At 43.1% G+C, this 72,089-nt stretch overlaps 1 protein-coding gene and 2 non-coding genes across 3 annotated transcripts in view; 2 read left to right on the top strand and 1 right to left on the bottom strand.

Annotated features, from left to right (window-relative positions):
- The window catches only part of LOC122804622 (glutaredoxin-related protein 5, mitochondrial-like), a 58,741-nt gene extending 57,577 nt beyond the window's left edge, over positions 1 to 1,164 (bottom strand). Inside the window, exon 1 of the mRNA XM_044074592.1 lies at positions 637 to 1,164. Within this exon, the coding sequence (XP_043930527.1) occupies positions 637 to 925 (289 nt within the window). The 5' untranslated portion in view covers positions 926 to 1,164. The remainder of the gene's footprint in view (positions 1 to 636) is intronic.
- Positions 1,165 to 19,375: 18,211 nt separating this feature from the next.
- On the top strand, positions 19,376 to 19,643 carry LOC122805119. The gene has a single exon (XR_006365324.1).
- Positions 19,644 to 31,175: 11,532 nt separating this feature from the next.
- On the top strand, positions 31,176 to 31,426 carry LOC122805120. The gene has a single exon (XR_006365325.1).
- Positions 31,427 to 72,089: the final 40,663 nt, after the last annotated feature.

The following is a 72,089-nucleotide window of genomic DNA, read 5'->3' as shown; positions in this document are numbered from 1 at the left end:
AATTGGCTAGGCTTAAAATGGCTCACAAGGGCAGTTAGCTTAGTACTACTAAACTATGAACTATAATGTTGAACTGTGAATGTGCTATTATTGGTGGTATACTATGGCGTTGGAACTACCTTGGGACTAACTTGTTTTACATTTCTTGAGCTACAGACGATGCATCCCGCAGTTTACTGAAGAACGACTTGTTAGCAGGCATGGGGGATTGTAAGCATGGTAGGGAGGCAGTGATCTCACAGGATGAACAACATGTGGTTTTGTAACATATGTTAATCAGATGTACGACCAGTCACTGTGGACACGCCCTAATCTGCGCAGAACCGCCTGCGAGGTACTACACTTGGAGATTACCAACATTCCTTCTAAAATAAACCTCACCCAATATCAAGACAAAATGGTGCCCAGAAACGCGGCAGGGTACGGAGGCCAGGAAGTGATGTACACTTCAGATGGAAATGTTAAAGGGAAAAATCGTGCAGTTTAGAAGAGGCACTGATCCTTATCTAAACAAAATGTGTAGTTCTTAATTACACTGTGGAAATCTATTTTAATCTCATTATTTATAACAGTAAGGACATATAGAAACCACGTTTTCTACAACAACCAAAAAAAAAGGATTCCCATTTTACTCACCTTGCCTTAAATCTTGATCCTCCAAAACGTTGTAAGCTACATAACCCTCTACCCCATGCATACGAAGAATCTGTACCACAGCATTACTAAAACCACACATAGGCTGGTCAGGGGTGCCTTTCATAAATACAACCATTTTATCTTTCTTCACCATAGACTCCAGATGATCTTGATAACCAGTTTCTGAAGCCAGCAACCGCCAAATTCGCAAAGGAACAGAAAACACGTTTTCAGACCTAAACAAAGCAGGACGAAGAATGCCCAAGGACAATCTATGCAAACTTGTCATTGCTTTTAGATGTCGTAACGTTTATTAATAACTTTACCCAAAATTGGTGTGGGGCGCCACTGTACTACAATCTACTTGCCGACTTACTTAATGCGTGAGGGACCACCTTGCCCTAGTCTAAATAAGCATTGGTCAGTCGCCGTGTCAATACTATCGATCTCTAAGGCAACTGTTAGACTACGTATTTTAAATGGGTGAAACAGAGCTACCGAAGGTCTGCAATTAATTTTAGTAATTTGATAGCGTTGATATTAAAAATTACTCAGCGAACAGCAAAGTCAGAAACAAAATTTGATTACGCCCTCATTCGTGAGTATTTAATGATTGGCGCATATTAAGGTCAAAGGTTAAATCCCACAGATAATGATTGGTTGACCCCAAGACTGCTGTTTCGCTGAAATATACACATTGCTACTTTATTTCTTTTGAATGTTGTTTTGCTGCATTTTATTACCAACTTGAACAGTTTGTAAGATGAGGCTGTTATAGTTGGTAAGTAATTGTGTAAGTTGTTCGTACTTTTTTTAAGGATTTATGAGTGTCTTTTTGCATCGCTCGCAAGCGTTCTTTATTTCGTGGGATGTTTCTTATTTTCAGTCTTTAAAAAAGTATGTTCCTCAGCACTTCACGTTAACCGGCTCAGTCTTTTTATTCCGTATTTTAACTGATAAATGTGATTAGCGTTGTCGCCTCACAGCAAGAGGTTCTCCTGTCCGATTCTCGGGTAAAGCGCTTTCTGTGTGAAGTCTGCATGTTCTCCCCGCCGTCGAGGACGTTTAAAGACCTGCAGGTAGGCGAGTGCATGCCTCGATGTGCCTGTTTTGAAGGTTGATCGTCGGGCTTTATTTAACTCTGTACCGTAAAATTCCACTGCCAGTCATTAGCGGACCAGAGTTCCGCTGTGGCGACCCCTAACTGGGAAAAATCGAAATACATTACTTATGTGATATGGTGCTGAATCGTATTAATTCATAACAACTTTGTAAGTTAATTATAATTTTTAACAATCCGGTGAGGTTCATCATTGTCTAATTGTCCCACATTATGGGAGGCATAGCCGTCAACTAATCAGGGGCATATTTCAATAGAAGTGGGGACAAACGAGAACAAATCGCGGGCACTGTTTAAGATAGCGAGACTATTAACTTGAGACATTGTAGAATAGAAGAATTAGTTACTGTACATTTTGTGAAATAGTACTCCTGATTACTGCCATATGTTTTGAGTAATTCACAGCCTTTTCTCCGAGTCACCAGTTTTGAGAGGGATTAAGAGGGTCAGAGATAAATTTTGGAGTCAAAATCGGAGACCATAAAGTTGTATGAATATTGGGAGGTAGTGTTTCTCATTTTGGAAATGCAAATTGAGAGACGCTTTTGATAAGAGTGTGCCGGAAAAAAATGCCGCAATCTTAGCAAGTTTGCTGTTTGATGGGTTTGCAGCGTGTATTAAGCCCCCACCCCCGTGCAGTAATTCCCTAGCATGTCTATATAGCAATGTAGGAGTACTGTACATTTAACAGAATTACGGTCATAGCCGGTTTTAGGCACCAGCGAACCCTCCCTGGGGGGCCCCAACCACAGCAAGTTATCTTATCCTGATATTTTGTCACATCTGTAAAACCAGCAAAAGCTAGTGCAGCAGTCTTGCATACTTAATAAACTATGAGGGTAATAACTCTTATTTATATCTCCCTTAAAATTCAAAGATATTTCTGGTTGTAGTAACGGTGTTTTGTCAAGTAACAGGCATCAGAATGCCATTAAATATTTTACTACTGACATAGTGCTCCTGGCTTAGTTAAACCCTGCTTTCGGACATTTGCTCCACTAAAACTAACAACATAGCCAGCTTTTAGTCCCTGCAAAACCATGGCTGTAGGGGGCCCCCTTAATCATCTTTGTCTGTGTGGGGGCCCCACAAAAGCTGCTGCTGATTGGGGAAAAATGAGGAATGAAAAATGCATTCATTTCCTAATTATCCTCTTTAACATGAACAGGGCTGTGATATGACCCTGTTAGGATGAAGATGATAATGAACATGAACAATATAAGCACTAGAGGGATCAGCAGCCCAGAGTGACTTACCTCAGTGCAAACTTTGGATTTTAAGAAGAGCTGATGCTTCCGATCATCAGGGATAGTTTCTCTTTCAGGTAGTTTTATAACTAATACCAGAGCACCTGATTCTATAACTCAATTTCTTTGCTTAAGAATTCAGTACAATCCCAAAAATAATAGAATAAATGCTCAGAATCATAAATATGTTTAAATATTTCTCTAATTCACTTATAAAGTTACTAGAATAACATATTTTGCATCAACATCTATTTTTGGACAATAAGTATAAAACTCAGATGTCTGGATTAATTGACTGTTTGTAATCCTGAATGATTTACCAGCAAATCAGACTTTTACGAAGGATAAAGCAAAAGTATGAACAAAATCAGGGAAGGTCTGTGAAAGTAGGGACAGTGACAAGTATGCATTACTCCTCAATGGGATAAATCTTACTGCTTCTGCTGTTTGATGACTGCTAAACAGCAGTGACTAATCTGGTGTGGCAGTACCAATGTTGCACAAGGCATTGCTGTTTGCTGAAATTAAGTACATAACTAGTACTGCTGTGGCTTATGCATGCATGTTGTGTGTGTGTGTGTGTGTGTGTGTGTGTGTGTGTGTGTAAAAAACATCAATGATTTTTATCTGTGCATGCACCCAATAATGCCAGGACACAGTCATTATTCTTCTGTGTATCAGTAAAAATGTACCTAACAAGTAATTATATTTAAAGTAAGACAGAACATATATCACAGAACATTCAGACACTTAGATATTCTTGGAGCCTGGTTGCCCCCACTCACCAGACTGTCTAAATGGATAATGGGGACTCCCTTTATCATCCTTGACTCTGTGGGGGCCCCCACCAAAGCTGTTGCTTGTTGGAGAAAAATGTATCAATTTTCTGAATACGCTGTTTAACCTGAATGGTGCTGAGATATGACCCTTTTAGGATAAAGCTAATAATAGCCTCTGTTTACAACCACACCCATTCTAAAACCAGCCCTGCTCAAATGTGTGTGTGTACATAAAGCTGCTACAGGTTATGCGGGGCTAGAGATTGTGTGGATATTACATCTTTAATTTTCATCACAGTCAAACCTTAGAGGTGTGCACATGAAGTCATTATAGCTTGTGTCTGAGCTGAGGGCAGTGTTTCTCACAGACCTCAGAGGTATACAAAGAAGGTTACTATAGCTTGTGTAAGAGAGTGTACTGTCCAGGAGCAACAAACTTGAATATTACTGAAATCATTCTCACAATCACATACTAGGCACATATACATGCGGCTACCTTTGACTGGGGTGAAGAACATGCTATGTATATGTATATCATCAGTCACTTGAAATATATGACAAAGGCAATTTAAATCTCTGCTTTTATCCCAGTCTAACACCAGAGGGATGCATAGGCAGTGACTTGTCTTTATTAGAGAGTTAGGGAGGTAGGCAGTATTTCCAGATAAGACTTAAATATTCTCACAACTACTGGCTTGTTAGTTTACTGTAAGCTACAATTTTGTCAGCTTTGAAAATTAAGCCTTGGGCACAAATTATGCCTTGAAAGAAAAAAATAAGACAAATTCTTTTTTTCTTCATAATTTTTATTTAGGCAACCATTGGAGTAAAATGTTTAAAAAATGCTCTAAAATGCATCCCAGACCATCTGTAAACCTGTGGCTTCTTGGGCCCTGACTTGAGTTATTTTCTAAATGGTTATTACTGGGCTGTCTTGTTCAGGAAAGGTGTGTTGAAGGATGCAAGGAAAACTAAAGCTGGACCACAACAGTGAATTTCTTTCCTTAATCATAATTTCTGTTCAAGCTATTATTGGACGAAAGGTTGTGTAAAATGCACTTCAGAGCATATAGAAAGTTATGGCTTCTTGAAAAAGCTTAGAGTAAGGCAAAATGTGAGATAAGGAAGAAAAAGGTAACATGGATGGTATGGGGAGCCCAAAAGGAGAAGGACTCAGAGGAGAGGACTGGGGTGTGTGTGTGTGTGGGGGGGGGGGGTTGAAATGTAGGCCCAGTCATCATTTCACTTTAAGTCCAGACCTGTACATAGACTTGTTGCAATGTATCACTGTTGCAACTAAGTGCCAGTAACTCTAACTGCCCCTTTGTTAGACAGCTCAACATAGTGATAGTGTGATACATAGGCCTGTTGTAATGTAAAAGCTTGTAGCTGCAGGTCTGTCTGTGGATACTGCTCCTAAAAGTTTGCAGCATGAAATAAAAGGTTGCTTAGGATGGATGGCATTGTTAGGATGATGCTTATACTGGAAGTGCCTAGGGGGCCCCCAACTTGACATTTGCTGGGGGCCCCCAAAATGCTAACACCGGCCCTGATTACGGTAAACTATTACATCCGTGTTTAATGCGTTGAAGCTGCATTGTTAGTGAGGGGCTCTGCCTAACATGGACTGGGATTCTGTTCTAGAGTGTAGGGAGCCTCTGGGTTATGAATCTGTCCCTTCAGCACGTCCTATTTATTTCTGTGTTGAGGTTCAAATCTCTTGCTCTCGTGGCTCTGATGGATTTGGATTTTCTGAGGTGGAGCATGTCCATTAATTCCGGATTGGACATGGCCTTGTACCTCAGGCATAGATCACATCTGAGTAGGCGGTATGCGACTGAATAGAGCTGGAGTTTCTTCAGCCGGGCAGCATATGACATATGTTTGAGACCCTTTATCCTCTTGGTGAGGAACTTTTGGGGTCTTTCTAACTGCTGCAGGTGTCTGGTAAGATACATCCCAAATGGGGCATTGTACTCAATTATGGGCCTGATGAGAGAAGAGTACAGGGGCACAATGACCTCTCTTGATCTAGATGTGAATCCCTTCATGATAAGGTGGGCAATATAGAAGGTCTTCCTAATCACCTTGGCAATGTGAGTGTCAAATGAGAGGTTACTGTCTACTTGGGTCCCTAGGTCCCCAATTACCTCTTCCGTACTTAATGGATTACCACCTATGTGGTAGTTTGTGGGTACCTTGTTTTTTCCCAAAGGGTATGACTATACATTTTTTGGCGTTCAGTTTAAGGCCATGGCTCTGGCACCAATTATCCGTTTCTATGAGGCCTTTCTGAAGGATGCTTGTGTTCGCTGGAGTATCAATTATGGCGCCCAGTTTGCAGTCATCTGCAAATTGTCAGCCACAATCCTCCTACGTTTGCTTGCACCTCGGAAAAATAAATGCCGAACAAGAGGGGTCCCAGGACTGAGCCCTGTGGGACACCGCTTGTGACTGGCTTAGAGTCTGATATGGCTCCAGCAATTCTGACCTTGTGGGTTCTGTCCTTGAGCCAGTTTGCAACCCATCTTGTGACGCATGGGTTTACATTTAAGCTGGTGAGTTTGTCAATGATGCCCGAGTGGGGTATTGTGTCGAAGGCTTTTACAAGGTCACGGTAGGCTGTGTAAACTGCCTTACCCTCATCAATGGTCTTAGTGACTGTTTCAAAAAAGTCGACTAGGTTCAAAAGGCAGGATCTGCCTTTGACAAAGCCAAATTGGGTAGGATTCAATGTCTGTCGGTCCCCAGTGTCTCAGACCAGGCTCGTCAAGCTTATGGGGCGGTAATTTCCAGGGTCCGTAGAACCCACTTCTTTGTGGAGTGGGACCACTGTTGCTGTACGCCACTCTTTGTGTACGTATCCTGTAGTAAGGCTAAGATTAAACAGCAGCCTTATGTGTGGGTTTAGCTCCTCTTGGAGTTCATGTAGCATGCAGCCCGGGACACCGTCCGGTCCCATTGATGCTGTGTTTTTAGCTTTGGGAGAGGGTGGCTCTCACCTGGGCATCTGAGCTGTTAGGGAGGCTACACTCTGCTGGGATAGATATTTCTCCTTTGGGGGGGGGGGCGGAGAAATTTGCACTGAACCTGTCTGCCAGAATGTTGGCAATATCTGTGGGTTCAGTGTATTTTGTGTCATTTTGGACTAATTCTGAGCATATCTGGGAGTTTCACCCAGGTTTCTAAAATAGCTAAAAAAAGGCCTTGTGATTGTCTCTTGCGAGTTTTCTCTCAGTTGGCCTTGGATGATTTTATGAGTGATCGAAGTTTTTTTTTGCTAGTACTGATCAGAGATGCCTTCCCTTTTGGGGAATTTGCTCTGTCATGTAGTAGCTTCCTCCTCCTGTTGCAAAGTTTGTTAATGGCTGGGGTCCACCAGGACGCCTGCCTTTGTGGGAATGGGTCTTGGTTTTATTAGGGATTGCATGATCCATGCATTCTTGAAGGTGTCCATAGAAGGCATTTATAAAGGATTCAGCGGTGTGGGTTGTGGTTTCCACTGGCCCAGGGGCCTTGAAAGATACCACTTCAGTCTTAAGAAGTGTGAAGTCGTTTTTTGAGAAATTCTTCACTGTGGTCTTCTGTGCAGGGGGTGGGGGTGGGATGTAGATTTCCAGTGAGATTAATTTATGGTCTGATCTCACCAATGAGGGGTATACTTCCGGTGTGGTGCATTTTGTCCCCATGTTTGTGATGATCAGGTCTAGTATATTATCTCCTCTTGTGGGAGTGGTGACTAGTTGTTCCATCGCATTTGAGTTTATGAATTCTAGGAACCTTTGGGCTAGGGTGTTGGGGCTTGAGTAATGTTCCCAGTCTGTTTGGGTAGTTGAAATCTCCCTATATGATGGTATTTGGAGAGACATTCATACTCTCCAGTGTCTTCAGGAAGGCTGAGTGGGGTTCCTGAGTTTGAGAGGGTGGTCTGTAGCATGCTACAAATTGTAGGGCAGTTTTGCCTATGGTTAGTTGCACCTGGATGGTCTCCGATGCTTCGTGCATTTCCACTAACCTGGAGGTGTGGGTATCTTTGATGAATATGGATACTCCCCCTCCTTTTGTGGTTCAGTCCAAGTTTTGGGGCCGGAAAGCATGATATGAGGTATAACCTGGTAGTGCTGGGTGCTCTCAGGAGCCTTGAACCAGGTTTCAGTCCTTGCACAGACATCTATGTTCTCCATACTGAGGAGGGCTTCGAGAGCGTGCATCTTGAGGTTTAGACTTCTGGCATTGAGCAGTTTTGTTTTCAATTGTGTTTTCTAGGGAGGTGGGTTTGTCTTTTGAGCCTTGCCTAAAAAAGGCACTATGGGGGTGGCAAGAGCCTTGGCCAATATCCGGAAGCCCAGGGGTGACGGGTGCAAGCCGTTCCCTGCAAAGCAGCATGGCTTGTCAAACATGTCATCCCAAGAGGACAGATATTGGATCACCTTAGAATGACACCAGTAACTAAGCCAATTGTTAAAGCTGATCATTTTGTCTCTGTACTGTGGCATCATTCTTGGTGAGGGTAAGCTGCTGCTCAGGGTCATACCGCCTTGGGCTACATAATCGGAGAGCTCCTCTGTCTCTTTTCATGTAGTCCAGGGAGGTACGTCTCAGGTCATTCACACTGGCATGGACAATGACTGAGTCATATTTGTACTTGCTTTGGAGGGACTTGAGTGCTTGTGTTATGTGGTGGATTCTAACGCCTGACAGGCAGCTTACTGTAACCTTTTCCTTGTTCAGTCTGGTGAGTGGGACGTCAGTGTGTCTGACTATGGAGTCACCTATTACAGGTGTATCTGGCAGCTTGTTTAGCCTTAAGGGCTGTGACTGTTTAGCACACTGACTTTGTGAACTATGTGTTGCATGTGCTATGTCTTGAGGTAGTGGTCGCTTGGGTGTCTTCTTTGGAGGCCTCTGTTTTGGTAGATTTATAATTAGAGCCTCCGAGTGTTTTTGTGTGCTTATGTGTTTGGTTTGCAGTTGTGATAGTTCTATGTGAGACTGGGATTGTGGTGTGCGTGGTTACCTTCTCCTGACTGGTTTTGCCAGTACTGAGTTGAGAGAGCTCAGCCTCCAGTTTGGCTATATAGTTGCATCTCTCACATATATTTGTATTTGTTGGGAGGAGGAGAGGGTTGTCTGTGTACATGAGGCAGTTGTAACATTGCCTCAAGATTCCCAGATTCACCAGCTGAACTGGAGAGGACGCCAGCAACTGACCCTTCGACATGCTAGAATAGTGTATAGGATTGCTGTGTAACTGAGTCAGAAAGGACCTATAGGGAAATGGGTACTCAAGAGGATTTAGGTGAATGAAGTACTCATTTTTGTGAGTGCTTTATCTGTGTAAAAATGCTTTAGGTGCAAGTGCTGGTGTTTTCAGATTGAAAATAGACTGTTTAGATTGCAAGTAGAGCAGTTCTAAGGGAAAAATTGAAGAGCAGACTTTGCGGACCCAAAATTACTTTAAACTTGATTAACCGGCGCTGCCCGATGCTGCTCTATGAGCAACTTCGCGCTAAAGCGGGCTTTATAGCAGCTGCCCGATGCTGCTCTATGAGCAACTTCGCGCTAAAGCGGGTTTTATAGCAGGGGGTTGTAAAGAGCTAGGAAATGTTCCAAAACGGCCAATAAACTGCAAGTTTCTGGGCTGGAACCACTCCTTTAGGGACAAATAGGCTGCTCAGTGCTCCCCACTCCCACTGGTGAACAAAGAAGCTTCCTCCTATCCAAATAAGGATATGGACAACACAGGAACTATGACACAGCCCATAGATCAGCAAAATCTGAAGACTGGACTATTCTAGTTCAGTAAAGGCGGGAAAACAAGGATTTTTTTGTTTCAAACAGACAAAAAGAACAGTAAATGCTTTTAATCAGCTAGCGCACTTGAGTGTGTTAGCCTAACAGTTAAATTAAGCAGAAAACAAACTTTTTAAAGTGCAAACAGTTCAGAAGCAAACAAATACAGTAGATCAACTTTGCAGAGCTAGTTTAGTAATATAAAAATGCTTTTAGGTGAAATACAGTCTAAATACAGCAGTCAAAAAAAGCAAGCCAGAAAAATACTTATAAATCAAAGGAAAGTCACTCTTTCACTCTCTGCTGCTTCTAGAACTCTGCAGTACACCACGAGGAGCTGTGCTGAGTCGTATACAAGTGCAAAAACATCTGTGCCGAAAGCAACCCAATGTTTTATTGTAGGCATTCACTAACAAAAAATAAATGTTTTCCATCACATTTCAGTCAACCGGGCAGAGTTCATGCCACAGTTTCTCTAAACAATACTGTTAACTGCTGAAACTGTTTGCAGTAACAGCACCATTGCACAACACTTGTTGGGAGGGGGGGGCTTGCCCCCCCTGAAAAAGGAGAAAGTAATTTTGCCACAGTAGCGGTAGCTGTCGCCTCATAGTAAGAAGTTATCCTGTTCGATTCTCAGCTAGAGCGTCTTCTGTGTGGAGACATGTGTGAATGGGTGTACCTTGGTTGAAGGTTGTGCGTCAGGGCCGGCAACTCTACATGTAAAAATCTACTGCCAATCGTTAGCGGACTGGAGTTCCACTGTGGCCACCCTAACCGGAAAAAGTCGAAAGACATAACATTAATTTTCATTGAAGTGGAGTTTGCTACTTAAATGTAAATCTGAGGTGATTTTTGTCCAAGAAAGCTATTGTAGCTTACGATTTTTCTTTCTAGGGTGTTTAATAGTGAAACGGAAAAAAAATCAGAGTATCTGGGCTCCTGTGATTATTAATATGGTTTTTGTTTTCTGTAGTTCAGTAGGGTATAGGCAGTTCTTTGGTTTCATTTTCCATAGTACATTTTTCCATAGTATGTTAGAGTATACCTAGTATTTCTTGTTTTTGACTCCAGATTATACACGCTGCCATTTAAGACCAGAATGTCTAAACCTACCCAAAAATTGCCGGATGATACTCCTTTACGCTGTTACCATTTGTTGTGCCTTGTAGTAAATCTTGTTGGATTCAAATGTTTATGTAATGCTAATTTTTGTTGCTGGATTTCGAGATGATAGAGTGGAACCCTGGGGGGTTGCCCAACTGTTCTACTCTGGAGGCAATCTGGGGACTATTGTCTTTGCACTCAGCAGCATGGTAGTTCATAACAACGGACTGCTGGGTGCTGCATATCATATCCCCTTCATGGTTTCTCCCAACACCACCTGGACATTCCACCCATGCAAAGGGAGGTGGCAGCAGCACAGGAAACTTTCAAGCTGCTAGGAAAACAAGCCATCAAAATTGTCCCCCCAGATCAGTCCAGATTGGGCTTCTACTCCAGGTTCATTTTGGTGCCAAAGAAAACTGGGGACTTGCCCATTCTGAACCTCTCTATCCTGAACCTGTCAGTGGCCAAAGGAAAGTTCCAGATGGTCACACTACAGCCCATGATGCCGTACCTGCAGGAGAGCAGTTGGATGTGCTCATTAGATCTCCAGGATGCTTACTATCACATAAAAATGCACAGATGCTCCAGGAGGTTCCTCCACTTCTGGCTAGGGGCCAAGCATTAATTTCCGAGCCCTACCCTTTGGTTTTACCACAGCCCCCCAGGGTGTTTACCAAAGTGATGGCGGTAGCAGCTTGCCTGAGGCTTCAGGGGATTGATGTCTATCTGTACCTGGACGATTGGCTCCTCACTGCTTCCACCAGTCTTCTACTTTCCCAAACCAGGGACTATTTTTGACACTTGCCCTGCATTTGGGTATCACAATCAAAACACCCAAATCCCTACTAAAGCCTGTACAGGTGATAAGACTACATTGCCCTGGTGCGTCTATCCTGGTACCAAATTGTTTCTGACCCCGGAGAGAGTTCAAAACCTCAGGATGCATGTCTCCCTAATTTACCATTCTCTAGAGGTGGAGATATGCTTTAGAGAGGAGAGGAATAAAGGTCAGCAGGGCTAAAACAGAATATATGTGTGTAAATGAGAGGGAGGGTAGAGGAATGCTGAGTATGCAGGGAGTAGTTGGTAAAGGTGGATGAGTAAGTACTTGGGATCAACAGTCCAGAGTAATAGTGAGTGTGGCAGAGAGTACAGGCAGGGTGGAATGGGTGGAGAAGAGTATCAGGAGTGATTTGTGACAGACTGGTACCAATAAGAGTGAAAGGGAAGGTCTACAAGAGGGTAGTGAGACCAGCTATGTTATATGGGTTGGCGACGGTAGCATTGTCGAAAAGGCAGGAGTCAGAGCTGGATGTGGCAGAGTTAAAGATGTTAAGATTTGCACTGGATGTGACTTGGATGGACAGGATTAGGAATCTGTATATTAGAGGGTCAGCTCAGGTTGGACAGTTTGGAGACCAAGCAAGATAGACGAGATTGCATTGGTTTGGACATGTGCTGAGGAGGGATGCTGGGTATATTGGGAAAAGGATGCTAAGGATGGAGCTGCCAGGTCAGAGGAAAAGAGGAAGGCCTAAGATGAGGTTTATGGGTGTGGTGTGGGAGGACATGCAGGCGGCTGGTGTGAAAGAGCATGATGCAGAGGACGGGAAGAAATGGAAACAGATGATCCGCTGTGGTGACCCCTAACGGGAACAGCCGAAAGAAGATGATGACTTCTTCCGACAGCAGGGTCTGCATTGAGGGCCCTATTCTCTAAGCTCTGGTTGGCCTGCCTTTTGAGCCTGCCGCTACTGTTTATCTAAAATTTCTATCGTGGAAAACTGCTTTTTCTGGTCGATATTACCTCTGCTAGAAGGATTTTGGAATGCAGGCCTTGTCCATAAAATTCTTGTACACGATTTTTTTTCATAAGAGTTTCCCTTCAAACCAATCCATCCTTTCTTCCTAAGGTGGCATCACCAGTCAATGTCAATTGGACTATAAATTTGCCTGTGTTCTCTATTTTCATTCTATGGATCCATTTTGGGCAAACCTATTTCCAAGGTCACTATAGCTAGATTTCTTCATGCATCCTGCAGGTTTACAAGGGCAAAGGTACGTCTCCTCCAGATCAGGTTAAAGCTCATTCCACTAGGTCCATGGCTACATCTGCTGCTTTCTGGTCTAGGATGACTTTGGATGACACTTGCTCTGCAGCTACTTGGTCTTCATCTCATATGTTTATGTCCCATTATAAATTGGATTTGACCTCCTAGAAGGAGAGCATCCTTTGGCTCTGCAGTGCTCTGGAAACGCCTTCCATGAGGGCCAGCCAGGGGTTTAGTAGCTGGGGACTCTGTCCCACAAGTTGATGATCAAATGAAGTAAACTCTTTCAGATAAAGAAGTTGTGTATTCACCATAACATTCCGTTTGAGTAGTTGTATTTCATTTGTCTTCAGCAGTCCCTCCCTCCTTCCCCCAGACCTTTTGGTGCATGTTCAGCCTACAGGCTGTAAGTCTAGACAAGTGTGTTGCCAGGTTATAAGTGCAAGTTCAGCAAACTCGATCTGGGGATGGAAGGCAAGGGAGGTATATTATAGGTAAGGAGAAGAGTCTGGAGCTCAGAGCTGATGCTGGTAACTTTTGCCAGCTTGGATCCAATACGGATCCATATTCCCACAGGTTGAAGACAAATGAAGTACAACTACTCAGAACATTCTGGCGAGTACATAACTTATCGCCAATAGGTACTTGCAGGGGAAAGTACCATCTTTTACTGAGATCCTTGACAAAAAAGGTAGTGGTCAGGCTAGATTGTGAAAGCCTCTTTCAAATGTTGACTGCTGAATCTTACACAAGTGCATAGATCGTGTAAGCACATACACAAGTGCATAGATCGTGCCATTCCCAACAGAAGCAAGACTCTAGCTTCCAGAAAAGGAAGCCAATCTGGTGGTCCCCTGCCATACAACAGAAGGAAGAAGCTGTTTGAAAAAAGAGTAAAATCCCAAGATTGGAGGAACTCCCTTGATGGCCTCCGCAAGAAGCGGAGATGCCTCATAAAATCCTCCAAAGCCAGTTATGAAAATAAAATTGCCACTGATTCCAAGACTACCACAAAGCATTCTACAGCTATGTCAATCTCAATTGCAACACTCAGATCTGCTCTGAGCTACAGCACAATGGCACTAAATAAATATAGCAAACAAACCAACTGATATTGCCAACATCCTGGCAGATAGGTTCGGTGCTAACTTTACCCCCCCCCCCTCACCCTCCAAAGGGCCCATCTTATTACCAAAGAATGCAAAGCCCCTGTAATTGTGGATGAACAAGTAAAGACCACCATGAAATGTATTATCTTGGTGCTTATAACCTCCAAACCCTGGACCTCACTCAGTTTGGGTTTGTAAAAGGTAGATCATGTCTACTAAACCAGATTGACTACTTTGAAGCAGTCACCAGAGTCGTAGATGAGGGCAAGGTAGTGCACACAGCCTCTCCTGACATCGCCAAGGCTTTCTATACCATCCCCCCACTCTGCAGTTATAGATAAACTCACTAAACTGGGCATAAATCCCTGTCACAAGATGGGTGGCCAACTGGCTCACTGACAGAACCCACACAGTAAAAGTAGCCAACTCAAGTCCAACTTCAGACCAGTGATGACTGGAGTACCACAGGTTTCGGTCCTCTCCTCTTCAACATCTACTTCTCTGAAGTGCAGGCCAGCACAGAAGGTTTTTGGCTAACAAAGTTTGTAGACTGCAAACTGGGAGCCATAATAGAATCACCTAATGATGTAGATAGCATATGTCTCTTTGAGGCCCTTTTGCAGAATGTCTGGTCAGTCATGGCCTCCAGCTCAATGCCAAGAAGTTCATAGTCATCCCCTTTGGGGAAAAACTTGGTACCCATGAACTACAATATGGGTGGGTAGCTCACTAAAAGTGTGAGGAGACCTCGGGACACAGGTGGACAGTATAACCACATCACCACAGTAGTCAGGAAATCCTTCTACATGACGCACCTCATCACAAAAGGGTTCTCCTCTAGAAAAAAGGTAATTGTTCCCCTCTACTAATCTCTCATCAGACCCATTAGAGTGCAGTGTCTCATTTGGCATGTATGTTGCAAGACACCTACAACAATTGGAAAGGCCACAAATACCTCACTGAGGCTTGCCGGCCTCAAACAGATGCCCTGCACAGACAATCTCAAACTCCTTACTCTACTCTGTCGCATATCACCTACTCACAGGTGATCTCTGCCTAACATACAAAGCTATGTCCAACCCAGAGCTGTTGGACATGCTACACTTAAAATAAATCCCATCTCTTCGAACCACACTCTTCAGGGACTTAAACATGGTAATCCTGTCCCAGAGACTTCCCATACTTTGGAACAAGCTATCCATTCATGTCAAGCAAACTCCTCATTGGCCCTCTTTTAGAAAGACAGCTGGATGGGAAATAGAAAATTCACCCTGGTGATCACGTCTGCAGTGCTGCTTGACAGGGGCACAGGAACATCTTCTTGGGTGGCGAAAGCCAGGGAATCTCTTTGGCTAGGCTTGTATAGGCCCCAGGGTCGATAGCGTATTACCCACCTATGAACCTATAATAGTACCCACCTATGAACTTATAATAGTATCTTCAGTCATAGCTTTTTTTTTTTTGTTTTTTTTAGGTACATGGGTGTTCACTAGGCTAATGACCACAAGGGTTTTTAGCCATGCACCCCGAATCTCTGGCAAGTTCAGAGACCCTTAATTGTAAGCAGGGGTTTGGGAGATGAACCATTTACTGGTTACATGTGTCCATTGGAGACGTAGGTTTGTGCCAGTGTGAGATTCAATGACTGCTCCTACTTTGCAGTCATCTGGAAGTAGTCTCCTCTGCAGAATTAGTCAGCCAGAGTCCACTAACATTGGCCTTTACTTCTGAAAGATAAATGCCAAAAAGGAGCAGTCCAAGTGCTGATCCTTCAGGGACTGCACTTGTGACTGGCCTCTTTGTAGAGGTGGACCCCCCCCCCCCATTTTGTTACTTCCTGGATCCTGTCTGAAAGCCATTTGGCTAGTCACTGGGTGACATACAGGTTTGTACCTAACCTCTTGAGTTTAACCATGCCCAGTTGGGGTAGTGTCATATTCCTTGGCCAGGTCAAGGTAGGCATTGTGAACAATGGGGGGGGGAGTGGGAGATGAGGGGGGATGGAGCAGATTTCATTTTTTGCTCTAACAGATGTATTTGCACATGTGAAACTGGCAGTAGCATTTTTCTTGGGACTGAAATTATTTAATTGCATTTGGTTTTGAGAGTAGAGCCCTGTTCTCCATGGATATTCTTCAGACTCCCCCTGGGAGCGGTTTGGTAAAGTTTTATATATTGAAATCATTGACATCTGCCATCAGATGACATCCAGGCAAGTAAACACAACCTTCTGTTAAACTGTGGTGCAGTATATAGGACGCAGCAGACAGTACCTGAACACCTTTCTTTGAGTTGCATGTTTGAGGTGGTAACTATTTAAATTGGTACTAGAAAAAAAAAACAGGAGCCACTTAGAGATGTAAAAGATGACTAAATATACAATTTAGTAACATACAACACAAGAATGCCGCTTTAAATGTGTGTGTTACTGGTTTTTAATGGTGAATGATTTTGGTTCTTGTACATGGGTGTTCTGTCTTTGTTTGTAGAGGGAGTTCTGTAGCCAGCTAATATGGTAAACTCCTATCTCCATATCTTGAATAACATGCAAAATCTGGTACAGTTGATCAGTATGAGTATGCGCTTATTGGGTGCGTGTTGTAAATGAGTTGGTTGCTGTGTCATGCAAAGTATTAATAGTTTACAGGATGTTAGTATTGCTTGATTTTGGTCTGTCATCGTAGCTGTAATCTGGAGCCTTCATTTTTAGGTTCCAGTGTGTGGTAGCATGGGGACCTTTTGTCCAGGATAGCTCATGTAGCCCCATTTGGCTGTGGGGGGGGGGGGGCAGTGTACATCTCTTGTATGGTCTCCATTTGTGTGGAGACATTCCTGGAAGAATTATCACCTTTGTTGCTGACTTTGTGGTGCCAGCAAATCCTTGGTGGTGATGGCAGTATATGGATTGACTCTGATTTTTTTTTAACTTGGGATTTTGTTGCATTATTGATGTGCCTAGCAGTGTTGCACTCTAAACATATGTTCACCCATCAGCTTTGTCTCCCTTGGCACAATTAGAGGAGAAATGAGGAGTTGCGATCTGCTGCACACAGTGGAGGGGATTTCATGATGGGGCCTCCAATGTAGCCAAACTCCTCCCCTCCTAGAATAGGCTACACCATCCTACCCCTTGTCTCCACAAAGCCCCCTGTTTCAGTAATTGTAATTTGGATCCAAGCTGTAAATGGGGATTTATTTTTCTATGCCATTCCCAAGACCACAGGGCTGCTGTCTTTGCTTTGGTTTAAATCATTTCAGTTTATGCAGAAATTCAGATGTTTTTTTTTCCTTGAGGCATATTGGCTGAGATGTTTTTTTTAATCCGTCTATCCAGCCTTTTAGATTTGTCATTTCATTGTGTGTCTGTGTGTCAAAAATGCAGGTAGCACCTCTTGTTTACCTAGCATCTTCATTAGGTACTCCACTCCCATTGAGCATGAACAAACTTAGACTGCCAACCAGTGCAATATCTATGGAAGCCACCTGTTATGAACTTTGTGGAATGTCATAGGTAATGCATGATTAACTGTTTATCTGTACAGCTGTTAAAACTTTCTAATAGTCCCTCCCCCCATCTTTGCTGAAAGAAGACTGTGGACACAAGCTTGCCCTGGAATTTGCTGCCTTGATTGCTTCATTGTTTTACAAGGGCTCTCTGAAATGGTTTTTAACTTTGCTGTTAATCGCAATCTACATGATCAGCTTTTACTTTTGGCTTGACCTAGATCCATTGCTCCCTTCATTTGATGTGTGCCGAAGGGCTGTTGCTCTGGTTTGTCACTTGGGTGATGTCTGTAGGAAGCAGTAAGCATAGCACCTGCAGAAAGCAGGCCTACTGAGCATTAGCGGAGTTCTGATGAGCTGCCATGGGGTGGGAGAGGAGCTCTGCACTCCACCAGTTCTGGCAGCCTGACATACTCCCTCCCTCCTGAATGCCATTGGGGTAAGATCCAGTGGGTAGTGTATGGAAAAGTTTTCTATTTACATGGAAAGTGCTTGCACAAATGCTGTTCCTTTGGTGCTCGTAGCAGCTGAAGTAGTCTGCATTTGTCCATGTTAAATTACAGAATTGTGTTTTTTTTTTTTTTGTTTGTTTTTTTTTTTTTTTTGAGGTTTGATTTTTTTTTTTTGCTATTTTTTTTTTTAACCGAGTAAGCATGCTGGCCAAAGATGCCTATTTTCAGGGTGATTTGGGAACGTATGAATTGGTGACTTGCTGATTAGGTAAATTAGTTGGGAGGAATCAAAACGTGCACCCTTGATTATACAAATCTGCTCCTTGACCACTCGGAGCCTTACTCCTCTGTGCTAACTATTGCATGCTTGTGCTTTTCTCCCTTAAATCTTTTTTGGCAAGCGACCTGACTGGGCAAATTGCTGCATGTACTAGAGAACTCCAGAGTTGGGGGGAAATGACAATCCCAATGCCATTTAAAACTAAATAGCAGTAGTTTTTCATGAACTGCATGGAGAACCTCCTGTTTAACAGAAGATACATTTATGATTGCAAGGCTATAGAAGTTTTGTGACCAAACAGCAGAAGTGTGCGAGCCAAATACTCCACAATAAAACCACTGGTATATTGATGCTGTAGAAAATGCTGGTAGTCCACAAAGTAAAGCAAAAAAGTTTATTCTAAAACAATAGAAAGCTAGTAAGCACTTTCGTCCTCAAAAAACTTGATCAGACAAGTTAAAATCAAACACAGAACACATTTTAAAGACTCCCTTTGTGCTTCACATGATAGTAGCCACCAATAAAAGTGTGGTCACTGTTCTCTGAGGTAAGTTTATACAAAGCATTTGTCTCTGCCTGTTATTTCACACAAATGTTCATATATTCACCACACTTTTAATTTTTTTGTTATTGATGGTGTCACAATGGATATCAGGGGAGGTGCATCATCTGCCTTACTAGAAAAGAGAGAATTGTACTGGCAGTGTTAAATGCGAACTGGCCAGGTTTAAATGAATCCCTCTCCATTAATTCAGTTTTAAATGTGAGAGCTTTAAACAGATGGTTATTTATATATTCATTGCTCTTAAAAAAATTGTGAAGTGGATGATCTGTTTTATATATTTTCTATATTTTTTTATATCTATTAACATGTATTTATTTAACATTTTGTCATTGACATCACAGTTTGTATTGCCCTTTTAAATTTTTGATACTTGGGGGAGTGGCTACTATCATGTGAAGCACAAAGGGAATCTTTAAAATGTGTTCTGTGTTTGATTTTAACTTGTCTGATTAAGTTCTTTTGAGGACTAGGACGAAAGTGCTTACTAGCTTTCTATCGTCTTACAATAAACTTTTTTGCTTTACTTTGTGGACTACCAGCATTTTCTACAGCATCAATATACCAGTGGTTTCATTGCGGAGTATTTGGTTCGCACACGTCTGCAGTTTGGTCAGTGGTTTTTCTGTCTTGGTGCTATAGAAGTTTTGTACTAGCTCCTGAGGATAATTGGTCCATGACCTGTGTATTGCCACTGAATCCTGAAGTCTACCAGTAGTGTTCTAATAGTGAAGTCTGCAACCCTGGATTTACTCATTGTTGTTCGTACTGTGGGTGGGAAAGGTTTGCAGAGAGAAGTTTAGAGGAAGCCGAGGCAATGCTGTACCAAGCAGCTACAGTTTCATGTGCAATGTTCCTCTGACATCTTTATCCTGCTGTTTGGCAGAAGATGGCTTGTCTGTACCATTTACCTGTCTGTAAGCAAGAAGAGAAATACTGCAGTTTGATACATACTTGGTATTGCCAGTGTTAATACCTGGTACTGAAAGCTGCTACAATGAAAAATATTCTTTCTAGGTTGAATACCTGTTTAGGAAAAATAGAGGTTTAACTGAAACATGGTAATGGCTTAATGTAGATATTCTTTGGTGGTCAGGATAGTTGCAACTGGCAATTTTTCATTACTGTATAAACAATTCACTGACCACTTCTTAGTTTTGGAAACTAGTTGCTACCTAACCTAATTGGGAGAAGACTGGCTGACTCATGCTGCTAATTTGCAAGTATGACTTTGTGGCTAGTGGGACATTTTGAGTTTAGTGACTTCATGGTGGTTTAATGGCACCCCTTAGTTAATGAAGCTTCCCTTCAGGGTTGCACGTCCTCTGTGTGGAAGTTAAAATTTGTAAAATGAGCTACTCGAGGAACATAATGGTTATGGGATTTGTTTTGACACCGCCTTACTCCTGTTTTACGAAGATTATGGTTTTTAAAGTATGCCATTAGTTAATCCTTAAACAGGAAGAACATACTACAGCAGTTCTAGTAAGGTTTGTAGAATGAAGTTCCTTCTACCAGATAATTAAAAAAAAAAAATGCGGGAATGTGTGCTGTTGAGTCATATAGTAGCTCTGTGTTGTGAAAGGGTCATGGCAATATGTGATAGTAGTGTGCCCCAAACGTTTGCAATATTTTTTCTTTAATTTTACATAGGTGACTTCTGTTTAGGACCTTTCATCCAGTCCATCCTCTGAGAGGCATCGATCTTGTTGTATGGGCTTTGCTTTTAACAGAACTTAATGTAATTCGGGTTAAACTCCTGTTACTACATGGTTTTCTACAGTAATGTGATGCATATTCAACACTGTTACATTTACACTATACTATATAGTGCACGAGTAGTATTCAAAGTAACATTTCTGATGTGATTACCAGAAACTATGCTGTCATGTACATGATGTGGTACTGCCATGAAGTATTGGGGTATGTAGTAAATATACACCCCTGATACGATTTCCGGTATACTAAATGTGAAGTAGATGCAGTACCTCTTGTAAGAAGGGAGTGCTGTTATTCTGAAGCAGGTTGTATACCAGTATGAGGTAACCCAGAAGCTTTGACTTTCTGACATGCACATTTGTAGTATTGAGAGAAGTGACCCTGTTTGAATTGGAATTTGTGCCAGTGTGGTAATTAGATAAGCATTGCTCCCCACATAGTGATTTTAGGCAGAGGTTTTGGCAAATATTTGAAGGTCATGACCTGAGCTATATGCCATCCCTGGCATCTGTACTCTCGTCTTGCAAGATGTTCTCTTCTCAGCATAATGTTACGGGAGCCTGCACTTGGCTGTTGTAGGCTGTACTCTTAATACCTTTATTGAATCACTTGACATAGGCAACTTTTACTGTTATGTCAAAGTAATCAAACTGTATTTTTACATTTGCAAACCTGCTTCACATAATTGTCGTATATCATGTAACCCAAGTAATAACTTACTCAATTCTTGCCTTTTTTTTTTAAACACCTTTTATTAAACATCACATACGATATATGCAGTCATTGTTTTGCCTTCTTTTAAACCTCTTTCCTTCCCTGTATGTATTACTTCCACAACTTTCACTTTTCCTGTGTAGTTTGCTCTTGCCATTTTTCTAAAGATCTTGATTCCAGTTTTAGATCTGTTGACTATATTTGCTACTTCTAGTATAGTTGGTTTATATTTTGATTTTTCCCTTTCATCCTCTCCCTCATCACACCAGTCTGCCCACCATATCCAACAGTGCATCCCACAGGGAATCCTTGGTCTGCCAACTTGCCACACTCCCCGAAAATGTTCCCAGTTACCTCTTTGCTGTCTCTGGGGTATACAAAATCTATGTTAAAAAAAAAATTGTAGGCTGTCCTGTCATTAGTATCTGTTTTGTGCATGCACACTGTTTACCTCCATTGTTTTGGTAGTGACGTTTTAAAATTTAACTTCAGATTTATTTTAGTGGTTATTTTGCTAAGCAGTTGGTCTTTGTTGCTTCACTTTTTTTAATTTGGTAGCCTTTCAGCTTATTGCCTAAACACTTGGTCTGCCAGGCTTCACTTTGTTTATATCGATACAGTAGCCTTCAAAAATACAGCAATGTAGAATTGTTTACAGATCATGTACAGACTGATCAGACAAAGTAGCCTAGAAAGTGCATTCCTTTATTTTACATTTGTTGACCGGGCTAGTCTAACTGGATATATGTCCATTTTCAGTAGAGCTCCAACCATCAGCAGTGACAAAAAAAATACAATATATAGTAATAGTCAAGTGGATTGCAGTACATTAGCTAGATAGGTCCGAACAAAAGTTTTACAGAGTAATTTAGTAGGTTTAAGCTAAGATTAAATACAGAGAACAAAAAGCATGAAATTAAAGAATTTTTTTATTATTACTACAGATAGGTGAGATAAAACAGTAGAGCAGTATAGAGAGCAGGAGGTGAAAGATATCAGTCCGGGTTAGAGCAGGGACACAGCCAGTGAGCTGTAAGATATTCTTTCAGATGCTTTCAAAAGAATAGTGGAAGCAAGGGAGGAAAGTTCAGTAGGAAGCTGGTTCCAGATTTTCCCTACTGTGTTGGTGAAAAGTGAGTCTCCAGCCTTATTTGATTTAATAGTAGAAACTCGAAGCTTATTAGCTGAGTGTAGTATAGCAAGATTTTTGTAGGGTGAAATCAGGTTAGTGAGGCTAGGGGTATTTTAAGTAGTTGGTTCTGCAGTTATAGCCATCCCAGTTCTTTTAGGTTAAGACAGTGGTGAGTTCTAAAGGTGGTGCCAGTGGCAGATCTGGCTGTTATTGTAACTGGTGGAAAGTTTGGTAAGGTTGTTTTTTGATTGGTATATATTGCCAAAGCATAGAACAGGGTAGAGATAAGGTGGGTCTGGGCAATAGTTATTCTGGCTGAAGGGGAAAGGAAGGGTTTGATTCCGTAAAGAGTGCCCAGTTTTTTGTTGACTGACTTTATAGTAGAGTTAATGTGGTCATCAAAACTAAGGTTATTATCAATTGTTACTCCTAGTAGACTGAAGTATCTGGGGATATGTTAGTTGCATTGTTAGAGGTTATTGTGAAGTGCAGTTGAGGTGACTTGTGAGTTGGAGCAAAGAGCAATAACTTTGTTTTTTTTAGGGTTCAGGAGGAGGCACTGTTGCATGAACCAATTTTCAACACTGCTAAATACTGTTTGGGTGAGAGACTGGAGAGAGGTTATGGACTAAAAATAGTCATCTGCATATTGTATGCAGGTGGCCTGAGGAATTTTGGTATGTAGGTCATTGATAAACAATGAGAAGCGTAGGGGTCCTAAATAGAGCCTTGGGGTACTCCAGTGTTCACAGGAAGGGATTTTGAAAGATTATTATCCCACAATACTGCTTGTCTCTTTTTTTTCAGATAAGATTTAAACCAATTTAATGCTTGTGGGTCAAGAGATTGGGCTTTTAGAATGTCTATAAGGATATTATGGTTGACCATATCAAAGGCTTTTGAAAGGTCAATAAATAATTCAGAGGAAAAAGTGTTATTGTTACGATTTTTGTTTATAGTCAGAAAAGGATAGAAGGGCAGTTGTGCTCTGGAAAGGCCTAAAGCCATGTTGGCAGCTGGCCCACCCTTATGTAGAGGGATGATGTGTGATACTTTCCAAATGTAGGGGATTTTGCTTTCTAAAATTGTTCTATTAAGGATGGAGATGGGATAGGGAATAGCTTTTGCTGCTATTTGCAGATATTCAGCTGGAAGACTGTCAGCAGAAGGGGTGCATGGTTTTAGTTTTTGAAGGAGTTTGCAAATGAGTGATATATGTACCGGTTGTATTTGAAAGGTAGGAGATGGGAGTCTTTGTGGTATTTAATGGAGATGTAGTAATAGGTGGTAAAGTATTGGCTAGGGGTTCGAATGGCTTCAGTAAAGTAGTTATTAAAGGCATCAGGAATTTTGGTTGGTTATTTTGGTTGAAACCTGTAGGGGCAGGAGCTTGAGTGCCCTGGCTGAAGAAGTTTGTTTATGCCAGACCAGAATTTTTGTGGTTTTTGCTGACGAGTTTGTTGGAGGTCAAGGTAATAGTCTTTTTTGTCTCTAATATCTTTCTTGGTGGCATTTCTTACCTGTTTATAGTAAAGGTGATCTGATGGACCTTTAGAGACTCTCCATTTGGCGCAAATTTTATTTCTGAGGAGGATCTTTTGCCTAGTTTCTTTAGTGAGCCAGAAGGCAATTTTGGTCCTTATTCGGGAAGAACGATAGGGAGCGTGGTAATCTAGGATCTGAAGGAATCTAGTGTTAAAGTAGGTCACTGCATCATCAAGTGGAAGATGAGACCTAGGTGACCAGTCACATGCTTTCAGTTCATTTTGGAAGCTCTTGGTTAAAAAAAATTTTTGATACGTGAGGTTTTAAAATTATTAGTAGTTGGGCTATGGATTCTTTGTTTAATATAGGTTAACCTGTGGTCACTAATATCGTCAGGAAGGGTTCCTGGTTTATAAGTATCAAGGTGGCTGTTGATAAGGATCCAGTCTAGAATGGTTTCCTTGCTGCTTGGCTTATGGATTCTAGTAGGAGTAGTTATAATTTGAGAATTCATAAAGATTTATATGATTGGGAGGATTAAGGGAACTGCAGGTAGCCCAGTCTATATTAAAATCACCTAATACAATGGTTTCCTGAGGTAGGTGGGTAGAGAGGTAACTAAGTAAGTTTTTAAGAGTGTTGATATTATTTCCAGGGGGGGAGATATGCACAAATTAAATGGATTTGGAGTTGTTTATTTGAAGTTTGGCACTAAGAGTTTCTGAATTGGTATCTGATGGTAGGAGCACATTGAAGGGTGATTTATACAGAATGGCTATACCTCCACTCTTTTTCGTTTTACGGTAGAGTCTCAAGATATTATATCCAGGAGGGGTAATCTCCTGGTCCAAAGTTGAGGGCTTTAGCCATGTCTCTAATACAGAATATCGAATGAGTGCACATCTGAGTGCATGTAGGTGGGTAATTTTATTGTTAATGCTACGGATGTTAAGGTGAGCTATTAGGTGGGTAATTTTATTGTTAATGCTACGGATGTTAAGGTGAGCTATTAGGAGGGAGTTAGAGGGTCTATTTAAAGCGGTGATCGGAGGAGATGTTAGGTTGTGTAGGTTATTGGGAATGTCCGTATTGGGGCCTGGGTTAGGATGAATATCACCATCTAATAGGGGGTGTTGATGAGGGTATTGTATAAACTTAAGGATTTTGTGGAAATTGTTTGGGCATTTTTTTATAAGGAAGTAAGTAACATGGGTAGCTCTATGGTATTTTGGTAATATATAGATAGAAGTGGAGGTTGTTACTGTGGTTGAGGGTGTTTATGGGAGAAATTGGTAGTTTGCTGGTAGGGGTGGTGGTGTTCAGGAAGAGAAGTATTCAAACAAGGTTAATGTGTATGGTATTGAGAGAAGTAAGAGTTGAAGTTAAGAGTAGAAGGTTTGTGAGTATAGATTTGTGTGTTGGGGCCATTAGGATATGTAGTTAAGGAGTTTGGGTATATTGATAGGAGTTTGGGTATATTGATGGAAGGAGTGTAGTAAGTAAAACTACAGGTGGGGGAAAGGAGAGAGCGCTTAGAGGAAGAGTAGGTAGAAGGAAGAGGTGTACAATTAAAGAAGCTGTGTACAGTTTAGTGCAAAAGGTGGCTGTAAGAGAGAAGCTGGAGAATATAAGCAAAACAGGAAGGGGTGGGGAGAGGTTAGGGAGTATTACAAGAAAAGCAATTATCTAACCAGGGACTTGTAGAGGTAAGGGGTAGGGCTAATAAGTGGAGGTGGTGTGTGATGGGACGAAAATGGGTTCAGACAGGTAACCGAGAAAGTCTGGGAAGAATCAGCAAATGGCTAACTACTTGGTGCCTTAGTTTGGAAGGATAGGGAAAGAAAGGAGGAAACAATGTGGAGAAAGTAAGTGGAAAGAAGGTAAAGTGGAAAGATAGGGCAGGAGGGAAATCCTCAATCCTGGGACAGAGCTTTTATTTCAAAGGAAAATAAAACTGGGATGGATGTATAAGGGGCTATCCTAGTTTAGACTGCCATCTAGTGGTCAGATACTGTAATGTAACACACAAGGTAGCAGAGATAAAAAGGTAAAGGGTTTACGAGTGCTACTGTAGATAAATTACAGGAGACAGTACAAGACTAAGAAATGAGAAAACATGTGTATAAGTATTTAGGGACTAGAGAGGGGAGTATGGCTGCTGGGTATCCTAGCTAGGTAGCGTATCATACAAGCAGCAGATATTAAACAAGTGTTGAAAATTACTACCGTTGGATAACACATACTTCCTTGCCTCCTAGTGAACTGGGTTCTTAAGCCGGACGGCAAGTCTTTTTTCTAAAGAGGAGTTGGTTTGTTTGCAGTGGGTCCTTTCACTAGATTCTTAGGGTTTTAGTGAAGGATAGATTATTAAAACCTATGAACAGTGGGGACGAGACTCAATGAAGGTGTAAGAAAACAGACATTTAAGAGACAGGGTAGTACACAGAGCATTCAAATTCTAACAAACAAGCAGACATTAAATACAGTTGGGTAGTTCTCAGCTTTCAAGTTCAAACAAGCAGATGATTTTAGTAGTTGCTTACCTTCTGACTTCATTTTTTTAATTCTTGCTTTTTTAAGGAATATGCATTTCAATAATAACTCTTTAAAAATCTTTCTCCTTTGTGGTCAACCTCTGTACAAATTTGTTTTTTAACGAAATATGGATGTCCACTAGTAAAACATATAGAAAGGTGATATTTAATAAATTATCCTTTTAAATTCCATTCTAGAGTAACATCTAAAAAAAATCAGTTAACTTCAGTCTCAAATCTGATTAAGTTCCTCAATAAAACTAATGCTCTCACTTTCTGGTAGATCTATGGTAAACAATGTTATGTAATTCTTTTGTCAGAACTCCTAGGCAGTATTTCCTGCTCCCACCATCGAAGTTGGCAAATAAAGGAGCAGCACAAGACCCTATTGCTACCCACCCCTTGAATCTTGAGTAATTGTTTTTCAAACTAATCTCCATTAACATAAAATATTTAAATATTTTATCTTGTGAAAAAAATACTAGTCTTATCCACAGTTATTAGTATTTTCGTGTCTAAAATCATACTGTTTTAATTTTGACAGTCTCTAAAGTATGGGTTCCTGGAGGTTCCCAAGAGTAAAGCAGTACCATCAGACATTATTGGGGTCTGATACAGTTGGACGAAATTGAGGATTCGTGGCATCTTTATATAACTTGGATATCCCATATCCCAAAAAGTGTCTTTGTTCATTAATAACTTGTGTAAAATATTTTAATAAACTTGTAGCTTCTATGTACTTTGATGTTCACGTCCAAATATTCACCCTTTTAAATGTAAGAATGTTATGCATACAATGTTAATTTCACTTGTAATGGATTGAAGCCCTTCATTTTTCCATTTACTTTAAAGGATGCACTTGCAAATCTCTGGGTTTAATTTATATTGCTGTGTGCTCAGGGTGTTCAACTTTTTATATAGGTATGACCAGCTTTGTTTTAGACGCACTAAAAACATTTGTACAGTGTTATGGGTGCCTTGTTTAAGCATTCCAGAATTTGTGACAAATATAAAAAGGTTTTAATTTCTTTAATTGAACATATTCCACTTAAGGGGAGGGGATTGAATTAAAAAAAACAAAAAAAACTGTTGAAGCAAAGTGGCAATTTGGGTTAAAGGCAGACCAACCTCCAGGGTTAAACAAAAGTATTAACATTAAATCTTTTTTTAAGAGAGGGGATTAAAGGTTAAACGGTACTGTGATTTAATTGGTAGATCTTTAAAGAAGCTCTGTGTAAAAAGTTCTTTATTCTGAAGTCTGACAAGCATACTAAAAGTATTTGACGCTATAAGTTGCAGTTTTATTTCTATAGTTCATTTCCTTGTGGCCACTGTGGTTTGGAGTTTTTCTATACCACATTAGTGCAATTTTGTATGTGTTCTGCTTCATAGCTGACCTCACACTGGGGTCAATTATCCAGTCAGGAAGAGATACAAAAGTATACATAGAAGAATTTCGTATTGAAAGTTTTACTAATCCATTTTAGGGTTAGTTGTATGTTGGTTTAATCCAGTCTTCAATCCCCAATGCACTCTGGATTCCTTTTTATGTGGAAACAAATGTGAAAGGTTGCTTCTATTTCATTATCTTCCAGTCCTGTTGTGTCCATCACAAAGTCCATATTTAATTGTCTTGTCTTTGATTTTTGCATAATGTCACTGAATATTGCCTTTTATCCATGATTTTTGCAGAACTCCCTTTATTTTTTTTTCTCATTTTTTACCACATTTTTACCACAGCCATCCTTCCTAAATCACTGAGGGTCACAATAGTGCCATAGCTTCTAGTTCTGTCCAGGAAATGCATGCTGATGCAAAACCTGTTCCATTATAAATGGGCACTGCTCTCTGTCCATGTTTAGCATTAACGTATTTTTTACAAAGACAGAAACCACTAGTGCAGAAAAGATCCAACCTTGTATCATCAAATAATTTGGTAAATGTGGGGCAGAAAGGTCTCTCTGAATTTGTGAACTGCAATGGGCTCAGTCTTTGTGGTTTAGCCACGTTGTGGTCGTCTAATACGCATCCTGGGAAGGGAGAAATTAATTTTGAGTGCCTTTGCATAACTAGGCTATAAACTAGTTTCCATCAATAGATCTAGAGAGAGCATGTACACTGAGTAATAGGGGCCCAGAACAGAGCTTTGTGAAGCTTGCATTTGGCATGGTAGAGCAAAGACGTCCAGAAAACTCTATGGCTAGACAGGATGGAAGAAAAACAACTCTACCCATAGACTGCATTCCACAACAGGAATGCAGATGTTCTCTGAGGGCACTGTGATCCACTGTCAAAAGCTGCAGAGATCAGGAGCATTGTATAGTGTTTCTGCAAGAGAGCAGCAACTGCTCTAATTGGAGCAGCTTCAGTACTGTGGCGAGTATAAAAGAACCTGACTGGAAAGGATCCTTCAGCCCACTGCCCTAAAGGTAGTGTTCCAGATGGTTATAAAATAACTTGATCTTTCCTGGAAATGTAATCAAAAACACTTCTCCTTCATTCTTACCCCTGGATTCGGAGCCGAACCTCCGCTCCGACTCTGCCATACTGTAGCTTGAAGTCTTTCAGTTGGCTTGTGGCTGAGGTATCCCATCATGCAACAGGCCCATTCTCCAGATCTCGTTTGCTGCTCGTTACACTCGGACGTGGTCTCGCTTTTGGCCGTGGCAAAGTATACTTTTTTTTTTCTAAAGTTTTGGATATTTGATCTAAAAAGGCTATTTTCATAGCTACTGTGGGTGTCTCTCTTTGGCTGGTTGTATCCTTTTTTGTTGGCCGTTTTTTTTTGGTATCCTGTCCTCTCCCTTTCTTCCCACGGGCTAGGCCCGTTTCAGTTAGAGGACCTAGTCCTCCCTATTGTTTTTCGTGTAACTGCCCTTGTCAGATTTGGTTTCCCTTCCTTCAACCAGTGGATGACCCCTGGATTCTGGACCCAGATGCTGGCTCAAATGTCAGGACAGTTCCATTCCTCCATCCAGACCCTCAAGTTGACAGCTTGGCTGCTCCAGTTCCTTTCCTAGTCAGGCTTCATGATTTTTCCCCAGAAGTGGTCCACATTCTGTCTTCCCACAAGTCTTCTACCAGGATTTATTCCAGTAAGTGGAAGAGATTCTCTATTTTGGGCCTGTGAAAGACCTATATTGATCCTTGCACAGCTCCTATTTCGGCAATATTAGAATTTCTTTCTCAACTGTTCAGTCAGGGATCCGCTGCAGCAACCATTAAAGTGCAATTGGCAGCGATTTCTACTTTCATGTTGCTAATGAGCCCAACCTTGTGGCTCAGGCTTTGTAGGACCTTTCTGAAAGGGACAATGTTCCTCTGACCTCCAGTCTTTGATCCAGTAATGCATGGGACCTGTGTTTTTTGTTTTACAGAAGCTCACCTCTGCTCCCTTTGAGCCCGCAGCTACATGTGACCTAAAATTCTTGTCATGGAAGACAGTATTTTTGGTAGTCATAACTTCAGCTAGGTTGGTCTCTGAGCTCCAAGCTTTATCGATTTTTAAGCCACTTTTATTTGGTGTTTCACAACTACAGGATCTCCTTTAAGAACCAATCCTTTTATTCCAAAGGTTGCTTCTGTTGTCGATATCAGCCAATCCATTGAGTTGCTAGTGTTTTTTCCTGAATTTTCTAACAAGGCAGAATTTAAGTTTCATCAGCTAGACGTTCATAGACAATTGCGTTTCTATTTACATAGGACAAAAGATTTCAGGAAATCTGATCAACTGTGGGTTTCGTGTTCAGACACTTGGGTTTCGTGTCTCTAAAGTAACCTTGTCTCGCTGGATCTCCAATTGCATCTCATTTATTTATGGTTCCAATGGTAAAGAATTACCCAAGTGAAGGCTCATTCTACACCTGTGGCTATCTCTACTGCATTTCAGGCTAGGATGTATATGGATATTTGTGCTGCAGCAACATGGGCTTCGCCTCCTACTTTTATTAGTCACTACAAATTAGATCTCCTTTGGTTCCGCAGTGCTAAAGAGTATTTTTCACTGAGCCACCCAATGTCAAGGTGCTAGGGACGCTGTCCCGGGGAAGAATGAAGGTGAGATTGGACTACATAACATCAAGAAGTTATGTACTCGTAATGTTCGATGTATGTAGTCCATCTCGCCTTGCATTCTTACTAACCCCCCAGCCCCTCCTTGAGGACCTGGATGTATAGTCTCCAGGTGTCGGACTTTCGGTTGGGTGTGTTGTGTGTGGCAAACCAGATCTGTGGAATGGGCCTGTTGCATGATGAATACCTCGTGACCACGAGCCAGTTCTAGACTTCGAGCTAGAGTATGGCAGAGTCTGAGCAGAGGTTCGGTTCCGAACCCGGGGGTAAGAATGTAAGGCGAGATGGACTGCATACATCTAACGTTATGGTGAGTACATAACTTGTTAATCTGCACAGCAGCTTGCAAGCAGAGCTTTAGCACAATGCTGTAAATGAGGTAATGAAACATGACTGAGGCCCGGGGAGAAACTCTCCAGATGTGCATCTTTGTAACTTAGTAGGACACCCACGCGGACGCAAGGAGGACAGTTCCGACTCTGCACAGAAGGTGTCCCAACTAAGAATTGAACCGAAGAAACCTCTTGCTGTGAGGTGACAAAGGACACTCTGACCTCGTGTGCAGAGTTGTGGGGGAGGGGGTTGCGGATGGATGGACATATTCCAGTGTTGTAATACTGGTCTGAATCCTTTTTTTGTAGTGTGCTTGTTGTGTTCCTTGTCCTAGAATTTGCACTGTTAACTGTTCAAGCTCCAAACAGACTAAAATTACACATAGTAATGTTTTACTAATGCATGCAGCCTAATGTTTGTTTTATTGCTGTGCCACCTTTTCATTCTAGAACATGCTGAGATTTTGGGGAAAATCGTTTTAAAGTTAATGGTTTGGCACAAAACAAGTTTTGGAAGACTGACAGATTGTGGACTGGTTAATCTTGACCTGCATTTTTAAAATTGCACAGTTGTATTGCACATTTATAAGTTTTGACGAATGTACTTTTCAGAGGGTGTAGAATGTCTGGACTATGAGCTATATTTACTCTTGTCTTGTCCCTGTTTCACGGAAACTGTGGCTTTTTTTTATGTTGGCCATTGTTTATCTTTAAACAGGAAGAGTATAAGCTAGCAGTTGAGGTATTGTCTGCTGAATGTAGTCTGTTTTGTCAGGCACTGCAGACTGCTACAGAATGAAGATGTTTGCAACATTAAATGACCGTGTTAACTCTACATGCAGGTGCATCTGCAGTCAACTCCTGTTGACTTCTCTAGGCATCAAATAAGTCTGTTCATATTTGCATCAATTCCAAAACCATGCCATGTAGTCTCCCCCCCCCCCCCCATCTTAAAGCTTGCACAATGGCAAACTGAACTGCATTCATATTTTAGACATTAACTATTTTTATGGTAATTTTATATAGCTATAATTTTTCACATTTTTCAAAATATCTCAAAAGTAACAATGACAGAACTCCTTGGTCTTGTATGAAAGCTGTCAGACAAAAATAACGTGTTGCTGACAGTATGTAAGTTTAGTAGTTGCTGAGGTACTGTAAGTTGTTTACAGTATATTACAAATGTAATGGTTACTATGGTTTATCAAATTCATTTTAAGACCTAGAACCTAAAGAATACTGCCACTATAAAAATAGTTTGTGCAGTTTGCCGTTCATACTTTTTTCATAATCCCTGTGGTTCCAGAGATTCAAACATTTTTTGAAATGTGAGGACATAATTTGATCTTTGACAAAAGGCTTGGGCTCTGCCCATTGGGAGTAGCAGTGCAAGCTTCCTGTGCTCCATTGGAGTGAATAAGTTGACATGCGCACAAAATACAGGTACATTGCATAGTACCAGATAGTAATATGTACCTGACATTAAAAGTAGTGCATGATCATGATGTGTAATATGTACCTGACATTAAAAGTAGTGCATGATCATGATGTGTAATATGTACCTGACATTAAAAGTAGTGCATGATCATGATGTGTAATGTGTACCTGACATTAAAAGTAGTGCATGATCATGATGTGTAATGTGTACCTGACATTAAAAGTAGTGCATGATCATTATGTGTAATATGTACCTGACATTAAAAGTAGTGCATGATCATTATGTGTAATATGTACCTGACATAAAAGTAGTGCATGATCATGATGTGTAATATGTACCTGACATTAAAAGTAGTGCATGATCATGATGTGTAATATGTACCTGACATTAAAAGTAGTGCATGATCATGATGTGCAGCAGACATTAACTAATATTTTTACTTGGAGCTATACAGTGGAGTTGAGCACTGTTTTCTGTTAATTGACAATGGAGTCCACCACACCTTTGAGCCCAGGACCTTCCTTTAGAATCTGGGACTGTTCCAATCCATGTATGTATTTTTTAAGCAGTTACTCTTGCTCATTAATACAACAGTTACTGTATGTCCCCTTGCTGCACTTGCTTGGGTTATTTATGCTTTTGGGTCAAAAAGCAATTGTAGACCTGTTAAGCGTGTCTCTTGTCTGATAAGTAAATCTCTCTTGGTTTGCTGGAGGTTTGGAAACATGTACAATATTCAGTAATGCAACATACTTGAAATGTATTTAGTCTCTTTAAATCTGTGCCACTTCTTACAGTGCTTTGTGCCATTTAAAAAGGGGGACTTAACTGCGGGTTGTCACATTGTACTGTGGTATCTGAATTGTTTTTATACAGTTTGTACTGTGGGGTCTGAATTGTTTTCATACAGTTTGCACGTGTGTGACTATGTGTTTGTTCTGTACAGTACGTACATTTGCTGTACTTCTAATGCCACTGAAATGTTTCTGTGCAAGTTGTACAGCTCTTGCTGCTAGTAAGCTTTACGTAAACTAGCTGACATTGAGTTTCAAGTTTTGAATTTTACTTTTGGTCAAATACAAGTTATTGAATTGTGTGCTTGCTTTTAAGTTTGCGATTGGTTAGGCTTGTTTTAGACATGAATGCTTTTACTTTGTGAAGCTTGGCTTTTATTCATGTGTAATTTTCAACATTTAGATAACTTTGGTCCTTTTTCCTGCCACTGGCCAGGTTGCAGAGCTATAGGGTGCCTTCCACTTGCTTTGTCAGGGCTTGAGGAGTGTTAGTAAAGTTTTTCAGGACTTTTATGCCACTGAATCCTAAAGTTTGAGCATATAAGCTGCCCTTGGGCACTTTCCACTAAAGTATATTTTTCTGATTAAGGTGCTCTGTTTAGTGGCAAACTGTTTTGGGAGTGCCATTGCATATTTCTGAGAGCATTTGTGTAAATGCTTTTGTGAACCTGCTGTAATACCTTTAAGAATTTTGGTTTGTATAACTTTTGTGTTTAGGGTAGGATATTGTGCTTGCAGGGTGGGGTGTCAAAAGGCTTATTTGCCAGTACCACTTCTGTCCTTTATCCATTACCAACTCAACCAGGCTCCCCTGTCTAGCTTTTTAAAGGTGAAGCGTCTGCCATTACCCATGGCATTTTTTTCCTCCCCTTTTCGCCAGAACAGTGTGTTTTGCAGTCTCCTGTTGCTTCGGACACTGCTGATCTTTGTTCCTCAGCCTGCTCATATTTTTCCTTGGCCCTGGTTTTGGGAAAGCCACTTTCTCTCTGCAGCTGTAAAGCTGCTTTTGCAGCCAAGGGAGAACCACTCTTGTCTGTTTCAGGGGGAGGGGCTTTTGTCAGCCAGTATAGGAAACTTAAATCTGTGACACTCCAGACCACACAGAAGGCATACTACCCAAAGGTCAGGTGAACATAGTGAAAGATATTGCCTTCTCCATTTCCATGGACAGGAATATTTTTGCTTAGATTTGTTAAGGAACCCCTTGCTGCCTTTTCTTTGCATAATACTTCAGGTAAGAAAGTTTCTTTGCTTTCTGTTGTGAATTTGCAGACTATGTGGGGAAGGTGATTTATATATCAAGAGTTTTTTCAAAGCTTCAGATTGTTCTCCTGAAGATTTATCTCTTTCAGAGAGTTTAGCCAAGAAGTTATTCAGTGGTAGGAGAATAAAATTCCTGTTGCACTGAAATGTGAGTTTTGTTACAGGTTGGATATGCTTGAACACCTACAACTGCAGATTCATCTTGTCAAAGCATTGCTCCTAGGATATCTGATGGGTTATAAGAGGGTGCCTCGGACAGTACATACTTGTCTGTCAACAGTAAAGCAGGTCCAGCAGCAATTTCTCATCTAAAACGGCTTCTGATAAACCATTGCTAACCCCAAATTTCTCATCTAAAACTGCTTCTGATAAACAATTGCTAACCCCATTCCCTCTGACATGGATGGGGAAACTTTTTTTTTTTTTTTATTTTTTGGTAGGTTCTTTCAAGATGTTCTCCTCTCCTATTTTAAACTGTTTTACATAGAGAAGATGCAGAAGTTCTCCTCCTCCTAAGGTAAAAATTGACTGCCTCATTAACCTCTGCTTTTCATATTGGTAATCATGTTAAGTGTGATTTTTAAGTTGTGATTAAGTTATGATTCTGCTGCTTCTTGATCAGTAATAACTTGATTAGGTTGTCTTGTTATCAAAACTTTCCTGAAGATGTTAAAACTGTCTGAGGGAGACTGTAGCTTCTGCAGCTGAGGTGCTCCAATTACAAAAATCTTCAGAATTGTATTCCTAGGATGTCTGATGTAAGCATCTCTTACAATGATGGGAATGGGCCCCATTCCTAACTTTGGGTATAATTAAAGACTCCAAATATTTTTGGAATCCCAAAAGTACATCAGGATCTTTTAGATCCTCCACAGAGGCAGATTTGTTTGTGCAGAGGGATCCAAAACTACACCCCTAGCTAAATACCTTGACACCAAGCTCAAATCCCATGGACAGAACAAACGAACTTTGAAGGATTCACGGGAATTTCTACGGAAAATTTGGATTTGGACTACCAGGTCCTTTTTGTTACTATTGACATCAAGGACCTTTTTTTTCCATAATGCCCCATGCCAAGAGCATGGAATGGTTGAAATTATACTTAACGGATGAGGTTCAGATTTCCCCTCCATGATTTGCAGACTTGGTTCTCAAAAATTATTTTGTATTTCGGTGGGGAATTTTTTCACCAAGTAAAAGAGGTTGCAATGGGGGCAAATTGTGCCCCCCACCTATGCGAATATTTTGGCTTGGTAGGATACTTTCTGCAATCCGAATACCAACATTGTTGGGCTAAGTATGTTAGGTTCTTGTATCTGCTGGCTAGAGACAGAGGCCACGTTAAATGAATTTTTGAAATACCTGGACATTCACGACAGAATTTTTAAAATTCGCACATTCTATTTCTAGAGTCTGTATGGATGTCCCGTTCGAGAAGATAGCGAATGGCTGTGTTTTTAAATCTAAGGTCTTTCGGAAAAATACATATTCCAATTCATATTTGCACTACACAAGTGCACATCCCCAGTTTCAGAAGAATAATATGTTAAGAATATAGTTAAAAGGCCAGTTTATTCGTGCATCAAGAATGACATCTTGCGATATGGACTTTAGGGATAAATGTGAATTTTTTTTTATATAGATTTTTTTACATTGTAAAAATAGGGTTGGAGTAGTCTGAATTAAGAGGTGATACTAACTGGTCAATTTACGTTTTTACCTGTTATAAAAGTGACCAGATCTTATTGTTTTTTGTCTGAAGTCTGTGTATGGAGACGAAAACATGGGAGAAATTGTAATGTTAACATGAATAGTGTGTGCTTTTTTTTTTTTTCCAGTCTTATTCTTTAAAATACTGCAGGAGCTTGTCCGTACCTACCACTTTGTTGGATTTACTGGTGACTTGATAGTGGTGGTACTCTCCTTTCATTTTTGATTTGTATAATTAAAGATCATGAGATTTGAAATTGTTTTGATATTAATTAGCCAGAAGTGGTCTTTGCAGCGCACACACTTGCCCAGAATTGACTCCTGCAAGTTCATAAGGAGTTTGGTTGCATATCTAAATATGAGTCTGCTTTTAGACCCATTGCTTCTGTTGTAATTGTGTGGGTATCTTTCTTCAGCATTGCTGTTTCTTTCAGATATTTTATGACTTTGTATACCTCTGAATGTGAGACACAGTAATTGCTTACTATGTGTAGCAATTTCAATGATAGTCCATAAAAACTACAAAAGTAGCATTATAGCGTTTTTTCAGTTCTCCATGTAATCTTCACTTTTTTGCTTTGAGATTTGGTTCTCCACGTGATGCACACTTTTTTACAATTCCCATTGCAACAATCTTGCCACATTATTGGGCCTTTATGTACGAGCCCATTGCACCCTGCAACTGTCTTACAGAATGTACATTTGTCTGTTTCTCCAGTGTGTTCGATGGGCTTTGTAAACTAACCTGTATGTAGTCTACTTCCTGGGTTGGCATAATCAAGCTTTCAACCATTGGTTTTAACACTCTTCTCATTAACTATTCAAATCCTGGTCAACATAATGTTCCAGGAGATCGCTATCCTTGCTACTATATTTATGGCTCTCTATTTTCCTACTCTTCTGATCCTCTTTCTCTCTATACACATTCAGTTATCACACTTTTGTCTACTTCTGGTTTGATTTCCATTCCCCACCTGCCACCCAAGGCCATCTTGGAATTCCTCACTTCCTGGTGGACTTTTGAATCTGTATGCAGTCCATTACTGTATATCTGTACATGCAAATTTCAAACAGGCCCATACCTCCTTCAGAGTGAAATGCACAGTCTTGGCAGGGGTGGCTTGTGGTACCAAACTGCTGAGCTGCAGGCACACACATGCACGTGCGCACATACACACTTACTCATTTAAAAAGAAAAAAAGTTTAATGTTCAAGTTGCAAACTAGTGTGTAAAGCTGCCTCCCCCCTCCCCCCCCCCTCCTCTCTGCTCATGATTGGCAGTGGAGTTTTACGGTGCAGAGTTGCCAGTGTCGCCCAATCTTCCACAGAAGGCACACCTACGGCAAATTTTAGTGTCCAATCCAGTTACCGCGTGTCTTTGGGATGTGGGAGGAAACCGGAGCACCAGAAGGAAACCCACGTGACCGCAAGGAGGACATGCAGACTCTGCACAGAAGGCACCCCCAGCTGAGGATTGAACCAGAGAACAGTTTCTATTAAGTTCTCCCTTCTTTCCCAGTTTTTTGTTTTGCATTGTGAATCTGGATGTCTTTGCCTGCTTTTTTGTATTTATTAGTTTGGCTTTCTACTTTGCATAAAAATTTTACCATATCCGATCTTCTTGTACCTTTCAAAAATGTCTAGATTTAGCTCAGTTTATTTCCACACTTCTCTGGTTATTTTTCCAAGTGACCCGAAGTTTTTTCATGGATTTGTGTATTTGTATTTGAAGCTTTTTGATGGTTTTTACTTGTGCAAGTATTTTTCTTTTCCTCTAATTTATCTTTTTTGAACACCTAACTCGGAAAGTCTTGGCTCAAGTTGCCTGCCATCTTTATAGTGCTTACAATGTGGGACATCCTCCCCTTGAGCCTGGCCTAACCCCATTCTAGGTATGTTTCCATGTTTTCAGGATACTAAATCAATTTTTCCTGGTGGTGCTGCAGTAGCATTGTCGCCTCACAGTAAGACATCCTGTTCGATTCTCAGCTAAAGCGTTGTGTGTGGGTCTTGTGTGTGGAGACATGCATGAATGGGCGTAACTTTGAAGGTTGTGCGTCAGAGCTGGCAACTCGGCACGTAAAAATCTACTGCCAATCATTAGCAGACAAGAGTTCCGCTATGGCGACCCCTAACTGGGAAAAGCAGACAGTCATTTTTCCTGGTCCTGGCACCAGTACACATGCCAGAATTGGGCACTTGCACCCACTAGTCTTCATTTTAACTAGTCTGTCCATGATTTTATGTTATATAAAATGCAGTCAGTGTTGGTGTCGTTGAAAACGGGGTCTGCTGTGTGAAGTTAACTTGCCAAGAATTGGAAGATAATAGAGCAATGCTAGTCTCCTTTTCTTGCTGAATTTTTTTTTCTCTCTCCCATTTGGACCCCTTATTTTCCTTCTGGAAGTAAATGTCGCAACAGTTTCTTCACTCAAAGCCAGGTATCTGCAAGGGAACTGGGGTAGAGGATTATAATTATCCCCAATCATAGCCTGTTGCATGTTCTTGACGTGGATGTTAAGAAATTCACCCAGAGAGCAAAGCTTGACAGGTGAATTTCTAGGCATCTATGTTTGAGAAAAAAACGGTTGTGATAGGTGACCCTCAGAATTTTAATGCTTGGAGCTTTGTCTTCTACATGACCCACTAGTTACAAAAGAAAAAAATAACGCTGGCTTTTTAAAGCTGTAAAGCACTTGGCGATACTGTCTGACATTGAAACTCCTTTCCTTTTCTGTTTACACTTGCCTTGTCTCTTAAAATGTCCATATTTTTGCCTCCTAAGTTTGGTCTATTCCTCATAAAATCTTGATTTTTTTTTTTTTTTTTTTTGGAAATCACTGAACTGAAGTCTTTTAAATTTCAGACTTCATATCCTTCAGAAAAAGTAGGTGACTGTACATCCTGTTCTAGCTACTTTGCCTAAGGGACACCTTATCTGTATGCAGAGCAGGCAGAAACTAATTTTTTATTTTTTTAATTCTGCTGTTTGCTGATTAGTACTGGCAGACTTGACTACTTAATGCAAGACTTGACTACATCAACTGAAGGGTGCTTAACATTTGCTAAGCTGCACTATAGCATGAGACTCTGCCTTAACTGATGTGTCTTCTGGGCATTGGAATGTAGTCTGAGCTCCGTGCATGAAGTAATTTTATTCCCTGCTTTTCACAGGTGTGTACTTGTGTTCTGAGTATTTTATAAACATTTGACAGTTTCTCTATTGGCTTTTCTCATTTGTATGCCTCCAAACCTGTTTGCAGAAGGGAAAATTTTGTGGTCTGTTTTAATTTGCACTTGGGAGTTGCTAATTCCAGGATCTGACATATTGCAGGAGGTGTTTAGCGGTTCCCTGTGTAGTAGCAAATCTCTATAGACAAAAGTTAGGATAAGGGTCAAAGCAATCCCAGAGACTACCCTAGAAGGTGTTAAAACCCTATCCTTGATCCTAAATGGGCCAATTTTTACAGAGTAAAGTCCAAAGCAACCAAATCGAAGGCAGGAAACACGCCAGCAAAGGTTCCACAGTTTAATAACACCAAGTAGGGCAAAACGTAATCAGAATACACAGATCTGTGTATTCTGATTACGTTTTGCCCTACTTGGTGTTATTAAACTGTGGAACCTTTGCTGGCGTGTTTCCTGCCTTCGATTTGGTTGCTTTGGACTTTACTTGGTCTAGTTCGTTTACTTCTGGTTTACCAATTTTTACAGAACCAGATCACATGGATATCCAAATTTCAAATGTCTCTGGCCAGCTTTAAACATCCTGAGGCAGTGTAGCAATTGTCTTCATATTCTCAACCAGTTGACATTATCTCGCTGTATGCGAGGTGTAAATACTAAACATCCTTGGCGGCAAATATCTCTCCTACAAAACAAGGTGGTCAAGAATACCCACATTACATCCCTCACATTGTTTACCAGATGCATACATTGAAATTTGAAGTGTTCTGCATAAGACCAATACCTCCAGAGCCAACAGACTGGCCCCCCCTTCATAAGAGAGGGCCTTTATCGGATCTTGGAACTACAGACCTGTTAGCTTTGCAAATGAGACTAGTTAGACTATGTAAAAAATTATGGAACGTCAATAAGAACATGAGACCTCCAGACACGCCATCCCAGTTTGTCAAAGGAACATCCAGTTTACTGAATCTGCACATGTACAAAACACCAGAGATACTAGATCAAAGTATCTGAACAGCACTTGTGACATAAAACGATAAATAAGAGACAGATGTGTCCCAAAAGGATCCCTGCACTATATACACTACAGATATTGACAGGATGTGGCCGGGAAAGTTGTGAAGTACTTTGCAGGTTTTTGTGGTGGGGCACAAGAGTGTTCATGTGTGAATTGTTGCTGCACAGCTTTATTTTAATTGTGTGTAGCACATTAATTGTGGGGTCTGATGATTGGACTGCAGTGTGTTTTAAAGGCCAGCAGTGGGGCATGAGTAAAGGACGTCAATGCCAGCTGCTTATTCCCACTCCAGCTTCTGCTGTGCTTTGAGTTACCAGTCAGTGCGGAGTTACAGTGGGGGGGTTGTCTGTGTGCCATATAGCCAACACTGGTTCTGTTTGTTCATATTCTTTGCATGTAAGCAAGTGTTGTGCAACCAAATGAATTTGGCAGACTGAAGAACTGTCTGGCTGTAATTCTGCTTTTGTCTGCGTCCATGTACTCTTTCCTGATGAGTACACAAACTGTAGTTATGTAAGCAGTGTTATTTTTGATGGGCAGAAACTTGAGTACCTGACCGATTTACTATGATCTTGTACAGGAATGGTTGTATTTCATTCTGTGTATACAAATTCTGCATTCGTGCTGTATTGTAGTAATGTTACACTTTGGGTGGGTGGCGTACTTTGGCGCACAAAGTACTGTTTCTTCTACCCATATAGAAGCACTCGTGAACTGGTAATAGTGTCTGACGTGAAATTCTAATGCATTCCATACTTTACTTTCCAAACGGGTATCAAGATTTCAGCCGACATAAAAATCGGAGTGGACAAGAAGAAAGGTATAACAGTACTAAAGTTTAAGATGTAAATTTGAACCATTTCAAGATTTTCTTGTATTTTTTTTTTTTTTTTTTTTTCCCCTAGAACGATGAAGGAAGCTTTCAATTGCTGAAAGATGGGGATGGAAGAAGGTGATTATACTGATACCGTGGAGGAAGAGGATGATGCTGATTACCTTCTAGATAATGGTGATGAGGATGACAGAATTCACAAATTGCGTCATTATGTAAATAGACTGCAGTCTCATGAAGATGGTCTTGTACTTGGTGATAAAATGGCTGCATTCCATTGATAACTGGACTTGTTTGAATTCTATACCCAACAAGGGAGATGGCTCGACACACTGGGATATTAAAGGAAGTCTGCATCCTGTTGCTGAGGCATTTGCATGATACAGGCAGGAAAAAGGAGCAGCTGCAGTTCTCTACTTGTGGTTTAACACAAAACTATGTTGATGCTGTTACCTGACAAACTGTTGCCAGGGCCAAACGTCTGTGTTTGCAGAAAATGCAGGCACCAATTGCCATGATACTGTGCTGCAGTCACCGGGTGAACCATTGTGCTTGGTGATGCACTCCAAGACGGATCTGCAGGTCACATTGATCCAGTGCCATCCACTGATCCTCCGAGGTGATCCATTCAAGGCAGTCCTCTGACAGCACAATATTCCCATCATTCAATGTTCTAAAGGAAACCCATGCTAAAGTGCCACATTCTATAGTGGGGGAGAGTACCACATTCATCTTCAGAGAGAAGCCATGATATACCACCTCTCGTGGCAGTTTGGCATTTGCACGTTTCAGTGAATTATGGAAATCTCGTACCCTGGTGTAAGGAGTAGCTCACTACATTTACATATGCAGGAGTTTGTTGCACCGTTGGGGCCCACCGCATACATGAAGGCAGATCAGACGTCCAAGTCTCGTGTTTCCTCTGTCTTGCACACAAATTTTGAGGAAAGCAACCACTACAGTGTGCAATGTTAGCATGCTGCATGGCAAGATGGATACTGTGTGGACCCCAGTCACTGCAGATGACACTCATTTTTCTTGCAGTTTGTCTTTACATGTCTCTGGCAAAGCTTTCTCACTACAGGAAATACTGAGGAAACCCATAAAGATGCCCCTTGTGAAGTTTGGAAAAATGTCAGTACTTCACCTAAATGGAACACTAACCCACCTGAATGTCAGCCTGACCAGCTGCATCTTGTTGTGCTCATGGATGTTGCTGCTTAAGGCTTTCAAGACCAAATGTAAGTGTCGGAGCAGTTTTTGTGGATGAGGCAGTGGTGAAATTTTGTCATTTTAGCCTGTCTGCGTCATCTGCCAGGTAAGCTACACACAAGTATGGCCTGAAGGTGTGGGTGCTGGCTGATGGCCACAGCGGCTACATCCTCAATTTCCAGGCATACACTGGAAAGGAGAAAGCAACTTCTGAAGTTTAAGCTTGCCTATTGTGTAGTAATGGATCTCCCCAAAGACTTGTAGGGGAAATACCCTTGTGTAATTAACTTACTGATATGATGTAATTATTGAAAGCATTACCGGAACATGGACTCTGTTGCGGGACTGCACAAAACTCATGCTGGGTGTTCACTTTCCCCTCAGTGGAGCTTTCTCACAGCCTTGCTGTTAAGTTAGTGTTCAGCTGCAGGATGTAAAGACTGCTTTCAACAAACAGCCCCCGTGGAAAGGCAGTCTGGTGTGCATAGGCAGTAAGGTGGAACCGCTGTGCAGCTGCCCTCTTATCTGCCGCACTGATGTAGGGATGACATGGACCCAGGTTTGCAGTCATTGTGCAACTGGCAGAACAGTGAAGTGATGCAACTGGCAGAACAGTGAAGTGATGCATCTGTTTAGTTTCTATGGGATATGGCTATTGCAAATGCATTTATACTATTCATTCATGACATGGCAATAGTCATTGATGGACATAGAGTTGATGGACAAGAATTTCAACATCTGTCTACTTCTGTGCTACACTGAGAAAGGAGTGCTGCTTTGAAGAAGTGACTGTTGGTGCAGAAGGGACCACATTACTCATTGAGAGTGTGTAAATTTTGTTTCCATGGCTCTGTTCTAAAATGCACAAAGCCGTCACAAGGCTGTATGACGTGGTAACTTTTGCAATGACTGTTTTGTAGAATATCAACTATTGTGGCTCAGCATGGTGTGTATATGGGGAGCCAGCCAATTTTTCCAGTAGCAGTCTCAGTAAGCCTGCTTACTTTAAAGTGGCATCACTGAATCATTGAGGTTGCCCTTCTCTGTGTGGATTAGTTTGAGGGGTGCATCTCCCCAGCAGTGGGATTGTAGGGGGTTTTATATATATATATATATATATATATATATATATATATATATATATATATATATATATATATATATATATATATATATATATACCCACTTGCCGAAAGTGGGAGTCTCTCCTAATTTGTCAATTATTCACATTAGTCGTCCAAGTGTTGCATTAAGACACTTTCACCTGCTGCACACATTACTACAACACGAGGTGAGGTACTGTCCAGTTTGCTGTGCTGAAAAACAAGTTGGGGGGCAAGGTATGAAAGCTGTATTGTGCTGGAAAAGCTGACCCCAGACCATTTGAATTTGACTTCCAGTAGAATGAAGGTAGTGTACGCTGAATTCTGAACAAGTACATCTTCAGAAAGAAAAACTTTGCCACTGACTTCTACATATGGTTTTGAAGCAAAACCATGATCACACACTACAAAATTTATGGCTAAATGGTAATTGGGTTAGTGTATACAAGGAGTTAGATTTGAACTGGACCAGTGTATACAAGGAGTTAGATTTGAACTGGACCAAAGTTATGATCTTGGCAGTCTGCATGTAGAGGATTTCAGTTTTTCAGGGAAAGGCACGCATCTGCCAAAAACTAGCCAAGTGCCAGGCTTCATGATGTCTTGGTAGGGACAGTGGCTTGGTCGTCTGTCAGTATAGATGCTTCCGTGACTAGTTTGTGACATCTGAAGTGCACTACAGCACTGAAACTTGCATTCTACTGGGTGTCATGTTTTACTGCCATACCAGCTGGGGCTGTTGCTCAGTTTGTATATTGCTGTTTAATGTGCGAGTGGAGAGCTGGACCTTACTCCACATTTTGCCGCTGGACAAAGTGTTGTGATTGTGGGTCACTGGCACATCTTTTGCTCATACTCTTGCCTTTTTCTAGCCCAAGCAAACTATCTTGCTTTTCCTGCTGTACTTGCTTTGGTAAGGGTGATGTTCTTGGTTGTCTGATGTTCTTGGTTGTAAGTGCAGAACTCTTTATTTGTACTGTGCAAACATTACTTTCTGTATACTAGCTGACAGTGGTAACTTCCTGTCGCCTATTACTTTGCTCCCATATTCTGCTACAGCACAACAAAGTATTCCTTTACTTCCCTTTTCAGGTGTGCATCCATGTACTGTCATGAGAAATTGCAGAGCACAGTTGTACTGACACTTACTATATGGTTGTCATAAGGTGCCGTGAGATTACTGTCTTGCTATCTTGATGTTATGGAGTCTGTGTGTTGCTTCATGAGTGGGGAGGCAAATTATGCCTTGCACTTACCCAGTGTGATCACAATTTACAGAATGTGTGGTGAGAGAGAATGCAAAGCACTACTGTTTTCACTGCAGAGATATTGGCTCTTTGCTGTGTGCCAAATGTCAGTGGAGTGGCTGCTGCCATGCGAGTTGGGGTTCATTTTTTATCTGTTGTGTAACGGTGCAAAGATGAGTCTTGCCCTGCACTTCTCAATACACTGTGTTGTGAAATTGGCTGTATGTTGGGCAGTGATACAGTGGGTTTTCTGTTAGTCTGTTCTTGTGGGGGGGTTGGGCCTTGCTGCCACCACCACCCCCTGCTTACCTGTTAAATTGAGGATAGGTTTGTGTTTGTGTGGTGTGGATGGTTCAGCAGAGAATTGCAAAGTTGTACAGTCATTTGCTCTCTGGGTGTCGTGTCCCATCTGTGAAGGTGCTTCTGTTCATCTGGAAATATTACTTTACTCTTGCTGTAATGGCATGGGAAAGAGATGGGCCTTGTCCCATATTTCCTGATGCACTGTGTATGGTGAGGTTGATTGTGTGGTGTAGGTAGTAAAAGATTTTGTATAATTAGTCTATTGTTGCTGGCTGAGTACCCACTGTTGGTGTGGCAAGACCTCTTGGACTGATGCTCAGTCACGAGTTACACCAGAAGAGGAAAATCTGCCGTGTTCTGCATTTTCTCATAATGGGTGATTCTGATATGTAAGCATGTGAATATGTAGGTGGCATAGTTGTGGAGTGCTACTGCACAGACACGGGCTGTTTGGTTTCCATATGGTGCAATATTGGGGTATTTTCCATGCTAGCTAGAGCTTTTGTTCAGCTCTGTGCAGTGTCAGTAGGGGAATGGTAGGCTGTATCCCCCCCACTTTTGTTACCATTTGGTGCCACAGGGTTGGGTGTTGACGGGTGGATGCAGTAGCAGACCGTTGTGGAGCACTGCTGCATTAGCCTTGGCCAACTCCAGCAGAGGAATGTTGTATTGCTGGCAAGCCAGTTTGAGCTGTTGGTTCCATGCGTCACAAGCACAAATTGAGGCATGGGTATTAGCTTTTCTTCACCAACCACTGCTTCCCGCAATGCAAAAGGGGTGCATTACATAGTGAAATAAACATCTGTATAGTGATGTATGGATGTTCTTCATGTTTCACTGTTGCAGTCATTACACTTGGGTTATCCTGGTGGTAGGCTACCCTCAGTCAGTCTAAATTCCAAAGTCTAGGTCCAGTGTCAGTTGCAGTGCGCCAGGGGTATAAAAAATGCAGCCGATGCCATTTTCTTCAGTCTTTCTTGCCGCGCGGTGCCCGAAGCATAAGCAGTTTCCAAGTGCCGGTCGGCCGACTCCTGAGATTTTCGTGTTCGAATTTCAGATCCGAAGTCTTCATTAAAAGCTAAGTACCCCATTGGGGAAACTTTTTTTTTCTTGCTCCAGACCAATGTCAGAAAAAGTTAATTGTATTTCTTGTGAGAAGCAAATACCTCATAAGGAATTTCATTCTTGCTGTATTCCTTGCCTAGGCCCTGACCACGACGTTGCTAGTTGTCTGTTTTGTGCTAGATTTAACCAACGCACTAAGCGTCTGTACGATTTGCATTACATTATTTTGGCAGAAAATTTAAATTATATGATGTCATCTGACAACCATCAGACTACCGGAATTCACAAGAAACACAAAGAAAAGGACAGGCATCTGAGGTCCAAAACCGACTAGGCTTCTAAGCCAGTCGCCGGTTCTGTGAGGTGCCTTCGCAGCCCCTGACGCCTGCTACTTTAGACCCGCAAGCTGCTACAGACTCCCACGTGGAGTCGCCTAGGCCACTGGAGGCTCAAGGTATTGGACCTTCGGAGACTTCCCTCGTGGGTCTGGAGCCGCTGAGTGGGCATTTGCTTCTGAGGGTGTTTTCAGACCAACTCCATTATACATTAAAACGACTTCAGCTTCAAAGACTAAAGAACCCTTAAAGACAAAGCAACAAGTACAACAGCCTCATGCCCAAAAACAGATGCTCAAAATGGCCGAAGACTTAATTACTTTGATCAGGGGTTCCCATCCCCCACCTGATAAAAGGCCTAGGCAAGAGACTGAATATGAATCTTTAGATCAGGTTTCCATTTCATCTGATTCCTCTTCTGATCAGGAATACTCTCTTCCTCCCCTATGAGGATTCTGATGCTGAAGAATCTATCCCTTCAGCCTCTCCTCCTGAGGATTACTCTTTTGCGGAAACCTTGCATACCATGAGGGAACATTTCCACCAGGAGAGCCAAGATTTTTCTGAATCTAAGAAAAGGCACAGACTTCCTTTTACTACCACAACACAGGCCCCTAGCTATTCCACCTGTGTTAGACATTGTTGATGTATTTTCAGGAGTCCAGTCTGATCCCTGACTCCTTACCTCCAACTCCAGTTAAGCCGGACGGGTACTGCAGGGTTCCTGACTCTCAAATTCCTTTTCAAAAACCCTGCTGCTGACCCAGAAACTATCTCAGGGTCCCAAAGGGGTCAAGGCTTCCACTGCAAAAAACCCTACCCCCTCTGACAGGGATTCTAGGGCACTGGGCAGATGGGGAAAAAAGATTTACACTTCTGCTACCTTGGCTGTAAGGGCTTTAAATTGTCAAGTTTCATATGCTCAAATATCAGCAATATATTATGTCACTGCTTAAACAGAAAATGTTGACAAATTCTGAATGTGCAGAAAACGAAGAAATGCAGGTGAGTAAGTTGGAAAGCATACTTTGCAATGTGGTTTTGATTTTTTGGAGGCCTCCTGCAGAGCCGCTGTTACAGGTTCTGTCATCAGGAGGCATGCTTGGTTAAAGGAACAGTCTGCCTGATCATGTCAAAGCAAAATTATTAGATGCCCCATTACAGCATAATACTTTGATGTTAAAGCAGAAGAGGTGTTAAAGAAAATGGAGGACAAAGCTAAATCTATGCAAACTGTTAGGTTCAGCCTCCAAGATTTAGCAGACACTGGCCTACAAATAATTGGTCCTTTCCAGTGTCAGACCACAAACGGGCAGATCACTGCCCCAAGGTTCGTACAGGTCTAAACAATGGGGTGCTTCTACCACCAAAAGTGGAGAAGAATTCAAAAAATGTTTAACTGCTGAGAGTTTGGCTGTGGATATCGCTGGCTTTTGAAGGCATTTGTTTCACTGACTTTTGTACACACATTCCAGCTGCTGAATTGCTGTGTTTTTGGTGAGTTTCGTCTCAAGACACTGGGACTGTCAACGTTCTATGTTTTATTCTGTTCAAAAGTGAAGACAAATCACAGCCATACAGGAAACTGTCCCAGTGACTTCCCCCTCCCTGCACCAGGCACTTGGCAGCACCTTTAGGGGGAAAGCTAGCACTTTTTTTTCTCAAAACTGGCACATAACCCAGGACAAATGGGTCCTAGACAGTGTCACAGGGCTACAAGTTTCACTTCCATACCCTGCCAAGGACAAACTGACCAGACCTGCCAAAACATCAGTGGGCAGAGGCACAAAAGCAAGTCTCATCCGTCATGGACGTGAGGGCCATTCAACAAGTACCAGAGCAAGAGCAGGGACAAGGATTTTATTCAAGACTGTTCTTGGTACCAAGAAAGGACAAGACCTGGAGACCAATACTGGACCTATCTATTTTAAATACATTTTTTGGTATACAAAAATTCAAAATGTTGATTTCTGCCCATGCTGGGCAAGAAGGCTTGGCTTGTGACTTTAGACCTAAAAGAGGCATACCTGCATGTCCCAATCAGACAAACATGCTGAAGATACCTCAGATCATTCACTCCGGAGCAGCTCTTTTGAGTGTGCACCTTTAACCCCTAGTGGGCGTGGCTTAAGCCTTTAAAAACTAAGAATCACCTTACAGTTCTAGAAAACTCATTGAAAGAGGTCAAATATCAATAGAGTTGTGTTTGCCATCACATATGGTTCAAGACAAAATATCCTGGTACCTTGTAAGTAACGTGGTTTTGGAATTATTAATGCAAATATGAACAATCCATATTTGACGCCTAGAGGAGCAGTAGGGGTTAACTGCAGAAGACTCCTGGAGGAGCACTCTGCTGTAGCTGGCTCAATGCATTACCAATTCTCTGCACTGCCCTTTGGCTTATCTACTGCGCCCAGGGTCTTCACAAAATGCCTGGCACCAGTAATTGCATTCTGCAGACAAAGAGAAATACAAAAATATCCTTACTTGGATGACTGCCTCATTCAAGCAGAGAACGACGACATTCTAACAGGCCTAGGGTACACAGGCAACGAAAAGAAATCAAAACTAGTACCCTCTCAAGAGATAATATTCCTGGGTGCAAGCTTAAATGCTACTGCTCAGATGGCTCATCTTACACAAGACAAAGGCAACTGACTACCTATTTCAACCTGTTGGCAACAAAGCCCCAGTTATCTGCAAGAAAAATTCTGCAGGCTTTGGGCTTCATGGCATCATGCATTCTACTAATTCCATATGCGAGACTGCATATGAGGAAACTTCAATGGTACTTAGTGTTTGGACTCAATATTGCCATAGCCTGGAAACAATTACCCTCATTCCCTGCATGCAACAGGAGTTTCGTTGGTGGGCAAAGGCTGATCACCAGAACAAGGGACAGCCATTCACTACCCCTGGCAGACATCAACAACGGATGCATCAGATTATGCCTGGGGGGCCCACATGGCAGGAAGATGTATTCAAGGCATATGGTCCGCAAACCAAATGCATCTACATATCCATCAAAAAGAGATGCTAGCTGTTCAGAATGCCCCGACAGCCTTCAAGGACCTACTTTGTCCGGGACAACTACTGATAGAACACCACGGTCATGTGGTATATAAACAAGCCGGGAGGCACTCATTCTTACCCCCTTTGCAGACTAGCCATGACTTTGTGGGCACAGCATTGACTTACCAAGTACATCTGCAGGCACCATTCCTGCCAGGAAAGATAAATACTCTGGCAGATGAACTAAGCAGAAACCTCATGGATCCCCACAAGTGGAAATTGGATCCACAAGTCATCAGCATGATAAGGAAATGGGGATGCCCGGATATAGATCCATTTGCCTCTCCTCACAACTACCAACTAAAAAGATTCTTCACAAGGACTTATCACAGACAAGCATGGAACGTGGATGACCTATCTTTCATCTGGAAAAGCTTAGCAGTATATGCCTTTCCTCCGCTGCCTCTCCTCCCCAAGGTACTCCTAAAGGTCATACAAGAGAAGCCAAAGATGATACTGATTGCCCCAGACTGGCCCCGCCAGCACTGGTATCCAATCCTAAGGAACTTGTCTCAATGCTCGGCTTGGACCTTGCCTCAAATACCTCGTCTACTATCCCAACAAAACAACCCGCTCCTTCACAGCCAACTAAAGTACCTTAAATCTGGCAGCATGGCAGAGATGTAGTGATGCAAAACGCACCTTTCACTAAAGCTGCAATGGATGTCATTTTGGAGGCCAGAAGGCCTAGTACCAGAAAATCTTACGCTGGAAAATGGAAGAGATTCTGTGCTTGGAACCAGCCACAAGGAATTGAGACGGCTGTACCAAATATTTATCAGATTTTGCAATACTTAACGGAGATGCTGGATTAAAGGCCTATCCTTTTCATCAATTTAAAATTCATGCCTGTACCATTTCGGCTCCTTATAATACAGAGCCACCAATCTTTTCTCACCTCTTGTTAAGGCAGTACCTCAGAGGAGCCAAGTCCTCCAAGGAGATCACAAATACCAGCATGGGACCTCAATTATGTTTTGGAAAAGCTCACCCTGCCTCCTTTTGAGCCAGCCGCTACAGCTGATATAAAAGTTTTTATCTTGGAAAACAGCTTGGCTCCTAGCAATAACCTCTGCAAGACCAGTGTCAGAGCTACAGGCACTCATGGCTGTGAAACTTTATCATTTTGTATCCAGACAGGGTTTCTCTCGGGACCTTGTGCCTAAGGTAGTGTCCAGTGTGGACCTTAACCAAACTATTCATCTGCCTACTTTTTATCCAAACCCACAGAATAAGGGGGAGAGAATTCTGCATTCTTTGGACATACACAGACAGCTATGCTTCTACTTGGACAGAACCCAAGCTTTCAGAAAGACAGAGCAACTACTAGTGGCATATGCTGCAGCTTTCTATTTCAAAGTGGATAGGCCACTGCATTTGTTTCGGCTATTCACAACATGGCAAGCCAGTGCCTAAGGGCATTGGGCCACATTCAACCAGAGCAGCATACTTCCTCAGGGGAGTACCAACCAAAGACATTTTAGAGGCTGCTACCTGGAGTTCAGTGCACACCTTTACAAAGCACTATCATTTACCACTGTACTCTAAATCCAAGGCAGGTTTTGCCACTGCAGTTCTGCAGGGCCTAATAGCCACTCCTAATGCTATTTGGCTCCAGTCTCCCAACCATCACTTTGGGATTCAGCCCAAGTGTAATGACTGCAACAGTGAAACACTAAGAACATAGTACAGTTGTGTACACTTACCATAAATGTAGATGTAGTGTATTCACTGTTGCAGTCCAGGTTACTCATCCACCATCCCCCATATCTTTGCTGCAACTTGTCTGCACTTCTCTAATCTATACAACCTATGTGGTATATTTGCTTGTAGATGAAGGTATTGTATATTTTGGTGCATGCATGTTTTATTGGTATATTTTTAGCCTACCCTTTTGGGGGCACCTGACATCTGAGGCAAGAGAAACTGAAGAAAATGGCGTCTGCTGCATCTTGTATACCCCCTGGTGCACTGATGTCAGGGAAGAGGCGACCGCAACAGACACCAGATCTAGACTTTGGAATTCAGGCCGACTTAGGTGGCCTGCCAGCAGGATAACCCAAGTGTAATGACTGCAGCTGTGAATACACTCCTAACATCTACATTTATGGTAAGTGTACACAACTGTACTTTCTACAATATCAGTGCAGTTGGGTTAACGCAGGCCATCCAAGGCTGTCGTTTAGTCCTGTGTTCGCAGCACCAAGTGAAGAGGAGGGACTTGCTTGCTTCACTAATGTATTGGTTGCTGGGAAGTTGGTCCCTGTGAGAATCCTCTGAGAATCCTCTAACAAACACACAGGGCTGCTACATTATTATGCAGCCTGAGTGTCGGTGTAGTCGTCACTTTACCCTGTCTTGGTTTGATGTACTAGGAAGTGTGATCTCTGCAAAAGTGACATGGTTGCCCTGACTTTCCCCAGTTAAGGATTGTGCAGCCAGTTAAGGATTGTGCAGCTGGATTGTGTGAATTGTGTATTGGACAGCTGCTTTTCCAAAGTCCTTCATTCTATCTCTATACAAGATGAGGGAATGACCTGCGGGGTGGGGGGTGACAGTGCAGTACTGCTGCCTCTGGCACTTTGCTGGGTGAGACATGTTGGTGTTGCTGCCATGCCAGCTGGGCTGTATCTTTGTGTTTCATTGTTGCAGTCATAACCTGTGGGGTCATCTCTGCTGTGGTAGCCCTCGTTTGGCCCAAATACCAGTCAGTGTTTTTGCACACTGGCTGCTGTCGCCTGTAGTCTGTCATGTCAGTGCTATAAAGCAAGGCAGCCGACATGACATCAGTCTTGTCGTGGAGCATGTAGTTTAAGCAGTTCACATGAGTGCTGGTTGGTCGCTACCAGAAGTTGAATTTTAGCAGAAAACATCTAAAGCCAAGTACCCTGTCATGGACCCTTTTTTCTTACACAAACCAATGTCCGACAAAAGTTAACAGATGTCCTTCAAGAATGCAACTGCAGCCATAACATATGGGTTGTCCTGCCTCATGCAGCCCTTGGTCGGCCGGATTCCAAAGTCTGGGTCCGGCGTCGGCTGGTGTCGCCTCCTCTCCGACGTCAGAATGGCTGGAGTATAAAGGCCTCGGCCGACGCCATCTTCATTCTTTCTTGCCGCGCGGTGCCCGTAGCAGAAGCAGTTCACAAGTGCCGGTCGGTCAGCTCCTGTGTTTTCAGTACTGAAGTCATCTAAAAGCTAAGTACCCCGTTGGGGAACATATTTTTTCTTGCCTCAGCCGATGTCAGAACAAATTGAGAGTTAATTGTCTTGTGGTAAACAAATACCTCATAAGGACTTCCATTCTTATTGCCTCCCTTGCCTGGGCCCAGACCACGACGTCTCGACCTGTGCTGCCTGTGCTTGTTTAAATAAGCGCACTCTCAGGCGCCGGGCAGAATTTGCCGAAGACTTTTTCGGTGAATCTTTCGCTTATATCATGCCGTCGGAACAACTGACAACTCAATCGACCAAAAAACGAAAGGACCGGGACCGACATTCTCGGCCCGCATCCTCCACCGATACTCCTCCTAAACCCTCCGCGAGTGCTTCGGTCCCTTCAGAAGCAGTAATTCAACCGCTCCAGGCCGACGACACAGCGTTAACATGTCCTTCGGTCTCAGAGTCTACACCGGTGCCGGTTGTTGATTTTCCTCCAGAAACAGAAGTTCTGGATCTACCCGACACCATTCCTGTGGACAAGGTTACTCCTGCACGTGGGGCAGCTAGGCCTCCTGTATCCATCAAGGCCTTTGCATGTGCTAAGGCCGCCAGCCAGGCCAAGGCCCATCCTAAACCTACTGCCCAGGCCCCTTCTGATCATGTCTCTTGCTGCAGATCTTATTTCTCTTATCGGGGGGAGTCTCAGCCTCATCCAGACAGAGGTTCACAGCCGCCTGCAGAGAAAAGGCCCAGAACTGAGCAGGCCGACTACCTCTCTTCAGATGAAGCCTCTGGGGATTCTGAGCATTCAGATACCAAAGAAGAATCCTTCCAGGCCTATGAGGACTCTGATGCTGAGGAATCAATTCCCTCTGCCTCTCCTCCAGAGGATTTTTCGTTTGAAGTCCTACACTCTATGAGGGAGCATTTTAAATGGCAGGGTCAGGAATTCTCCGATTCCAGGAAAAGGCTACGTACCTTCCTCAAGCTACCCCAGCACAGACCTTTAGCTATCCCTCCAGTTATGGATGTCCTGGATGATGTTTTCTCCGACTCCAGTGCTAACCCTGATTCTCTCCCTCCTGCTCCTGTCAAGCCAGACAGATATTATAGGGTCCCTGACACCCACAAACATCTCTTTAAGGCCCATTCTGTGGATCTAGAAACTATTTCACAGGGCCCCAAGGGAGTGGCTACTTCACAGCCAAGAATCCACTGCCAGCGGATAGGGAAGCTAGGTCCCTGGAGAGATGGGGTAAAAAAGTTTATACCTCTACCACCCTGGCCATGAGGTCACTTAACTGCCTTTTTCATGTTTCAGTACCAGGATTTTTTACTGGATGATTTACAGAAAAAGCTAGCCTCTCCTGAGCCTGTTGATAGAAAGGCATTGCAGGATCTAGTACATAACACTCAGCAGGTTAGCAATCATTTTCTTCAGTGTGGTTATGATGCATTGGAGGCTTCATGTAGGGCAGCTATGACTGGGGCTATTATACGTAGACATGCTTGGTTAAAAGAACAGCCACTGCCAGACCATGTTAAAGTAAAGTTACTTGATGCACCTCTGGAAAAACAGAAGCTTTTTGGTGCTAATGCACAAGATGTGTTTAAGTCCATTGAGGAAAAAGCTAAATCAGTACAGACAGTCAAAGATTTCCTCCAGGTTCAGCCGCCCAGATTCAGCAGGAATTGGCCTTCAAAGAATTGGTCCTTTCCAGACTGACAAGTTTCAAAGGGGGGAAAAAACAGGCGTGCTCGAGGTAGAGGGCAATACCGAGGCTCCTACAGGGGCCGCCAATGGCAACCACCAAATCAAAGAAGTGGCGCAGGCAGTCCATTTGCACCACAAGGACAACCACAATGACTTGACTTTCATACCGTCTATAATGGCTCAAAGAGAAGCACCTTTGGGCGGAAAATTATCCTTATTCTCAAAAAACTGGCATATCTTAACCAAGGACAACTGGATTCCGGATTTAATAGACAAAGGTTACAGATTCCACTTTCTTACTTTACCAATAAGACAAGGTATGCCAAACCTGCCACTTCATCAAAGGGCAGAGGCACTCATTCAAGTTTCAAAGCTGTTAAATATAAAAGCAATAGAAAAGGTCCCTCCACAGGAACAAGGCCAGGGATTTTATTCAAGACTGTTCCTTGTTCCAAGAAAGGAAAACAAATGGAGGCCTATACTGGACTTGTCTACTCTAAATACTTATCTCATTGTGCCAAAGTTCAAAATGCTGACGTTGTCATTCAATTACTACAGGCCTTGGGATACACAGTCAACATTCAGAAATCAAGACTTCTGCCATCCCAACTGATTATTTTCCTAGGAGCCAAACTGGACACAAAAACACAAATGGCTTATTTCACAGAGGAAAAACAGCAGTTACCAGAGTACTTCAAAGGCCTAGCAAAGCTCTCCCAGCTGACTGCAAGGAAAATCCTGCAGGCCCTGGGGTTCATGGCATCTTGCATTCTTCTGATACCTTTGGCAAGACTTCATATGAGAAAGCTGCAATGGTACTTAAAAAGCTTATGGTCCCAACACAGAGTCTGCAAAGAGAATTTTTGTGGTGGGCTCAAACAAGTCAGTTAAAGGCATGTCTTTCAACAAACCTCAAGCAGGTCAAATGATTACAACCGACGCCTCAGACCATGGATGGGGGGTGCACATGGAGGGCAGATGCATTCAAGGTCAATGGACACCAAGGGAAAGGCATCTGCACATAAACCAAAAAGAGATGTTGGCAGTGATACATGCAATCGAGACTTTTGAAAAATCACTTCAAGGACATTTGCTAATAAGGACAGACAACACCACTGTTATGGGGTATATAAACAAGCAGGGAGGCACTCATTCTTATCCCCTCTGCAGACTAACAATGATTCTCTGGGAAAAATCCCTAAGTCTGAAGATTACATTTGCAATCCCAGTTTGTGCCAGGCAAGGACAATGTACTGGCGGACAAGCTGAGCAGAAATTTCTTGGATCCACACGAATGGATGCTGCATCCTCACATTTTCTCACAAATAAGGACATGGGGAAGACCGGACATAGATCTCTTTGCTTCTCACATGAATCATCACCTGGAAAAGTTCTGTACAAGGACCCACCATCCTCTAGCCTGGAAAACGGATGCTCTCTCCTTCAGCTGGAATTCCCTAACAATTTATGCATTCCCTCCTCTACCACTGCTGACCAAGGTGATACTGAAGATCAAAGCAGAACAACCAACAGGCATTTTGATAGCTCCAGACTGGCCAAGGCAGCACTGGTACCCATTGCTGTTGAGCATAACTCAGACCAAACCGTGGCCTCTGCTTCTAACACAACACAATTACAGGACTGTTCATCAAAACCTGAAAACATTGCATCTGACAGCCTGGAGGTTACCATAACTCCTTCCGATATCTCTTTCCAAAAAAGTTCAAGAGATCTTACTGGAAGCACGCAGACCTTCCACCAGAAAAACCTATTCAGCCAAGTGGAAGAGATTCATCATCTGGAATGCTAACAGGGGTCCGGATACAACAGTATTGAGTATACCTCAGATATTGGAATACTTGGCAGAAATGTTTCATACTGGTCTCTCATATTCTTCCATAAAGATTCATGCCTCAGCAATCTCAGCAAAATACAATTGTGATCCACCTGTGTTTTCACATCCTTTGCTAAGACTGTTCCTAAGAGGGGATAAAGAATATCAAACCTCCCAGGAATCCGCCAGTACCTGCATGGGACCTCAATTTCGTCTTGGAAAAATTAACTCTTCCTCCCTTTGAACCAGCAGCAACTTCAGAAATGCAATTTCTCTCATGGAAAACGGTTTTCCTATTGGCAATCACATCAGCAAGAAGAGTCTCGGGAGATACAGGCACTCATGGCAGTACCTCCTTTTCTCATTTTTCATCAGGACAGAGTCTCTCTACGAACCAATCCTTCATTCATGCCATAAGTAATTTCCAGGGTGTCTCTAAATCAAGCCATTCACCTGCCTACATGTCCTTCAAGAATGCAACTGCAGTCATAACATGTGGGTTGTCCTGCCTCAGGCAGCCCTCGGTCGGCCGGATTCCAAAGTCTGGGTCCGACGTCGGCTGATGTCGCATTTCTCTCAGTCAGAGCGGCAGGAGTACATAAGCATCAGCCGACGCCATTTTCTCCAGTCTTTCTTGCCGCGCTGTGCCCAAAGCAGAAGCAGTTCGCAAGTGCCGGTCGGTCAGCTCCTGTATTCTATGATACCGGAGTCATCAAAAAAGCTAAGTACCCCGTTGGGGACCTTTTTCTTGCCTCAGCCGATGTCAGAAATTACTGAAAGTTAACATTTGTCTTTCTTGTGACCTCATAAGGATTTCCACTCTTACTGTCTCCCTTGCCTGGGCCCAGACCACGACGTCTCGGCCTGTGTAGCCTGTGCTCGCTTCAACAAGCACACTCTCAGGCGCCGGGCGGAGTTCGCTGAAGATTTTTTCGGCGATAATTTTGCTTACACCATGCCGTCGGATCTTCCGACATCACAAACTCCAAAAAAGCAAAAAGACCGGGACCGACATCCTCTGCCCGCGTCTACCACAGACTCCACGCCAAAACCTAGCGTGAGTGCTCCGGTTCCCTATGAGACTGTTTCTCCACCGCTCCGAACCGAAGACACCGCATTACCGACTACTCCGATTCCAGACATTACTCCGCCAGTTATAGATTTTCCTCTGGAAACTGAAACCGAGGAAATGCCCGAGACCATTGCTGTAGACAAGGTCACTCCTGCACGTGGTGCTGCCAGGCCCCCTATGGCCATGTCTATTAAGGCCTACACTAGGGCTAAGGCAGCCAGCAAAACAAAGCATATTACTTCTAAATCCTTACCTCAGCCGACTCCAGAGACACAAATTATGTCCATGGCTGCTGATTTAATTTACATGATTAGAGGTTCACAGGCCCATCCTGAGAGAGGATCCCAGCCTCCTCCTGATAAAAGGCCCTGGGTTGAACCCTCTGACCCTACTCCTTCAGATGAAGATTCTGAGGGCTCTGTCCACTCTGATAGCCAGGAAGAGCTCTTCCAGACCTATGAGGACTTGGATGCAGAAGATTCCATCCCCTCGGCCTCCCCTCCTGAGGATATTTCTTTTGGGGAAGTTCTGCACACCATGAGGGAACATTTCAAGTGGCAAGGTCAGGAATATTCTGATTCTAGGAAACGCCTTAGGACTTTCCTTAAGAAGCCTCGGCACAGGCCCTTAGCTATTCTTCCTGTACTTGATGTTCTGGATGATTTGTATTCTGACTCTAGTGCTACCCCTGATTCTCTTCCTCCTGCTCCAGCCAAGCCAGACAGGTATTACAGGGTCCCAGAAACTCATTCCCATTTATTCAGGGCCCATACTGCCGATCTGTAAACTATTTCACAGGGGCCTAAAGGAGTTTCAGCCTACACCTCAAAAAATCCTTTGCCCTCCAACAGGGAAGCTAGGTCATTAGAGATGGGGCAAAAAGGTTTACACATCCACTATATCTATGAGAGCTTTAAATTGCCTTTTTCATATGTTACAATATCAGGATTATCTGTTAGAAGATTTACAAAAAACATTAGCCACTCCTGATCCTTTAGGCAGGAAGACTTTGCAGGAAGCTGTACATTACACTCAGCAAGTAAGCAATCACTTCCTGCAGTGTGGATATGATGCACTGGAAGCTTCATGTAGGGCAGCTATGACAGGGGCAGTCATTCGTAGACATGCTGATCAACCTCTACCAGATCATGTAAAAGCAAAACTTCTGGATGCACCGTTGGAAAAGAACAAGCTTTTTGGTGCAAATGCTAAGGATGTGTTAAAGACAATCTAAGAAAAAGCAAAATCAGTTCAGACTGTGAAAGATTTCCTCCAGGTTCAACCCCCCAGATTCAGTAGGAATTGGCCTTCAAAAAACTGGTCCTTTCCTAATCCAGAAAAGTTCCAAAGAGGTAAGAACAGACGTGGCCGAGGAAGAGGACAATACAGAGGCCCTTACAGGGGACGACAATGGCAGTCAGGAATCCAAAGAAGTGACGCAGGGGTTTCACCTGCCTCACAACCACAATCTCAATGACTTTCCTCTACTACCGCCTACCAGGGAACAACTAGAAGCTCCCTTGGGCGGGAAATTATCTCTGTTTGCAGAAAACTGGCACAGACTGACAAAGGACAAATGGATTTTGGACATTATAGACTGAGGGTACAGGTTTTTCTTTCATACCGTACCAAGAAAACAAGGCATGCCAAACCTACCACAAAATCAGAGGGCAGAGGCTATCAAGCAAATCACTCTGCTGACTCGTATGAAAGCAATGGAAAGAGTTCCACAACAAGAACAAGACCAGGGGTTTTACTCAAGACTGTTCCTTGTTCCAAGAAAAGAATCTCAATGGAGACCAATACTGGACTTGTCCGCATTAAACACCTTTCTCATAGTACCAAAGGTCAAAATGCTGACTCTACAGCAACTCCTTCCCATGCTAGGCAAGGGGTCGTGGCTGATTACTCTGGACCTCAAGGAGGCATACCTGCATGCATGTCCCTATCAGACACAGCTGCAGAAGATACCTCAGATTTCTTGCAGGGCCAGAGCATTATCAATTCTCAGCATTGCCATTTGGCTTATCTACTGCGCCCAGAGTATTTACAAAATGCCTGGCTTCAGTAATTGCTCATTGCAGGCTCCAGGGTATACAAATTTACCCGTACCTGGACGACTGCCTCATACAAGCGGACGACAAATTGATGTTGACAAAAAACCTGGATTATGTCATACGATTACTTCAAGCTCTGGGATACACAGTCAACTTCCAAAAGTCAAGACTGCAACCATCCCAGCAAATAATCTTCTTAGGAGCCAAACTAGACACAGCCTCTCAGATGGCTTACCTGACAGAAGTCAAGCAAGAGAATTTAACTCATTACTTCAGAGGTTTAGCAAAACTCACCCAGATGACTGCAAGGAGATTCCTACAGGCCCTGGGTTACATGGCATCCTGCATTCTCCTGGTCCCATTAGCAAGACTACACATGAGAAAGCTTCAAAGGTACCTAAAAAGCATTTGGTCTCAACACAGCAACAACTTGGAGACAATCATACCACTCATTCCATGCCTACAAAAGGAATTCCTATGGTGGGCCTCGGTGAGCCAGGCAAACACAGGTATGTCATTCAAAAAACCACAGATAACACAGACCATGACTACAGACGCCTCAGACCTTGGATGGGGGGCCCACATGGAAGGCAGGTGTATACAAGGACAATGGTCTCCAAAGGAAACACATCTGCATATAAACCAAAAGGAAATGCTGGCAGTAATGCATGCCATCGAGGCCTTTCAACACCAACTCCAGCAAGGCCATTTAATGATACGGACAGACAACACCACTGTGATGTGGTACATAAACAAGCAGGGGGGCACCCACTCTTACCCCCTTTGCAGACTAACAATGCAGTTTTGGGAGAAATCACTGAGCCTAAACATCCAGTTACAAACCCAGTTTGTTCCAGGAAAAGACAATGTGTTGGCGGACTGCCTAAGCAGGAATTTCACAGATCCACACGAGTGGAGGTTACATCCGAAGGCCTTCAGACAACTCACTTCGACATGGGGCAAGCCAGAAGTGGACCTATTTGCCTCTCACCTCAACCATCTTCTACCAAACTTTTGCACAAGGACATACCATCCAAAAGCTTGGAAAATAGATGCCCTCTTATTCAACTGGAACTCCCTAGCAATCTATGCATTCCCTCCTCTGCCACTGATGACCTCAGTATTACTAAAGATCAAAGCAGAGAAACCCAAGGGAATCGAAATAGCTCCGGACTGGCCAAGACAACACTGGTACCCACTACTACGGAGCATATGTCACACCAGGAGGTGGGCCCTTCCCCAGTGGCCTCTACTTTTGACTCAACACAATTTCGATCCAAATCTTCAGACACTGCAGCTAACAGCCTGGGAGATCCCATAAATAACTCCAGCTTATCTCTCTCCAAGGAAGTTCAGCAGATACGATCAGCGGATACTAACAGAGGCTCAAAGACCATCCACCAGAAAGGTTTACTTGGCAAAGTGGAAAAGATTCAGCAATTGGAATACCAGCAAGGGACATGATGCATCATTGTTTAACATCCCACTCATCTTGGAATATTTGGCAGATATGTTAAAGAACGGCCTCTCATATTCTTCCATAAAGATACATGCATCTGCTATTTCAGCTAGATACAACACCGATCGTCCTGTTTTTTCTCACCCCTTACTAAGGCAATTCCTCAGGGGAATCAAGAACATTAAGCCACCAAGAAAGGTCCCAGTGCCAGCCTGGGACCTCAATTTTGTCTTAGAAAAACTGACTCTACCTCCATTTGAGCCAGCAGCTTCAGTTGACTTGCAATTTCTCTCATGGAAGACAGCTTTCCTGTTGGCAATTACCTCAGCAAGAAGGGTTTCGGAGCTACAGGCCCTAATGGCAATACCACCCTTTATTATTTTTCACAGAGACAGGGTTTCTTTAAGGACCAACCCTACTTTTATGCCAAAGGTGGTATCTAGGGTTTCTTTAAATCAAGCCATTCATCTGCCTGCTTTCTTCCCCAATCCTGAGAATAAGGGGGAAAGACTGTTGCATACCTTGGACATTCACAGACAACTTTGTTACTACCTGGACAGAACCAAGGCCAGTAGGAAGTCTGAACAACTTTTTGTAGCTTATGCCCCTGCAGTCCAAGGAAAAGCAATTTCGAAACAGACTATTTCTAAATGGATTGGACACTGCATCAGATTCTGTTATTCCTTTCATGGAAAGACTGTTCCAGCCAATGTCAGACCACATTCCACCAGAGCTACAGCCACCTCTACAGCATTCCTAAGAGGGGTGCCTACCAAGGACATTCTAGAAGCTGCTACATGGAGCTCTGTGCATACATTCTCCAAACACTACAATCTCCCTCTATACTCCAGATCCAGAGCAGGTTTTGCTTCGGCAGTCCTGCAGGGTTCGATTGCCACACCATCTTTTTCCTAGAGCATTCCTCCTCCCCCAGCTAAGCTATGGTATTCTACCCACATGTTATGACTGCAGTTGCATTCTTGAAGGACATAGTACAGTTTTGTACCTACCATAAATGTAGATGTCCGATAGACATGCAACTGCAGTCGGATTTTCCCTCCCTCCATACCCCTCTATGCCTAGGGTCCACTCCTATACCTGTTTCTCTTAGCTGGGGATATCTGTTATGGTGCATTTGTTTTATTGCTAATTTATTTGTTTGGAATCCTGTTTTTGTCTTCCAATTTGATTACAGCCTTCCTTGGAGGGCACCTGGCATCTGGGGCAAGAAACACTGAAGAAAATGGCGTCGGCTGATGCTTATGTACTCCAGCCGCTCTGACGTCGGAGAGAAATGCGACATCAGCCGACGTCGGACCCAGACTTTGGAATCCGGCCGACCGAGGGCTGCCTGAGGCAGGACAACCCACATGTTATGGCTGCAGTTGCATGTCTATTGGACATCTACATTTATGGTAGGTACAAAACTGTACTTTTCTTCCCCAATCCTCAAAACAGGGGGGAAGCACTGCTGCATACTTTGGACATACAGGCAACTACGCTACTACTTGGACAGAACTAAGGCCACCAGAAAGTCTGACCAACTGCTTGTAGCCTATGCTGCTGGAGTACAAGGAAAAGCAATCTCCAAACAATTTCCAAATGGATTGGGCACTGCATCAGATTCTGCTATTTTCATGGAAAAGGTGTGCCAGCCAATATTAGGCCACACTCCACCAGAGCTATAGCCACATCCACAGCTTTCCTAAGAGGAGTGGCTACAAAGGACATTCCAGAGGCTGCTAAATGGAGCTCCGTGCATACATTTACCAAGAGCTACAACCTGCCTTTATACTCCAGATCCCGAGCAGGCTTTGCTTCGGCAGTCCTGCAGGGCATTTTAGCTACACCATCACTTAGTTCCAACCACCCCCAGCTTGGCTATGGTATTCAACCCATATGTTATGACTGCAGTTGCATTCTTGAAGGACATAGTACAGTTTTGTACCTACCATAAATGTAGATGTCCGATAGATATGCAACTGCAGTTGGATTTTCCCACCCTCCTACCCCTCTGCAACCTTTATGGGTCCACTACCCCTATTCCTATTAGCTGGGGGTATCTCCTATGGTGTATCTGTTTATTACTGTTGTGCATGTCTGGAATTGTTTATCCATTCACCAAATTTAGCCTTCCTAGGAGGGCACCTGGCATCTGGGGCACGAAACACTGAAGAAGATGGCGTCGGCCGATGCCTTTATACTCCAGCCATTCTGACGTCGGAGAGGAGGTGACACCAGCCGATGCCGGACCCAGACTTTGGAATCCGGCCGACCGAGGGCTGCCTGAGGCAGAACAAACCCATATGTTATGACTGCAGTTGCATATCTATCGGACATCTACATTTATGCTAGGTACAAAACTGTACTTTGTCTTGCCAGTGGAAATCAGATCCCACACCGAGACTTTCATTCTTACTGCACTTGTTTAGGTCCGGACCATGATGTCCCTTGTTGCCAGTTCTGTGCCCTCTTTAGTGTGTGAACCATTTGTCATAGAGCTCTCTTTGTAGACTTCGTGTTCAATCTTTGAATTCTGAAATGGCGTCCATCAGCCAACAATCTGTGGACGTTCTGAAAAAACGCAGTGCTGAAGATAGAGACGGGCCCCAGAAGGCTAAGCCTTCTGACACCACCAAGCAAGTAGTCAGTTCTCCGGAATTCAGTGAGGTGCTTTCGCAGCCTCTGCCCGAATTGCTCTCTCAGCAGGCCTCTGCCAAGAGCCTTTCGGGAGTCTGGTATGATGCAGAAATCTACTTAGTCTTCTGAGCCTTTGGCCGTCTCTGCCTTGGTTGCATCTGGAGCTGTGCAGGCACCAGCTTCCAAGGAGATCTTTTGCACTACTGATTCTAGACAGAGACTTCTTCGTATCAGACTACAGCTTCTCAGCGACCGACTGATTTTCTCAGGCCTAGAAGCCAGGCCACACCTAGGAAATCTGCTTCTAGCCACCATCTTGCTACTGCTCCCCCACCCCAAGCTCAAATGCTTAAAGTGATGGAGGATCTCCTCTCCCTTGGCCCCCACTCCTAAAAAGAAAAGACATTTACCAGAAATTCAGATAGACCAAGAGTCTGAGGAGACTGATTATTCTGCTTTTGAAGAGGAACAACATCTCTGTTTTGAGGATTCAAACGCAGAGGAATCCATCCCTTCTGCCTCCCCTCGAGAGGACCTTTCATTTGGGGAAACCCTTCACTCATTCGGAACACTTTCAATGGGGAATCTGAGGACTTCTCAGTCTAGGAAAAGACTAGGAGTGTTTCTGGACCTGCCCCAGCACAGACCTCTGGGCAGCCCAGCTATTCTGGAAGTGGTGGTGGATTCCATGAATCCAGCTTGGCCCCTGATGCCCTGCCTCCTGCTCAAAGTAAGCCAGATGGGTACTGAGTACTGGATTCTCACAAATACCTGTTACAGGACTCCTGCTGCAGACCCTGAGGTCATTACACAGGGACCCAAAGGAGTTAAGACTAGTGCTGCCAAGAATCTTCTTCCTTCTGACAAACTCCAGAGCTCTGGACAGTTGGGGTAAGAAAGTATACACCTCTGCTACCTTAGCTATCGGAGCACTCCATTGTCTGTTCCCCATATGTTAAAATGTCAGCAACACACTTTGGAACAATTTAAAACAGAAGATTGCTACCAACTCAAAAAGAGCTGGCAGAATTAGTACACTCTGCTTGTCAAGTGGCCTAACACTATATTAGAATGTGGATATGATGCCCTGGAAGCCTCTAGCAGGGCAGCAGTGACTGGATCTGTTATTAGGGGACATGCATGGCTGAAGGAACAAGCTTTCCCTGATCATGTCAAGTCTAACCTTTGCACCCCTAGACAAGGAGTGCCTCTTTTGGGGGGGGGGGCAGGCAGGCAGAGGTGCTTAAAGATGGAAGACTAAGCAAAATCTGTGCAAACTGTAAGATTTCTTTCAACTTCAAACTATCAAGATTCAGCTGGAACTTTCCCACCAAGTACTGGGCCTTCCCTGCACCTAGCAGACTGGGCCAAGGTAAGCCCTGCAGGGGGAGGCCATCCAGGATGCTATCCCAGGGCCAGCAAAGAAGTAAACGGTGGGCCCCTAGTTCTAAGCCAAGTTTGTATGGCAAGCGCTCACAATAACTCTTCCTCCCCCCTCTGCCCTCTGTTCACTCATCAAAACTAGGAGGAAGGCTCACCCTCTTAAAGGACAGTTGGGTTTCCATAACCAAGGACCAATGGGTCTTAAAAAAAAAAATAAATACATTTCTCAGGGATACAGATCCTTCACCGAACTTCCAGTTTCAAGAGGATACCCAGACCCCCCCCCCCCCCAAACCTGTGGGCAGAACCATTGAAACGTGTCCAAACTTTAATATCCCAGGGGGGCAGTAGAATCTCCCCAGGTCAAACAGGAGGGCAGTAGAATCTCCCCAGGTCAAACAGGAAAAGGTATTTACTCCAGACTGTTATTGTTCCCAGAAAAGAGGCACTTGCCCCCCCCCCCCCCACATCCTGGATCTATCCAAACTGAACACCACCTTGGTGGTCTCAGGATTCAAAATGCTAACCTTGCAGCAGCTCTTACCTATGCTCACAAAAAAAAAAATGCCTGGCTTGTGACACTAGTCCTAAAAGATGCCTACCTCCACATCCCCATCAGGGAATCGTGCAGAAAATTCCTGTGCTTCAGAGCAGGCTGTCAATGCTTTCAGTTTTGCCCTGCCCTTTTGGCTCATCTACTGCTCCCAGAGTTCACCAAATGCTTGGCCCTGGCTATAGCATTTTGCAGACAGAGAAATATACAGATTTACCCTGATCAGGATGAAAGTCAAAACAAAACCCAGTCCGAAATTTTTTTTTCCTGGGAGGTGTACTAGACGCAGTGTCCCAAATGGCCTTCCTATCTCCAGAAAAGCAGAGCTTTCTGCCTCTACTTCACCCAGCTGGCTTCTAGAAGTCTCCTCACTGTGCGGAAGTTCCTGCAAGCCCTGGGCTACATGCCATCTTGCATCCTCCTTATCCCTATTGCCAGGCTTCACATGAGAACTTCAGTGGTACTTGAAGAACCTTTAGTGGCTAAGAGACCACTCTCCCTCTGATCCCATGTGTAAGGGCAGAATTTCTCTGGTGGGCAGAGGCCTGTGCCATAAACAAGGGTCTTCCCTTCTTCCTCTGCCCTTCTGGCCAGACCACCACAGACGCCTCAGACATTGCTTGGGGCACTCTCCTAGCAGGCAGGTGTACCCAAGGCCTTTGGAATGCACATCAACTTTACTTGCACATCAACCAGAAAAGTGATGGCAGTGCAAAAGGCTCTGACTTCTTCCAACCTCATCTCAGGCCAGGGGTGGTCCTTATAAAAACAGACAACACCACAGTGATGTGGTACATCAACAAGTGGGGGGGGGCACCCAATCTTACTCTCTGTGCAGGTTAGCCAGGAGTCTCTGGCTTGCAGCCACCTCCCTGGGACTACACCTAATTGCCCAATACTTAGCAGGGATCAGCAACACACTGGCAGACCACTTGAGCAGAAACTTACTGGACCCCCACGAATGGCAGCTCCACCGAGAAATCTTTCTGCAAATCACTCAGGAGTGGGGGACCCTAGAAGTGGATATCTTTGCCTCGCACCTTAACCACCAACTGCAAAAGTTCTGTACCAGAGTGTAGCCTCCTAGCTTGGAAGTGGATGGCTTGCCCTTCCCCTGGAACTCCTTTGTGTATATGTACCCTCCTCTGCCCCTTATTCCCAAGGTTTTGATCAAAATGAGAGGAGAGACCAAAGGCCATTCTCATTGCTTCAGATTGGCCCAGACAGCATGCAGCCTGACCTTACAGCCCCCAAAGCTGATTCCCCTGACCTCTTCCCCCTCTCCTGTATCAATGTACTGCACCCAGACATACAGAATCTCAATATTTCATCATGGCTTGTACACTAAAAGCTAAGGAGTCCCTGTTAAATAAACAGGTCTTGGACATAATCACAGAGGCCAGAAGGCCCAGCACAAGAAAATCATATGCAGGAGAATGGAAAAGCTTCTGCTCCTGAAAACAATCCAAAGGGGGCAGTACCTCCCTACCTTCCATTCCTCTCATCCTAGATTACCTAGCAGAGTTGCTAAATTGTGGCCTCTTTCTCCTCTATTAAAATTGATGCCTTTGCCATTTCTGCCCATTATGATACACCACCCCTTCTCTCTTTTGATTTAAGCAATTCCTCAGAGGGGCTTCTAATATCAGGCCTCCCACGCCACCCTGGGACCTGAATTATGTACCTTACTTCCTTTCGAACATGCTGCTTCAGTAGAATTGAAATGCCGATCATGGAAGACTGCCTTCCTACTAGCTATCGCCACAGCCAGAAGGGTTTTGGAACTTCAAGCTCTCATGGCTGGCAAGCCCTTCATTTTCCATGCAGAGAGAACCCCTCCTTTATGCCCAAGGTGGTATCTGATGTGACCCTAAACCAGGCCATACACCTTCCCACCTTCTTTCCCAACCCTCAAAACAAGGGGGAAAGAATTCTACACTTACTAGACATGCACAGACCCTGATACTATCTGGACCGTACTAAGCCATTCAGAAAAACAGACCAACTTCTTGTAAGCTTTGTCCCAGGGGCACAGGGAAAGCCAGTCTCCAAACCATTTCCTAGTGGATCTCACACTGTGTATCCATTTTTGCTACAGACTACATGGGAAATCCATCCCTTAGTACATCTGTACCCACTCCACTAGGGCAACCTACTTCCACTGCCTTCCCCAGAGGAAGTATGTACCAGGCACATCTTGGAAGCGGCCACCTGAACATCTGTCCATACCTTTACAAAGCATTACCACCTACTCTCTTTTTTGAAGTCTAGGGCAGGGTTTGCCTCTGCAATTCTGCAGGACCTCCTGACCCATACCTAGGACTCTACCTATCCTTCCACCCCTTTTCTCAGCTTTGGGAATCCTCCCACAGGTGATGACTGCAACAGTGAAACACTAAGAACATAGTACAGTTGTGTACACTTACCATAAATTTAGATATTTGAGTGTATTCACTGTTGCAGTCTTGGTTTCCCTCCCACCATCCCTCATCTGACATCTTCCCATAGGGGAAATAAGCTTCCCGAGGTGGCTTTTAAGCCATTGGGACCACTTCTCTCTTCCCTGGTGCTTCTGAAGGGTTAGGGTAAGAAAAAATGATGTAATGACGTTGGCTGCTTTGCGTTATAACATTGACTATCTGATGTCAGACTACAGGCGATGGCAGCCGGTGCTCAAAAACATCAACTCTGGTATTCAGGCCGCCCGTGGGCTACCACAGCAGAGATAACCCACAGGTGACTGCAACAGAAACGCACTACCATCTACATTTATGGTAAGTGTACACAATTGTACTTTGTTTGGTGGCTATTGTACATAGTCCTGATGCATTTGAGTATAGATGATGCAAGTGAGAATGGTAGTGCTTTACTGAACTGAACCTTACTCACTGCTAGTTTGAGAGGTTTTGATGCATCTGTATTAATTGCTATACAATTTGGGATTGTTGCTTAATCACTTGTGTTGAGGTGGGCCTTGTCCTGCATTTGCCATATATTTTTCTTTGGGTGAGGCTGTGTGTGTGATGAGAGTAATAAGTTTTGAGCATTATGTCTTTAGTAGCAGGTGTTGGTACAGTGGATTTGCTGCCATACCATTTGACACTTTCATCATGTGCTAGATTGAGTGGTTGGGTGGTCTATGTCCTGTGCTTCTGTGCACTGGGAGTGTGAAATTGTGTAAAGTGGGTGGTGCCACACTGGTGGCTTGCTGGGTCAGTAGTTGCCTATGTGGTAGTGCATGGCAGCTGGTGGTGTTTTGCTTTTTTGGTACATTGTGGCAAGGCAGAGGCTGTGTGGCTGGTATCGGAACTTTAGAGCCCTACTGCTCTGCCGGTAACTGCTTAGTGGGGTTGCTCCTCATCCCCATGTTGACTCAACAGGAATGGAGAAGAGGACCTTGCTCCATCTCTCTTTGTAGAGCACTGCTTTGCTAGCTCTTGTCTGCTTGTCAGGTGTCTGTGCAGTGGGTTGTAATGCACTGCCATTTTTCAAGTACCAGTTTGGTGCATTTTCATAGCACAAATGGAGAGGTGGGACTGTGTGCTGCTGTTACACATTAGGTGGGGTGCAAGTGTGATTATGCGACGCAGTCGCTACAGCACCAGTGCTGGGCACTAGATATTGATGCAGCATAGCTGCTGGGGCACTTTTTTCTCCTGTATGTTACCATAGAAGTCGAGCGGCAGATGCGGTCATGTGCTTCAGTGGGTGGGTGCATGTAGCTTGTGTGTGGATAGATTACAGTCAAACTGTTGTCAGTGGAGTGGGGTCACTGCCATGCTACTTTAAGCTGATGGGGTTAAACTGCTAATGTGCTGTATCAGCAAAAATGGAGAGGAGGGCACTGCTGTACTCGTGGGACATTGGTGTGTCTGCACTAGTATCGCACAGTTCTGAAGCATTACTCTCTATGCTGCACCGAGTCTGACAATGCTCTGGGTGCTAGTACTGTTGGGTTGTTTCTGGTCATCTGGAACAGTCTGCCATTACAGAGTAAATCACTGTTTGGGCAGGCAAAGTACTTTTTTGGTTTTCCACAAAAAAAAAAAAAAAAAAAAAGTTAAAATAGTGAGTGAACCTCCATCAGTCAGTGAAAGACCAACCTCAATTAATGCTATAAAGGACTGTATTTAAGGCTTAAACAGAAGCTCTCCTGGTTCACTAATAACACTGTCATTGAAGTCCAGGAAAATTTGAAGCATCAAGTTTGTTGCCAACACATTTTATGTATAAATTGCATCTGATTTTTTGTTTTTATTGGAATTTATCTACTGGTCCTGGTCTCTGTTTCTGTTCGATTACAGAAGGCATGGAGAGGTGGGCCTTTGCCAACACTTCTAGTTTCTTGGAATGCCAAGGTTTCTAGGTGTTCCTCCTGTTCCAAAGCACCTGATGCCTCAACAGCTGGGCACCTCCCTGTTAAAGGGGTCTATATAACTGGTTTCAAAAAAGGACAAAAAAAACAGGATTGTGCTAGATATTTTCCCAAGAAAAGGGGGGGTCTTGGTCTATGTCCCTATTTAAATGAATTTGATCCAGTGGATGGGAAGTGTACCCCAGGACTTGAACCCCTGTCTTCCTCCTGGACTGAGGTAGTGCTTAATGCCCTACCTTTACAGTAGGCTCCCTAATAACACTGAAGGTATGACCTAACTATCTGTTTTACAACCGAAATTATCACAAGCGTAAAATTAAATTTATGGTATAGAGCATTAAAAACATCTATGTAATAACATAGGTAGGCTTAAAATAACCTTCCAGGGATGATGGGCTGATGTTTTGCTATGAACTTTGGTCCATTATGGACCTGTTGGGTTTAACATAATGTTAATCCCAAAAATTAAAATGTAGACCTTGTAAACCTGTTGCACTTCTGAGAACTTAATTGATGACCTTAAATGTGAAGGCTGTCTATCTGCACATCCACATGGTTCAGAAGGACAGGCAGGTCCTATTCAGGGCAAGGGTTCTTGTTTTCAGCTTACTTATGTTTTTTCTTGGGGAGGGAGGAGACAGTTGCACTCTGGAAAGAGGGTTTCTACATTTACCCATCTGCAGATAATGGTGTAATTCAGACCTATCAAAGACTAGTGAAGTTCTGACTGCTATTCTAAACTTGGTAGAGCAGAGGGCTTTCTTAACTTCCTGCAAAATCCTTTCAGCAGGATTGCCAGTTTCCTCTAGTGTTAGCCAGAATGTTCCTTAGGCTGCTGGGGTATATGTAATTCTGCATTTTTATTATTTGGATAAAGCTGTGCCAGCATCTACACTCTCCACAGGGCAGCTTTCCACCACTCCTTTGCATAAAAAAAGTAATTGCATGGTAGATGAAGCATCTGTCAGAAAAGGGGAGGGCCCTTCAGTGTTCAGATTGGGTCTCTGGTTTTCTTGTCCCTGTTTCCCCAGATCTTTCAGGGGACCTTAGAGGTTTGGGAGGCTTCAGAACAAGTAGGAAGCCTGTACACACGAAATGAGTGATATTGTCCATCAGAGCATTTAGGCATGTTTGGTAGCAAAGATTTCTGATCAGAGTACAGTACCACGTTCCTGTGGTACAAAAGCAGTTAAACACTCTCTGTGCAGACTGGCCCTGCAGGTATGGGAGGTAACCCCCATTAGCCCAGTACATTTTTAGAAAGGACTGTAATTTGCCAGACTAAACGGGACATTTGGCCAAACAGTTTGATACTAATGAGGGAGATCTTGAATCTGATCCATAATGAGGTGTGCCAGAAATACTCTTGAAAATGGGCAATTCAAAGATGTTCGTGTTACACTGCTGCAGTCATTACACTTGGGTTATCCTGCCGTCAGGCGGTTCCCCAGTCTGCCTGAGTTCCAAAGTCTTAGTCCGGCGTCTGTTGCTGTCGCTTCTTCCATGACGTCAGTGCACTAGGGGGATATAAGATGCAGCCGATGCCATTTTCTTCAGTCTTTCTTGCTGTGCGGTGCCCGAAGCAGAAGCCAGTGCCAGTTGGCAGACTCCTGAGATTTTCATTCCGAATCCAGAACCGAAGTCTTCTAAAAAGCTAAGTACCCCTGTTGGGGAAACTTTTTCTTGCCTCAGACCGATGTCAGTAAAAGTTAATTGTGTTTCTTGTGGGAAGTAAATACCTTCAGAAGGATTTCCACTCCTATTGTATCCCATGCCTAGGCCCAGACCACGACGTCACTGGTTGTCTGTTTTGTGCTAGGCTTAACAAGCGCACTATTGAATGTCTGTTTGATTTTGCCCGACATTATTTTGGCAGAAAATTTAATTACACCATGCCGTCGGAACTTCCGACGACCGGAATTCATAAAAAGGACAAGGACAGTCATCTGAGGCCCAAAATTACGACTAGGCCTCTTCTAGGCCGGTCGCCGGTTCTCAGTTCTCCGGTTTTCAGTGAGATGCCTACGCAGCCCCTGACTACCGCTTCAATAGAACCACAGACCAACTCCGACTCCCACATGGAGCTGGCTGGGTGTTCGGATGCTCTTGGTATTCAGATTACCAAAATTAATCCTACAGAGGGAACTGCAGTAGCTGAGCAATCCACAGCTTCAGAGGGTGTTTTTAGACCCACCCAGTTAACCATTAAAACCCTCTTAAGTCTAAGCCTCCCTTAAAAGCAAAGAAACACACAGCAATCTCCAGGGCAGGCTTCCATGCCTAAGAAACAAATGCTAAAAATGGCCGAAGACCTAATCACCCTGATCAGAGGGTCCCATCCCCAAGATAAAAGGCCCAGACCAGAGGCAGACTATGAATCTTCAGACCAGGTGTCCATTTCCTCTGACTCCTCCTCAGAGCTAGGATATTCCTTACCCCCTTATGAGGATTCTGATGCTGAGGAATCATTCCATCAGCCTCTCTGCCTGAGGACTACTCCTTTGGGGAGACCTTGCATACCATGAAGGAGCATTTCCACTGGGAGGGCCAGGATTACTTTGAATCCAAGAAAAGGCTCAGACTTCCTTTTATTGCCTCAACACAGACTCCTTGCTATTCCAGCAGT

Source organism: Protopterus annectens, chromosome 6.part0 (genome assembly GCF_019279795.1).
Source record: "Protopterus annectens isolate FY-2018-M chromosome 6.part0, PAN1.0, whole genome shotgun sequence".
In the NCBI taxonomy this organism is placed as follows: Eukaryota; Metazoa; Chordata; order Ceratodontiformes; family Protopteridae; genus Protopterus; species Protopterus annectens.
The sequence above is the reverse complement of the archived record's forward strand: the minus strand, read 5'-3'. Positions and strand labels throughout refer to the sequence as shown.